The sequence below is a fragment of the Strix uralensis genome, chromosome 8 (assembly GCF_047716275.1).
Source record: "Strix uralensis isolate ZFMK-TIS-50842 chromosome 8, bStrUra1, whole genome shotgun sequence".
In the NCBI taxonomy this organism is placed as follows: domain Eukaryota; kingdom Metazoa; phylum Chordata; class Aves; order Strigiformes; family Strigidae; genus Strix; species Strix uralensis.
The window spans coordinates 9333693-9405238 of record NC_133979.1 but is presented as its reverse complement, the minus strand read 5'-3'; the positions used below and the strand labels follow the sequence as shown (position 1 = coordinate 9405238).

Sequence of the window (71546 nt, the reverse complement as noted above, 5' to 3'; positions counted from 1 at the left end):
TTTAGGAGCAGGATTTGTTGAGTCATTCACTTGAACAAGGGCCGGCACCCATGGCCATCTTAAGGACCAGATCAGGAAGTCTGAATATAAGCCTAGCAACTAGGCTAGGCTTGAAAAGACTTTCAGTGTCCAAGGTGTTCCATCTGAATTCCCGGGCTCTACCACATCACTATTTCTAACATCTGGGCCAGACCCCATCAGAGGAAAAGAGAAGAGTCACTGAAGCTCTCTGGGGAGCTGATGTGAGGAGGGAGAGTGCCTCAAAAATGATCCTGGATGAAAGCTGAAGATTATGGCTTGCACCTGAACTATGGACAGAGGTGTTCAGCCAGAGCTCAGACCCACAGTGGTCAGTAAAATCTGAATTCTATTGACACTGGGACCATTTATAACAAATTTCACAGTAGCCAGTGGAGGAACTGAAACAAGTTGCTTTTCACATCTATGGCGACCAAAGGGTCAGGTTCAGCAGCATATTTCTTTAGTGAAACTTCTCTTTGCTGTACTAAAGAGCTCCAGCAATGTCTTTGCAGTATAGTTACTTTCTATTATTACTTGTCTGTCTTTTCACAAAGCTAATCACTCAGGTAGAGGTTTAAGTCAATGTGGAAGGCAGGCCAGCACACCAAACCATAAAGAAAACAATGGTTGGTATAACAGCTGGGCATGTAACTGGAAGAGACAATGCCTCTACAACCAGCCAGGCCCAGCTCTATTTATGCAGGTGTAAAAGGGCTCTTGCCATTGGAAATAGTGTGCACTCATTGTATTACACATTCTTTCCTCTGTCGGCATCCTGTTTAAACAGGCTGAGTGCAAAGGGGTGTCTGCTATTCATTTGCGGATGCCTTGTGATGATATGAAACATAATTGTATAATTTATGCTGAATAAACCAAGAAATGGCTGCTGTTCAAGGGAACTATCAAGGCCCCAAAGTACTTGAAATATTGGAGCAGGCAGAAAAGATAACAAAGCCTGATCTTTTTGCTGCTGATTTTGTTAGGGCTGCTCTTTTACAGGGAGAGAGGAAACGGTTAGCAAAAGAATGTGATTCAGATGTGCTTGGATATTGCTAGAAGTGAGAGAAGCACAATGTCTCTGCAAACCTATTGAGTAACTCCACCAAAGCCAACGTCCTTGCCCTGGGAATGAATATTGGCCCCTGGACTCTTCTTTCTGTGCAGTGCAGCTCTTCAGATGTTTGTCAAAATGAATGTGCAATTGTCTGTTTGTTTAGAGCCAACAATGTCAGGCTGCACATTATGGCCCTGCTGTGTTTGGCTTGTTCATGACTTCTCTGCCTGAAATAGTTTTTTTTTTATTTAGCTGGAGGAGAGAGGAGGTTGTTGGGGACTTTGTTTTATCTTGTAATGCATGATTCAAGCCTTGAATGTTAAATCTGGGGCTTGGCTCTAAGGCAGGTTAAAAAAGAATAACTTGGAATAAACTGCTGATGTGAAGCCTTACTTTCTATGTAATGGCAGGATGTTTTCATGCTATGAAGCTATGAACAAGTCCTCTAGAATTACTACAATCTTACCTTCCAAAGAGATTTTCTGGCTTAAAACTAAGACCTCCTGATTTTGACTTCCTGAGCAGGAATGCTATCGCTACATCGAGGTAATAAACTCCCAGGCTTTTCATGTCAGTGTTCTGATTCAGTTTACAAGAAATTTTAAGCTGGGAGAAAATAGTCAGAAATGAACATGTGAGAAGCAAAGTGTTTCAAACTGGACTTGATATGCTGCAATTCTCTCATTCTGGCTCAGTTCTTGTGAGACAAAACTTACTTTTTCTTACTGCTCAGCAGCTTCTGCTAGAAAACCTGGCTCATTCAGTGTTTCTCCATTAATTGATTTCAACATAATCAGTGTTGAATTTTTGTAAGAACACAATGTTTGTTCAAGATGCAACTCTGAGCTGAGCAGAACATTAAGTGTTTAAGAACAGTGCACCCAGCATCCCCATTAGTGAAGGGCAAAGACAAATGTGTGAAAGTGCACCCAAACCCACCGTTTGCTCAGCTGGCTCACTAAGGGTCCAGTCTGGTCCCATCTTCTGCTTGAAGTTGGGTTTGTTCAATATCTTTGTGTGAAGGATATTCTGAGGATATTCACTGGGTCAAAGCAAAACCTTAGTTTGCTGTCTTGAAATTTGTGAGTTTTTTCAGGTGAAGATAAATGGCTCATTTTTAAAGAGCTCCTTTGGTACTTTCCAGGAAACCTAGACTTCAGGCCCTTATCCCAGTCAGTCTCCCTTTTCCTGAACATGCAGCTCTGTAGCAGTGCACTATAGGATTTCTTCTGATTTATGAACAAGAAAATAATGGGGGTTTTTAGTATTTACATCCTGTAAGAATTTAGGGTTGTTTTTTTTTAATCTCTTTGCTGCTAGTTGAGGATGAAATCCAAATGTCAAAATGGCATTTTCCACAGGGACAGAATTGGCCTTTTCCAATCAGCTGTATTAATGAACCTCATCAGAATGTGATGTCACTTGGCAAAATAAAACTCCATGTTCTTGCTCTGAGAAATGTATACATATTGAGGCATAATCAAAAGCTGACATTTTCAGAACACCATAAAAAGGGCATTTGGACTGTTTTGCAATCATGAGAAATACTGACACTAAAACTGCCCCAAGTTTTTATTATGGAAATATGGTTGCCCTAAATAATAAAGTCCTTTTGTCCGTTGTCTCAGAAGGACCTCCAGACAGTAATTTCTAAACCTTTTAACATCCCAGGGAGGTGGAAAAATGTCTTGCTAGGGTGAAATCTGTTGCATTAGCAGCATTCCCAGATGTGCCCACAGTCACACAGTGCGTTGAGGATGGAGTCAGAGACCAGAGTGAACACTATGGATCTGTCTGTCCTGACTGGTTGTATCCTGATCTAAACATCGTTTCTCTTTTTAAATTGGACAGTTTAGCTAAACCTAGACTGAGTGACTGATCTTTGTGTATTCCTTAGATGCCATAATGTAATTTAGGTTGGAAGGGAACTCTGGAGCTTGTGGTCCAAAACTCATTTCGAAGGTCGCTCAGGGTACTGTTGATTCAGGTGCTGAATAGGTCCAAGAATGGAGATTTCAAGGCCTCTTTGGCCCTTTTTCATTCTTTGACTACCCTCATCATTACTTTTTCCTAATTCTTCTAATACCAGAATTTCCCTTCTTGCAGCTTGTGCCAATTGCCTCTTGTCCTGTCATTGTGCCTGTCTCTTCCCTATAGATCAGTAGGTAGTTGAAGACAGGAATAAGAACCCCCAATAGCTTACTCTTCTTAAGACTGCAGCAATCAATCTTCAAATTTTTCTGGGAAAATATCACTAAACCATTGCCCTGCTTTTATTTCCTTTTCAGAAACCTAATGTCAGGTCTGCTGGGGAATGAATGCCAGCCTATGTGGACCATTGGTCTTACCCACTATTGCAGTCATGTAGGAAGGACATACCTTGACTCAAATCCTCAAATCCTTTCTGGGAAACACAGCTTGTGATTGCAAGTAAGCAAAAACATTGGACTTCTAGCAGTTGTTTTAGACATTTAAAATTTCCTGATGTTTGAAAGCCAGTGCAGTGCAGATGCTTTTAGGATCAGGTTCCTTGCATACTGAATTGCTCTGACATCTGCAGGGTGGTTTACCTCTCAGTGTCTGTTTCAAATTGAATAAAATTTACAGTAGCCATATCTGACCACAAAGTGTTCCTATCAACTGCTGTGCAGTCCTGCAGCAAACCCCACATTTCCATATTTTTATTTTCACACAAAAACATTCAGCACGTGACACAAGGTTATGGAACAGTATTATAAGATGCCAGAAAACAAATGCAACAGAAGGAGAGATAAAACTCGTGGACTGTTTTTTCTGTTGCTAACTTCTTCCACTCTGCTGGTCAGATAAGCATGGTAAAGAGGTCTTCATAATAGCAGTTCTGTAGATATTCTGGAGGGGGAGTTGACTTGGTGCAACACTCCACTTTGCTTAAAAAACTGAAACACAAGTCCTGCAAGGCATCTGCCAGTACAATGGATTAAACAGCAGCAGAGCACTCCTCCACTTCAACCAGCCCTCCCCTCCCCTCCCCTCCCCTCCCCTCCCCTCCCCTCCCCTCCCCTCCCCTCCCCTCCCCTCCTCTCCTCTCCTCTCCTCTCCTCTCCTCTCCTCTCCTCTCCTCTCCTCTCCTCTCCTCTCCTCTCCTCTCCTCTCCTCTCCTCTCCTCTCCTCTCCTCTCCTCTCCTCTCCTCTCCTCTCCTCTCCTCTCCTCTCCTCTCCTCTCCTCTCCTCTCCTCTCCTCTCCTCTCCTCTCCTCTCCTATTACAGGGATAGGAGTTGCTTGATCATGTTGCCAGTTGGACAGCAAAAGTTGGGGCTGCTTCTGGAAAACATTTTGGCAAATACATGAACCAATTTGCAGCACTGTTATGAAATATGTGCAATTTTTACCTTGTTATCCATGTATATATGTATGCATGCTTATGAAACATTTATTGTCAGGTAGCATTTCCTCTGAGCTGTGTCACTGAATCAGGTCTCAAGAGATCTGGCTGTATGCCACTAGTTTACTGGGTGGAGCTGTACAAGCCCCTGCCTTTCCCTGTCCTTCATTTTCCCACTCCAAAAAAAGACTCCAATTTTCTTTTCAATGCACAGATGGGAATTACTGCTTATCAGTCTGATGGTTATTATTAGTAGCTAGGAAAAAGAAATGATAGCAGCAAGTGAAGCAGGGAAAGGGCAAATGTCCCAAATAATTGCCACTGATGACTGTTCTAAGCCTGTTGCTCCACAGCATTTCTCTATAACACCAGTACCAATAAGCAGGTGCTTTCTACAGCATCAGCCCTGAAATCAGAGAAGGAAAGTTATTGTTGTTACCTCCATAACAAGGCATATCACACTCAGGGTGAAAACTCCTGCCAATAGCAGGAAAGGTTTGATCAAAGGTGTCAAACTTTGTGGCTTCACCTCCAAACCTCTTGGTAATCGGGCAGGAAACTAGAGAACATGTTACTGCAGTTAAATTTCTGCCTGATCACCAAACAACCCAGCAATTTTGTGAAAATTGCCCAGCCCTCCCACATGAAAAAAAATTCCTCTCTCAGCATTAACAGTTGTAAAGGGTCAGCAATTTTTAATATCCGGTAATTCCTTTTCTCTCTCTTTCTGCACTTTTCTCTCTCCACCATGCATCTCTTTTCACATTGCAGTGCCAGACCGGAGCAGGGATGGCTGCTGAGGACACCTGACACCGTATAATTCATCCAGAACAAAAGGGAGGGTCAGCAAGGGAAGGCCAGGTGTTGGAGAAAATCCCTTTTTAAGGAAATGCTCCAACACTTAAAAGTGTCTTCTCTTGGGGGAGGGGGAAGTGGGGAAGGGATAAGGAAAATCCTTCTCAGCTCTGAGCTCTTATGCATGAATTTTGTGGCAGAGACGAACAGAAAGCAGGTGAAGGAATAGATGTAGTGAGAACAGAAAGCATATGGGTAAGGAGAGCTCAGCACCTTTCTCACAAATCTTTTTCCCAGGGGAATGAGCTGCTGATGATTTTTGCTGTCAGCAGTGTTGGGATTTACAAGGTGCTGCTGGGCCTCCTCATCCTAAATCGAAGTGCAGGAGGCAACAGCATACCAGCATCCTTGTCATGGCTTAATGAAAGGATTGGTTAATTGCCTGATGCAGGTACTTGTGAAAAAAGTGTTTGCCTGCTTTATGGTTTGCATTCTTTAAAGAAGCAAAATGCTCACCTGACTTTCTTGGTTGGGGAGAAGGGACAAACTTGCATTAAATATTTTTTCTTTAGAAAAAGTGCTAGACAGAGTTAGGCTGGACTTGGCTTATTGGGGTTTCCCTCCATTTCTGAGCTTAATTCAGCACTGAGATTTCTGTTCCTTTCAGACCTGACTAGTTATCAAAATGCCTGCAGGGTTATTTTCACTGGTGAAGAAGTGGGTGCTGTGTATGTCTATTTATGAGGAATGTCCATATTGCTGTGTTTTCCCAAGCAGAGCTGAAAACAAGCAGATGGAAACAAGCAGCAGGAGATGGTTTCTTTGCACATGGCACTGAGTCTCTTTCTGCCTGCAAAGTCTCTGTTTTTCCTTCCTCAAAATGATGCTACTGACTCTTCGCTGGTGGTCTCTGGCACTTCTCCCATGTCTCCTCTGAGAGCTCCTGGGGCTGTTCTGCCTCTTTGCTTTCAGATCCACCTCCTGCCCTTGTACTAACCATGACCTTCCTTGGAAGTGCCTCCTGTCCCTCAGTGCCCCAGCCTATATGCAGTTGCATGCTTGGGAGGTGGTTTTCCCTTGTCTCAGTTATCACTAAGCACAGATAATTTAAGATTGATTAGTTTTATCCAGGATGGAAGGTGGCTTTCATGTCCCGCAGCCTCACTCAGGTGGTAGGCAGCAGGAAGCAGACTGATGGCGTTCATCTCTGTTGAGAGATTTTTGGAGCTGAGAATGAGAGATGGACTGCTGCTCCATGTGGCAAAGTACACAGAATTTCACCCACCTCCTACATTATCATAGCCAATGTAGTTCCCTGACTAATACTACCCTGTTTTGAATGGCAAGCGAGTGTCCTGCTCACTCACAAGCCCAACTCCACAGCAAGAACTTCTTCCCTTCCACTCACAAGAAGTCATGTGGACAGGGATGCAGACATAAGCTGAACAGGTTGGTGCTGTAAGCAGGGATCAGGAGCTGGAGATCGGCTGCCCAGTCCCAGGCTACACTCCTGGACATCTTGGTGTAGCAATAATCAAGGTCCCTCCTGAGATAAGACTCCTTTTACATTTTCTTGCTTCAGTCCATTAGACCATGTTTCTCAGGGGTGAAGGTCCCAGTCATGCATTTTATACCAACTCTCTATTGCACCTTATTGTCTTATGTGTCAGTATTTTCTGTTATGACACACAGGCAGATTTCTTGTCCTATAGCTGCTCCATGAGTCCAATACTGTGTGCTCAAGTCTACTGGAGAGGAACAAAGACAAATGAAAAAGGGCAGAAGAGACATCAGTGGTAGAAGACATCAGAGGGGGTGGGCTGCAAGGAAAGACAAAGTAGTTCAGAATGCTCTGAGATGCTGAGGTACCACGGAGAGGAGAGAGTGGGAGGTAACACCAGACTCAGGCAACAGAAAGGCTGTAAAGTGATTTGAGTGCATTGGAGAAGAAATGATGTGCCAGTTGTTTTCAGTTTCCCAGATGTGAGAGGCTTCATGAATTAATTGAGAATATACAAGCAAAAGATGTGAGTGTACTCTCATGCTCTTGACCAAGTCATGCCCCTTCTCTCTTCCTGCCGTTGTTCAGCTAATCCTGAGCTTGCTGGGCTGGGACTGCTTTTCAGTACATGCATACTCTCCACCTCACACACCAGGATCCTCCAAAGAGGGCTGGTGAGAGAAATAACAGCTTGTGTTAAAGGGAAAATGGTCTGGGGAATGGCTGGGGCACAGCCACAGGAGTAGCTGTGATGTCCAATGAGGGGTGCAGCAATATGCACCAACTCTTTCACTGCCTTCATTTCCTTGAAAAAGAAAGGAAAAGAAAGGCCCCCAAAACCCATGAGGCACAAATGTGTTATTTTTCCTTTTCTGAAAACAAACGGTCTTTTCAATTAGACTGATTTGTCCCTGAGACAATCAATCTGAGGTTTATAAAAGCAAACACTTGAGTAATTAGTTCTATCCAGGAAGAATATTAACTCTGTTTATCTTTGTGTAATTAATCACTGACCCTGCCAGCTCTACGAAGTCTCCTTTGCACAGATGGGGCAGTAAAGGAGGCGAGCAGAGGGCAGGAGCGAGACGAGTAACATGTGATATACCATGAGAGCATGTCAGGATGCTGTAACATACATCTTCCCCCCACGCACCTGAAGAAGTGCCCACGTAAATTCTGTGAAACCATATTCCAGCCACAGAGCTGTGGGGCTGTGAAGGGCTGCTACTTGAAGAAACAATAAATAACATTTTAATATATAATTATTTATATTAATCTTTTAGCTGTGGGGACATTCAGCTCTTCACTGTGGTTCTTTTCCCTAACTGATAAAGCAGTTGCAGTGTTTCCCATGCAGCACTGCTGTAACCAGGGCCCCAGCAGTGGCAGGTGAACTGGGACTCAAACACCCTCAGCCAGAAATCGCAGCCTCTGGTCTGGCTGGGTTGAACATTGCCGAGTGCCACCTCGGAGCCAGTTGCCTGTCAATGGCTGGGGTTACAAACTAGCTGTGGTTTACTCTGATCTCAAGTCTACAGGGAATGAAGCAACTTCAAGTCTCTTCCTCTATCCCTGACCTCCAGTTTAACTTTGAGGACATGTTTGGATTTATTCAAGTGTTTTTCAACAGCATGAAACAAGATCAAGGTCTGTTTACTTCTTCTCTTACACCCGGTATGATTGTACAGACCATCTCTCCAATGCTGCTTCAGTAAGATTATTTTATTGATTTCACAGCAGCAGCTGAAAACACTAGAATGAAATAAAAGGTGACAAATATGACATCTTGTCATGACTCAGGTTAGAGAAGACCAGACTCCTTGCTGTAAGAAACAGTCTCAATTTCTGACCATAGTCTCTTAGCACTTCTGTCTGTCCTGGGTATGAAATTAGAAGATGAGATGCAGCACTCTGGACTCTTGACAGAGTCAGGGGACAGATAGGGGACTTGCTTTGTCTGCCAAGACCTTGGTGATCCTGCTCATGGCCACTTCCGTGGCTGATCGCATGTCTCTAAAATGGGTGTGCAAGGCTGGCTGGCAGGAGTGGGTGCATCTTGTTCCTCCAGACCTCCCAAACAGTCTTACACAGGTTGACTCATGCTGTCTTCTTTCACTAGCTTGGATTTACCAAAGGGCATAAATCCAAGAGGGCTGATTTCAAAGGAAATTAAATCTGCTGGGCAAAACACGGTGTTAGACACTGTTTCCGTGAACGTGAAACATGTTTCAGTCCCTGTTTTCACCTCTGTGATGTCCTGGAGTTTGTCTTATTGGCCCTGGCAGAGTGGACTGTGTGTGTGCTCATGTGTGTCTCTCTGCATGTCCACATGTGTGGAAGCAGGGGACATTTTTGCACTGATCCCAGTGCTTCTCCTGGTAGGATTTTGCTGTGATATGCAAAACACAGTTTCACATTCAGATCATTCCTGCTGCTGGCAGCTTGTGAACAGCCAAGCTTTTCCATGAAGGAAGAAAAAAGGGTCCCCCCCTTTTCTCACCTCCTTTATGCTGAACTACCTTGCTATCTCAGCCACTCTTGGTTGCATCCAAAGAAGTTGAACTCCAGGTCAGGGGAAATCTGATCATCCTCTCCCACCTCCTACCCCGAGTTGCTGTTCATTAAGGTGAGGTATAGCTTTACCTTCACGGGACACTCCTTTTGCTCTTTATCAGCCCCACTGAACACTAAGCAGGTCACATATGGCCTCTGTCAGCTACACTGCAAATCTTTTGTACCTTTTAATGAAAACATTGCCAGTGTTTTCCTTCTGTCGCTGTTGGAACCCAGCCGCATCTCAGTGATAAATGGTGCCTATTGATGAAGGAATGCTTCAGCCAGACCCACAACTCTGCAAGGACACTGTGCTGATCTGAAACTGCAGCCAGAGGTTGTCTCCACCAGCCCTGGGGTGCAAAAGGGGTTTCAGCCCCTCCCTGCAGGTAGGACAATAAAAACCCTCTGCCACTTCTTTTTCCACTGGGCATTGGGAAAGCTGAATTTCTGTACTAACTCACATTGTTGTGATAGCGACTAAATTATGACATTGTCTATCATTGACTTCAAAACACAAGCTGAACAATTTTTTTTACAAAAATCTCTCAATTTTCAAGTGTCAGAGGGCTTGTTTCAGTTTGATAATGGGCTGTACTTCAAAGACTCAGTGCAAGAGTGAGGATTTATGGAAATCCAGTGAATGGCACTGCATCCATGTTACGTACAACCAAAGACCAAGAAAACAAGGTGAAAACAAGGGATGAGAAAGAGACTTAAGAACCTGGGGGCCAGTTTCTGTGCCTTCTTTCACACGAACTAACTGCTGCTCTGAGGAGACAAACCTGAGCTCCTTCTGTTGCTCCTTCTGAGCTCCCACCTGGGTCACACAGGTGGGGTATGAGTACCATTCCTTGGTTTGGTAGTTTCTGTACAGTGTAGATACTGACCTAATTTGAGGCTCACAGCTCTCCAGCGCTTTCCAAAGGTCCATCCCTGCGGCCCATGAGGAGACACCGGTTCTCCCACAGTTTACCAGGACCTTGCTAATGCCATTTACTTCTGTGTCCTTCTTGTGGTGACATCCGTGGTTGTGGAAGACTCAGACCTCTTTGATCCAATTTACAACCACCCTAACAAGAAGACATTTGCAATTATTTTTTTTTAAGCCAGATCACCAAACAGATTCAACTCCCCATGAAACTATGTGATTGCTGATGGCAAAACAAAAGGGGGAGCAGGTCCATATGGCCAGGAGCTGGAGAAAGAAGAATGCTTGTAGCTTTCTTCAATGATCTTAGGTCACTTTAAAGCAGCCATTAATCCTCTCCCATTAAAGAGACATGATTTCAGTGTTGGATAATCTCAGGTCAAGCCCAAGAGGCTGTCAAGATGGGTGGTCATCACAATAAAATATAGGATATCAGGATGCAACTCAATTTAGCAAGTAATCTGCCAAAGTCAGTGACCCTGTAATTAATGTCTTAAGAGAAGGAAAAGAAAATCTTTTCTTACAGGAAGGGAAAGACATTTTAATGTCTTCAGGGGGTTACACAACTGAGTAGTGTTCTGTAAGTAGCTGGGGAAAGGAATCGCTCTCAATTTCTGATTTCAATACTTCACTCACAGATGCATGAGATTTGAGAAGTCAGTGCGCTTCCTCCCTGCGATGTGCACTCCCAGTTTCCTTAAACCACTTGTCAGCCTAATGATTGTGGGTTCAAGCATATTTTTTTCCATTCAGTCTGAATGGGCTTCTCTGACCCTTACTGAGAATTTATCACAAGAGATCTATGAGATACATCATCAGCCCTTGTTATTTTTCTTTTCTGTTTCTTTCTTTTGTTTCAAAAATACGATGACTTTTCCAAAGACACTGTGGCTGTAAATCGAAATTCCACTCGGACACTGCCTTGGAAACACAGCACTTCAGCTCTTGTGTCTGCAGCCTTGAACGTGAAGGGTTTCTGGGAGACTCAGGAAAAATGGTGAAATCATGCACCTGTGTTTCACTTCAAAACAAGGCAGCTGGATAGGGGTCAAATTAACCTGATCAATAGTCACATTTCTGCCTTTGGTTTAAAACAGCTCTTGCACTGCTTGAGGCACACCCAGTGGACTTTCTGCCTGGAATACCCTCCATGTAGTTTGAAAGCATTCGCTGGTGGAGAAAAGCAGTTTCCTTAGCTTGAACATGTCCTGCACAACTGGCTTCAGGCTCTTCCATGACATAGGCACAGCTGCATTGCAGTGGTCTGTGGATGAGTCTGAGGCCCAGGGGGAGGAGAGAAGTGGCAGGAGTGGGATGAGAGGGCAGAGAAGCAGAGGGAGGTCCCTTGGGCTGTAGATTGCTGCTCCTGCTGCCAAAAGGATGGAAAGAGGAAACAAAGATGAGCAAGGTGCTTGTCTTCTTCATGAACCTCCACTCCGGGGCAGCAGGCCACTTCTATAGAAGCATCTGGTTATTCCCTGCTCAGCTGCAGTTAGAGTTTCCTCGTACCTGATGGCACTGATGGGGCAGAGCACGCACAAGGAGTTTGTGCAAGGAGTTTGTACAAACTATTAATTTCTCCCTTATGTCAATTAGATACAAACCACCAGTTTTGGAGACTTCTGCTTTATTTAAAATTCTTTACAAGACTGGTGAGGAACTTCCATGGTTCTTTGACCTCTCCTGCACACACACAGGGCTAGGTATGAATTGTTCACCAGTCCTTGAAACTTAGGTGCAGAAGTATAGTAGAGCTCTCCTTCAGTTAGCTGATTACCAGCCATATCACCTGTCCAGCACGTAATCTCTGCAAATTATGGGAAGATTTACCAGCACTTTGGCAGTCCTGGCAAGACACAACTGCAATAGCAGAAAACATCCGGAAGCAGAGCTGGCCTTTGAGGCCACAAAAACACTGTGCAAAGGGATGAGCTATTTCTCTTTGCTAGTGAATTTTGGAAGATGAATAAGAAGGGGATTTATCAAGTGGTTTAAGGAGATTGGGAGTCCACATCGTGGGGAGGGAGCACACATTTATGTGAGAAAACATGCCTGTTCCCACAGAACAGAGAAAGAGATGAGAAAAGCACTTCCCCCAACCTGCTGTCCCATTACCCATTTGCCTGTGTATGAACTGCTGTGTGACTGAAATTAATCTGACCTTCAGAAAGAAGAAGCAAAATGTTACTTTTTATTCTACACACAGCCTTTGGGTAAATGCCTTGGTGGTCTGATACACACTGGCACAAAGGAGCCATTAATGGCATGGGGAGTCCCCAAGGAAGCAGTGATGCCACCTAGGAAGGCACTGCGGTTGTAATTCTCCCAGAGGCTTTTTGCTTTCTTTCCCACCTGCTCCAGATCAAAGGCCTCAAGAAAAATGGATTTTGGGAGGTGGAGGGGTTAGCTGTTGTGAGCATATGCTTGTGTGTTTTACTGCCATATCCCAGCGGTTGTGCAGCTCCGGTGAAAACCGGAGCTCTATTATTCTCTTGTATCAGTAGAAAGGAGCAGGGCAGCAGGGTCAAGGGAACTGAAAGAGGCCTTGCAAGGCAAGCAAAAGAAAGCATTGAGGGAAAAGTAGCACTATCAACTCTTGTGATGTGATAGCAACTTTCACCATCCTTGACCTCTTTCTGAAAAACTATGCCTATCAGAGATAAATGACTGTGCTGGGAAAGCCTAGAAACTGGATTGGAGAGCAATTCAAAAGGTTTTTTAAAAGCACTGGGGGAAAAAGTAACTACATGTTTTATTTAAAAAGTGTAGGTAGATTATAATGTCCGTTATATTTCTGAAACAAGAAATAAGACCTATGGTAATTGATGATATTAAAATGAAATTATACGAAGTGATCATAAGCTGAAATGGAACAGTCTAAAGATTCACAAAAATAACCAAAGATATTTGAGTACATATGCTATTGAGAAATTATATATTATTTATATATAGTGATTATCTGTAGAATTATTTAGGTTTTGTTTTAAATATAACCCAATGTGTAATCTAAGCTGAAGTGTACTCTTTTGTAAAACGCGTTGTTTAAGGCCATGTCCCTGGCCATGAGACAGACAGATGAGTTCTGCTAGGGACTGAAGCACACAGGTGGTGGCCAGCATGAAGCTCTGCTGCCTGCAGTGTGGAGTGCATAGACCAACAGAGCTTCTGGGACACACCACCTTGTTTTCACTTTTAAATGCTAAAGAAAGGAGATAATGTCTCGAAGTCATGATCGAAGTGGAGAAGAAGAAGGAAGTGCATCCTGGCTTCAAACACGACCAGAGCAGCCTTGCCTGGGGCCAATACCCCTCGCAGTGTAAGGAAACATGCCTGTGGAAAGCAGCAAGGTGTTGTTTATTTTCTTTTCTGTTTTCCTACAAAAAAAGCCAAATACAGAACTAGCACAGTTTGGATGCTGATTTATATCCAATGAGATTCCCATCCCCTGTCACTTGAGCAAACACTGAAATCTTCATTACAGAAGGTCACCTGTGCAAGTATTTTTCAACTGTGAAATGCTTCATTCCCTGCACAGGCTTTTAGGATTACTGTTAGACTCGGTGCTTTCTCTGGGGGAGGAAGGGAGAGAGGAAGCTATCTGTTTATCCAGGTTTCTGTGAAGTTGCTATTAACCTGTGACACGATGCAAGGCTTGCTGGCTCTACCTGCTGGCTGGAGGGGAAACCACACTCCCCTCACTGGGATGTCCTTAAAGCATTAACAAACCATTTCATGAGACAGTGGATTAGAGATAATAGAAGAAATCAAAAAGCAGCTGCTACCTGATAATTTTCAAGCTGTCAGGTATGCCAGCAGAGTAAGACTGATGGTCCGGAGCAGTGGGAATTGATAACATTTCTCTGCTTCCTGTCAGGCTCTCAATAACTGAGCGATGAGAAACACCAGCCCGGAAACCAGTCCCACTGCAACAGTTTCATCTGTGTGAAGATTAAAGCTCAGACCATCATATATCCCGCTGCAGCTCAGAGAATTGGGGATCGACTCCATTTCACCTCAATCTCATTCTGGTATAGGGCACTGCAAAGCCACAGGCTGCAAGGAAGGTTTTCATTACTAATTTTAGTTCCGTGGTCTGAGCTCTGATGGAAAAAATGAACAGCTACAAAAGCAAAAAGGGGCTTGTCTGTGGTTTAGCTGATCCCTTTTTATTTGGCGTATCGGCAGGAATGAAGTGAATGGCCTCTTCTCTCAGCTTTTTCTCCAAATAACAATTGCCTCCAAACAGCAACTCTTATGCAACCAGTATTACAATCTTGACATTGTAATCCTTTCCTGAACACATTTTCAAAGTTGACAGTAAAGAATAGAGTGATTTTTCCTTCATAACTGCCATCCCAGCCTGGGTCTTCATGTCAGCTTGAGCTCTTCTGTTCATCTTGTCACAGGCAATCCAAGGTATGCCTCTCCAGGAGCCTTAGGGAGCTTGCATGCCAAACCCAGAGATGAAAATCAGTGGGTTTCCTGTGGAAAAAATGCTCAGAAATCTTATCAGCCCAATAATGTTCATTTCCAGACATGTCTAATCCTGAGGGACTTGCCACTGGATTTACATCTGGATTGTATAAGTTTGACTGAAACACCTGCATTAGGCTCCCTCTCCAGTCAGCGGAAAAGATCATCAGGGTTGATAGAGTCCTCCTGGAGGTACTCTGCTCTGCTGGAGGCTACGGCAGGAGCGTAGGGTGATGAGTCTCCTAGCTTGGACACCACAGCAAAGGGCAGAAAATGAAAGGATACACTGGAGCCATAGCTAATAACTTTGTTTGAGTTATCAGACTGGAACCTAGATCCACTGTTTCTGGAACAAACCCCGCATAGTCTGGTTTTATCCCTCAGAGGAGTAGCTGAGCATCAGCACATGAAAGGCCTGTGTCTCTGGAGAAAGAAGAGGTCATCTTTAAAGCAGAACCACTCAGCAAGGGAAGAATTTTCCCCAACTCTTGCCTCATATTTGCCAAAATTTGGTCCCACTGGGGTGAGGACTCAGCAATTAGATCACCCTAGGTGGCCTTTGAAAGCTTATGCTATTCAGGAGAGGTACCTATGGGATTTGCCTAACACCAATCACAAAGTTTTTATTTTTCTCTCTTACTTAATCCCTCAAACTTTTGTCTCATGCACACTGACAGCATCTTGGAGAGCTGATGTCCTCCCTGAGAGACGTGCTCTTCTCCCATAAGCAAGAAATTAGAAGTGGGAGTGCTCAGCTGGGCATTTATGGTTCCCTCTGGGTATGAACTGGATAGACATATTGCAGCTGTACTGTCCAACTATAAGGAGTTTGGATCCCAAATTGCTTGCCCTAAATTTACTACCACCACCGAGCACAAAAAGCAAGTACATCAAAACCTCATAGATCAAGAATGATCTGTCCGCTGTTCTGGTGGAGCTAAACCGTGACATGGTCCTTTTGTTGTTATGTAGGGTGAATTCTGAGCAGTTTTCTACTGGGAGATAAAATCTTTCTGTGGGTTTTCTAAAAGATGCTCTGAAGCTTGGCTTTTCGGCTTTGTGAAAGAGCAACAGAGGTGACTAGAAATAGTTGTTGTCTCTTTAGTACATGCCTGCCATACTGATTGCACACTATGTGGACAGAAAAGTAGCAAAATACCCATAGGATTTCTGAAAAGTCTGCATGAGAAAAAAAACAACCCAACTTCCAAAAGCTGCTTTGAACAAAGTGATGTCAAAATGCCCTAAATAAATACCATGTTCACAATAGTTCTATTAAGACAAGGATCCCATGGTGCCTAGTACTGTCACAACACAAGCTAAGAGTACCCTTACCCCAAAGAATTCATGTTCTTCAGATGAGAAAATAGGAAAATTAATTTTCTTCACTTTACAGGTGGAAAAGAGTAAATGATTTGCCCAGGGTCACACAGGAAGTCTATAAAAGAGGCAGAAACACGACCCGGATTTGCTGAGCCATATTCTAGAGCTGTAACCACAAGGCCATTCCTCCTCTCCCAAAGCAGAAACTGGTTCAGGCTGCTGCAATTCTCAGTGAGGGGATTTAACTATCATTTGAGTCTCCGTCATGTGTGGGTGGAGCTGAGACAAACCTCACCATTAACCCCTACGAATGATGGTATTTGTAGAATTGACCATGTGGATGTCCCTGATGCCCAGAAGAAATTCATTATGCAAACGACCGTCCAAATCAGCCCATCATTTCAAGTTGCTAATGGAAAATGACTCTCCCTAAACTGCATATCCTAAACATTTCCTCCAAGCAGCAGACTTTAAAATATATATATGCACATATATATTTTTTATTTAATCGGTATTGTATTTCTCTGACAGATTGGGTCAGAATGCAGAGGGAAGGGAGAAGCCACTGGAATGTGGTCTAAATTAATAGTGAATTGTGACACAATCCAGAGCACTCATAATAATCAAGTTAGTATGTTTTACGTTTTCTCTCAATGTGTTTTGCATTTTTGCTGCATTGGGAAGGAGGCTTTAGATATTGAAACAACATAATGTTAAACTTAAAAAATGACAATTCAAACACCAGCTGCTTTAAATAGTTTATACCTTGATAGTCTAATGCTGTGTGCAATGTACACATGGCTTTGTTAGGGACCCCTTGAATAAATATAGATTATTTATGGTTAATGAATGAGTACTACTATAGATTGAAAAAACTTCTGACCGCTGCCTTGCTAGCCACTCAGCAATGTTTTTTTCACACATGGGCAGTAACAAAACTGTAGTAAGGAAATGAATGAGTATTTGCTTCTATTGTTCCTGACTTTTACCTGGGACTTCTCCCAAGGCATGGAGGATATGTCTCCATGGTCACTGAAATTTTGTTTAGTGGTACCAGAGAGATACTGTTTCTGCCTTTCCCAGTGCCACATCCTGCTTCCTTCTGTTTTCTCTTCCCATCTATGTTAAACATTACCCTACATTCATCTTATGACCTTGAGGAAAGGCTGTCACAGGGGTTTAGGCAGCAGGGTTATTCAGTGGGTCTGGTTTAGGAGTCAGGTAATTTGGCCTTTCATTCTGTAGTGAAAGGGTGAAATTTGTTTCCTGTAATTTCAGTCTTTGAAACAACAGGTATCTCATTTGAGGTCATTGCATAATATCTCATCCATTTTCATCTTAGCTATCTTGGACATGATAGACGAATCAGAACAGAAGATGCCAATCTCTCTCAATTCCTGCAATGGGATTCTCCATAAATGGCATAGTCCAGATACCAAACTTTGAAATGACTACAGTTAGGTTAGAGGAATCCTGCCATGAACTGTCCCATAATGAGAGAGTCACATTTTAGGCATCATGGCTAGCATAGCTGTGAAACTCAGCTCAACAACAGGCAATTCAGGCTGAGTGAACAGCCCAACCGGAGGTCCTTGGGCAGGAAACGGAGAGCAGCAGCCATGGTCCTAAAGGTAACAACCCACAGTGTAGGGTTAGCACATGACTCTATGTCACTTCTCCACTTTGGTTTGAAAATTCCAGATATTTGTATTCTTTCATGTATTCAGTCTGTAAGTTCTCCATGGCAGCAGAATCCTCCTGCTCAGGGTTTGTATGGTTACTTGGACCACAGAGTCACTTAGAGTTTAATAAGGGCAGTTTCTCCTGTAATAAAGTTCATCTCTTCCTTAGTCCACTTTCATATATCCACAAGCAGGCAAGTGTGGCATAGGAGATGGCTTGCTTTCTAGTCTGATTATGCATCAAGAGGTACATAATGTCTAATCAAGTCAGTTTGACTATTGATTGACCTAAACAAGTTTTGGGAAGCTAATACTTTTACTCTCTTTTCCTTTTGTACAGATAAAACAGTATGGTACCTCCAACAACAGTGTCTTGAGAACAACAGGGCAAGTATGTAAATTTTTATTTTATTTAGGCAAAACAACATTTAAAAGACTTCTAAGGGAGTGCCATCTTCTGTGCCATTCTGTGATATGTATTTCCCTTTCTAGGACTGATCAATAACAAGTGATTCCTGTTGGTCTGATAATTAATTGTACATTTTAATGGTTATACCAAAAGGCACTTTTAGTATTCTTTGTATGTGTGTTGCTGGCTGGCTAATCAGGTTAGACCTGTCTAATCATTGGCAATAGGTATATTAATTATGTCTCCTATTAGATTGATTTCTAAGTCAGAATTCAAGATCACATTGATTGCCTAAATGACAGATGACTTAAGTCAATAAATGGTTCTTGGAGAAAGGAAGAAAATTGAAATAAATTGACACAGAAAAATGCCTCAATATGTGCATGACTTGGGTTAAAAAAATTAAAAATCAGCTCATGTGTGTCATCTTTACTTAATTTTTGAAAGACTGTTTACATCCTGTGGTGATGGCTTTGATGCCTAAATGAGATTCTGAGAATGAGACTGACACAGTTAAGCTGGTCCATTATGTGCAATAAACAGTCCTATTGTAAATTTGTTTTTTGTACTAGAACTATGTCGTTTGAGGCTCCCCATCCCCATGCTGAGTGCTAGCCATGTCTACAGCAAGACACAAACCTCAGTGCGAAAGAACTTCAAGCTAAACAGAGCAAGCTGGAAGGGCAAGAAGATTTTCCTAATGTCACACAGCAAGTGTCTGGAGGAGTAGAGAATAGAGCAGTTGACAGTGGGTAACCTATGTGATGATGGCCAACTAGTCAAACCAACATCCTAATTAACATGCAACTCAACGAGAGTTGAGAATAATATTTTAGACAACCTTATTTGTCAATGTGCCGTGTTAAATTAGCTCAAGTAATTCAACAGATTAACAGGAAGAAAAAAACCCATGAAAAATACAAGGTGATACAAGTTCTGACCATAATTCCCATCATCTTCTCTAGAGTGCCAAAAAAAGAAAAAGAAAAAAAAAAACAACAAGAAGGACTGATGCCACTACCTTCTTGTACAAGAAAGAAGTCACTATCTAAAGATCTTCTAGTCAAAGACGGGAGCATTTGTGAGCTTATTTTCCTAGGAACATTTTGAAATCAGTTTTCTGATAAAGAAAAAAGGACTTCTCATTTAGCATCTAACCCACTGACCTGGGTTTTCCTAAACTCACTGTTGCTCTGCTCTTCACAATCAGCTTTCTTAGCAATCAGCCAGCACCTCTGCTTGCTGTAAAGGATAATGTTGGTCTACCACAAATTAACCAAACAGGACACAATACAAGGATTGTTACAAACATGCAGTGTTTGTAACTCAAACTACTGCACGCCCTCCAGATGCAGCTTTGTTTATCTATGATGCACATCAAACAAACTCAACCTTTTTGAGTCCCAGTGAGCTGTTTTACAATCTGGATTTACTTAATCCTTTTTAGTTTGATTTTGTAAGAAGGTCAGCATATACAAAAATCTCAGCTATCCAAGAATGAAAAGTGGGTTATTGTGATGGAGAGAAAATTTCAAAAAGACACAAATCACAGAGTGCATCTTCATTAGCTTTGCAGCTCACAGAAATTTATTATTGAATACTCCCATAAATTCATTTCTTACTCATATCTAGTCACCAGATATTAATTTTTAGCAATATTTGTTACCTTCAGTCTGCTCATACCAAGTATTCACTGATCTTTGGACATTGCTTATTTATTTTGCACAGTATCGCGTTCTGTTTTCTTATTCAATTCCTAATGCTTTCTGACTTCATAATGGCATAATATGACTCATAAGAAGCAAATAATGAAGAGCAATTAACTGTTGAAGTCCTAGCAACAGTCATTACCTACAGTCTGGGCTTCATGGTCCATCAATAAGTCTCCAGACACTTTCAGCAAAAGAGTAATATGATGCCACTCCTCAGAACAAACACATTTGCCACTTGCATTCACAAAATATTGTCCCCAAATCAAAATATTATGGTACAATATTTTGGAACCTTTTTTTCAGCACTAACAGTGCTAGTGAAGTTGTTAGCTGATGAATGTCTTGGCAAAAGAGATAGCTGTAGCTTTGTAAGTAGAAAGTCTGTGCTACTGATGCTACTCTAGGATATGTACCATTTAAGACTGATCCAAATTGTTCTATGTGACAAATGGTTTCTCTTGTTTGATATGAACCACTGAAGGTAGAGAGAAGATACTACTGACTGATATGAACCAAAAAGATAAAATTTTTGTCTGAAGGAAGTGGAACACTAATCATGCAAGTTCTGCATCACGTCATATTATGGGAGTTGTGTGCCCTGTGGTTTCAAACCTTAAAAAGACCCAAGCTAGAAACATATCCAGTGGTAAATACCTGTGGGAGAGAAAAGCTTTTTAAACCAAAGGACAGTGTTGGCATAGGAAAGAGGACATGAAGAATAGGATAAAATCTGGCTGTCAATATAAACTGGCCATGAATAAATTGAGGCTGAAAAATGGGGAGAAGGGATGTGCAGTCTTGTAACACTCTACAAGAAGAGGGGGGAGGACAAAGAAGAAAACAGCAGAAAAAAAAGATCGGAGGCAAGTTTCAAGATGGAACTTGATGAAGTTGTGTTTTGGATGTAGGTCCAGGAAGTCCTTCCAGATCTATGTCATCTCTCAAAGGAGTACTCCACCAGCATGAAAAGGAGGTCAATAACCTTTAACTACAGAAATTTGTGGAACATAGAAAGCCAATCCCAGTTTACAGTGCTGTGCTTCTGGTATCTGTCATTGTTACATTAAAATCACAGTCTACTTTCTGTTAGAGCATAGGTATGGAAGCTATCTTGATGCAAAAACAGTCCCAGCAGCAGATCTGGACAGTGGCAAGTTACTCCCGTGTATGTAAAATGTGGCTGGAGAACTCTACGTACACTTTGTTACTTGTCATGGCAGTTTATTTCTTTTCTTTCTTCTTTAAATCAATCATTTGACTCCCCTCAGATAATGGCCTTTAGATGCAGAAGGCATTTATGCAGGCAGGCTATTACTGTATCCACCCAGACCTCCACACTGATTGTGCAGATTATATAAACCTTTTGGTTACATTAGCACCTGAATATGATTTATGAGGGCAGACGGAAGATGGTGATTGACCTGCTTTCATGAAAGCAGCCTGTTTGCTGTGAAACAGCTTCCGGCATAAATCATTTTAGACATGCTTTTACACCAGGACTGAATAAACACTCACTTACCCCTGGTACCTGCTAATATGTTAACAAGTAATGTCCTCAAACAGCCTCATTATTTGATAACATCCGAGATTGGGGACTTTGTGCTGTTGCTTTCTCCTCGTGCCAGGATCTCACGAGCCCAGACACATTAGCTCACTTGAATACAGAAAGAAAGTGGGAGTTTTATCAGCTTTCATTATCAACCCACCATAACAAAATAGAGCATAAGGGCATTTATGATCTCATGGCTGAGGCATTATAACTCAAATGTCTTAATCCCTGCAGTTCTCAACAGTGCTGTTGCCATGTCTTTGGGTCAGTAACATGGTGCAGGGTTAATTAAGAAAGACAAATACGGTGGAAACAAGGGAATCTGGAGGGGTGCCTTGCATCCCATTCCTGCCTGCACTTGTGACCAGTGTGCGCTTGGCCTGTGAAAGATGTGCTCTGTTGCTGCAATCTGCACAACATACCCCTCTTCAGCAACAGTTACCGAAGTGGATCATGGCTGTGGGCAATCCTGTGTACCTCAAGACAGAGGAAGGTAATCACCCAACATGAAGGAGAAGCAAACACACACACACACACACACACACACGACTGTTTTTATCTCAGGTGCAGACTTCAATTACTAGTGTTGCTGCTGAAGTAATGCTGATCACCAGCTCAGGATGAACTTACCCAAAACCACTGCATATCTGCAGGTAAACACCCCCATGTGCATGCAAATACAAAGTCAGACAATGAAGCTGGGCCTGCACAAACCACAGTTATCCTAAGTTATATCACTTTTCTCCTTTCATGGTTCAAGAGTGTCAACATTGACAGATGGACTCACTTATTCTATATAATATCATTATTTTGATATGACTCTGACATGTTAACAGGCCTCATGAGCCACTTTGGGACCAGACCTTTTGTTAACATGAGGCTCTTTCCATCAGACACATCAACATTTCTAGTTGTTTTTCTAGGCACTGAAGGATGTTGTAGAAAGTGCAGGAACTCAGCTTATACAGGGCAGAGGGAGAGAAAAAAAGATCCATGAAATAAGAGAGGGAAACAGCAGCCTGGGAGGTACATGATTATGTCCAATATATGGTGGCAACCACTTGTTAGCATCAGCCACCAGAAGCACCTTCAGTGATTTCAACAATAAAGGACTCCCCTGTGCCACAGCAGCTGTGACCTTATAAGGAGTTATTCACTACCCTTTCAGCAAAATCAATACATTTTTTGTAGTCTATTAAACCACACCTCTGTTATCTTGGTCAAGTGAGAATGCAGGCCTCCATATGGCACATTTGGGAGTCCTCAGTGGAGGGGAGAAGGTGATCAAGTGGGTACCTCCATATCATTCAGGAGTGCAGGTGAGGAACCAGTCTTCACCTGGAAGCTGTATATCCTACTAATATGGACCTGAAGCTAACCCCATGTAGACACATCCCACCTCCAGGATTTGGGGACATCCTGGTACCACAGAAACTGCCTTCTTAAAACACAAGGAAAAATCCATCTTGACATTAATATCTGGGCAGATATCAATGAAGGTTAACTCAAGCTGATAGACACACAAGAATGCAGAGTTGCTAAAAAAAGAAAATCAGGCCTGTAATGCCAGGAAATTGTCCCCATTTTCAACATAGTTATCTGAGCTCAGAAGTTTAAAAAATCCATTTAAGTTATCACTAACCAAAAGCTTTAAACTTTTGTTTCCTCAACTCTGGTGGAGCCGTGACATGCTTTACAATAACATGCGGTTATCCCTCGCAAAGCCTACAGTAGATTTAACAGACTTCAGACTCAGGAAAGCTTCCCACCATAGGAAAGTGTAGAAGTACGTATAAGTCCCATTATAGTGAAAGGAACATAAACACATCCTAGAAGTAAAACACAGGTTTGGATCTTTTACTGAATCAGGCCCTTCACAAATACATTAAGCTCCAGATGCTCCTTTACCTAGGATTACGTTTTTCCCCAATCTTTGCTAAGAAAGGTTAGCAAAACTGATAAAGGTGAACACTGAACAGACACTATTTTTATTTTATTAGATTTACTTTGCACCTCACATTTATCGTGGCTGTCCTAGCAGTGATGCTGTCCTAGCCATGATGTAATCTGCAATTAACTAGTCTCCTTTTGTCAGCCTGCATCATCAAAGCCTGTTTTTATGGAGTGTTAAGTCTAATATTTACAGTGTTAAATACTTGGACAATATTTAAATTGGTTTCATCACGTACTATATTTAGTTGGGGTGATATTGTCTGGTTAACAGCAATGAAAACAATTCCGTTCTTTTGGGTTTTATATTTTGAGTGGGTATTAGGTAACTGGAAAATATGGTCATTATATTTGTCTAACATTTCTGCAAGTTGTAACATGGCATTTCAATTTGGGCTTTAACTCATGAATTATCCGTACGCAAAACTTTTGAGAAGTTTCCAGGTTCAACATCCAAACAAGCGCAGAGTTCAGTGGCATGTCTGAAAGGAAGGCAGTTTAATATTTATACACATATATAGAAAAGTATGAAGACATTTTTCAGGACCTTTTCTTTCCAGCAAGGCTGCTGTTACACAAAGCCTGCTCCAAAGGTATTTTTAATGTCAAACAAAAATCACAATTAATGTGTGACCTAATTCCACTCTCATAGAGACAGACATCGCTACATTTCTGTGTACTGTTTCTTAGAGTTTTTATTTGTGTGTGTGATTCGTGTTTGTCTCCACTTGTAGCTTATAAGGACAATCTTGCCCATATTTTCCTGAGTAATTTTGTCCTTTGAACCAAAGGCCTGTAAGGCATTGCAGCTGTGCTGACTCCTCATCTCCAGCAGCAAAGACTTCCTTCTTCAAACAATGAAGATGTCTCCCTTTTTCAAAGTAGAGATCTCTTCTAGAGGTTTGTGCTAATGTTTATGCATTAGAGCAACTGCTATAAGAAGTTTTTCTTCCAACTGCAGGGAAAACCTTTTACCTTCTTCTACATCTTTAGATTTTCTTGCTTTTCCTAGTGTTGGTGTTAAGACATCTCATCTCAGCTATGTTATTTCTAGCTATTCCACTGAGTTAGCCATTCCTCTCTTTGATGATCATAGCTATGGTCTCTGGGCCAGAACAATACCTGCACCATATGTTGGCTCTTCTCCACCAGAAATTACTGCTCCAGAATTGTCTATAGTTCTATGCAAGAGTCAGAACCACAAAGGAGCATGGCACAGAGGATTTTCTCCTGACTCTTAGAAAGGACTCTGCTCACAAAACCATGACTCTGACTCAGCTTTGTTGAGCTAGATCTCTATGCAGAGGATCCAACTAAGAAGAAAGAGCTGTAATCCCTTCAGACAGCCCTTTGAACTGCCCAGGAGCTCTTTGACAAAGCCTGATATAACTTCTGAAGCACTGGAAACTTTTAATCATCTATTTTATTCATTTTTAGCAGATAGAAATAGATTCTGCAGAAATATACAGTCAGGCTATAGAAAACTAAGCACAAATGAAGTAATGTTTTAATTATTTTATGAAATGAAAATTCATGTGCTTCTTCTTTTGATAAGTCATAGGATTTTGAGATTTGAAATCTGCCTGGTTTTAGAGACTTTCAAAAAAACCCAGTAAAGTCCATTTCTCTCTGTGAATTGCAGTTTCTCCTTAGCACTGCAATGTGAGTTTGTTCATAGGACTTAAAATAAATTTGTAGTATGGAAGCAGTTCTACTTCCCCTTCTGCTAAACTTGTACCAAAGCCTTCACAGATGTTACAGAATTTTGGCTTGTGCATAGCTGGCTAGAAAGGGGTGAGGACAAGGAAGGAAGATCCCATCTATGGCTTGACTTGATGACCAAAGTCCTCAGTGTGTGTTTTTAAAAATATGTTAAATTTAAAAATTTAAAAATGACAGTGTGTCATCTGCAGAAGCTCCAGATTTCAGAGTGTCTAAGTCAAAGGAAAAGTTATTCATCCAATAAATAAATGGATAAAACCATCAATAACCAAATAAAATATGCTTGAATCCACCATCCTTGGTAGATCACTTGGGCAAGGCTGCAGCCTACCTTTGGCTCCCTCCCATTCTCTCACTAGCTAAGTATTCCTGAAGGAAGCATGTCAAACAAGTAATCTTTGCTTTGGCTTGAATGCCAATGTCAAATTGTCCAAGGCTAATAGAGCAACCTGGGGAACATCAGAGCCCCTGAACAGTCATTTCCAGAATGTGGAAAGCCTTGACAGTATTTATCTGGTTTCTTTTCTATATGCATATGAACCATCCACTCTTACAGAGATGGACACATCTGTAAGACAATTTCTTTTCTACAAGGAAATAATGTGCTGAACACTTCTTCCACAAACACTGATCTCATTTAAAACATGCTTGAGACTCTTAGAAAGGGTTTGAGTGGCCAAAGTTTAATTTTTTTTTTTTTTTTTTTTTCATTCTGTCCTTGCTTTTGCAGGTTGGACCTCAGTATTCAGTGCCTAGAAAATATGCTCTTCAACTGCAGTTTGGAAATCCCTGTTGAAAATGTCACAGAATGCTGAGGGGTGGGAAGGATAAAGACCTGGTGGTTCCCAGGTATCTTTGCATCTTATTTCCTATTTTCCACATGGTACCATGTCATTTTTGTATAAATTGTTTTATATAAATTACATAAAATATATCATCATGCAGCTTTCACTTAGTAAGACAGTCTCTTGCATATTTTTTTAGGGAAAACCTCTTTCTCCAACAATCATCAGGACAGTTTGTGAAACTTTCAAAATATGATTGTTTGTACAAAAACAGAGTTTATTTCAGGCTTTGCTAAAGCATTTGGCTGGTCTGGGAAAATGAAAGGGAAAGGTTTAGTCATATTTCTTAATGAAGCTGTGTTTTAATTTAAAGATGTCACAAATTTTATGGCAGCTTTTATTTACTTTCGCTTAGTCCCCAGAAAACAAGTATGACTTCCAGATTTGCTACAAAGCAAGTAAAAAAGCAGGAAATGTAAAAGAAACTTTGATTAAGCGCCTGATTCTGCTGATTAAAGTCAGTGGCTAAACACCTTCTGACTCCAGAGATCAGATTTGAACCTTTACTGCACTGGACCTGCTCCAAAACCCACTAAAGTCAATCAGAGTTTTTCTTTTGAGCCCAGTCACTGGGTGCCTGTCTGCCTTTTTCTCTCTTAAATTATAAATCACCAAGAGGAGTTTAATCTTGCAGTTTTCAGTGCCAGCATGACATTTATTTTAACTTTGGCTGTTGACGAAGCACCCTGCATCCTGCATTTCCCTGCTGGCAATCACATGTCTATTCTAACTCACATGTTACTTTCTGTCAGGGATTTTATTTTATTTGTTCTCTGCTTATTGCCATCCACTTCTCCAACCCTCCCTTTTCAACTGTCCATCACATTTGGCAGTAAGAAAAATGGATCTATTTTGCAATACCAATTTCAGTGCCACTTGCCAGTCCAAATAAGAGTTGTGTATCTAACACACCATACAGGGTCTCAGTTTCTGGATTTTGTCACAAGAGCTGTATTTTCTCAGCAGCTTATTAACAGCGTGTGTTTGGGGTGAAAATTAAGCAAATGGAAAAAGGATGTCACAGCAAGGAGCTGTGTTGCAACACTTAGGTTATTATATTGCATTAAGTTAAACAAAGACTGTTTAGCCATGTTATGACTATGATTCTCATTCATTCCAGTCCCTTAAGAAAATGTATCTGAAAAGAGGCAACTTTGCTCAGTCAATTTCCCTTTGGTCAAAATGCTCCCAGGTGCCACTCTTGTGAATTTGACAGGAAAAAAAAATTGTTAAGGGGGAGTAAATATTGGGGTGGGGGCCAGGGGGCAGATTGCCATAACTCTGCTGATGCCAAAATAAGAAGAATAATGGGGAACCGCTACAGATCGGAAACTTTCTTTTCATCATTTATCAAGCCCATATTATTTTCTCATCTTTCACTGTCTTTGTAGCATGTGTGTCAGGTGAACAAAAAAAGTTACAAGAAATCTTGAATTGCACTCCACTTTCCCAGAAAAATGTGCTGACCATCCATCGTGTGCCTGAGGTCAACCATGCAGCTCTTAAACTGCCTCTGGATCCATAATAGCCCCTGGACACGGCTGCCAGTCAGCTGAGAAGGCTTTGAATTTCTCATTCAAGGAAGGGTTGACATAGAGTTGCTCAGCACCAACTCTTTGACTGGCTCTTTCCCACATCTGGCCAATGACTTTGTTGCCTGAATGGAAGCTGAGCAATTCTGGAAATTGGACTCTAAGTAGAAAACATTCCCACTTCTGCTCCATCAGTTGTGTTGGTAGGGAAATAAAGCACTGTGACGCTTTTACCATATGTGGATTTCAGAATCATTCTAAATCTCCCAAGCCTGAGACATAGCTTGCTGAACAATTCCCATCAACTACTGTTCCTGATTAGGGTGGAAATGATACAGGTGACTTTGATAAGATGAACTTCTTGGGTGACCTAATTTAAACACAGCTTTCTACCTTGCAAATGCCTAGCCACTTGGTGGGCTTTAGCTGGAAAGCTGTCAGTTCTCAAATGAAAGGGACAATCGTGTCTGCCAGGTCATTCTCACAGACCTCTGCAGAGAAATCAGCCCTCTCATATGCTGCAACAGCAGGTGCTGTATGCTTTCTCCTTGTAGAATTTCCCACTTCAAGGTCTTGCTTCCAAGTCTTCGCATACAAATCACTGTCTGCAAGTCTTTTACTTACCTGTACTGGGCATAAAGCTGTTCAAACACTATTTCCACTTTCCTGACAGGAGATGCTGCCTTCAGTCACACCGTTCTCTACTGATCTGACAAACACATTTTGTTCCCTGCTGTCTTTCATTCACTACCCAAATTGTGCCCATCTTCTCCTGTTCCTGTTCACTCTCAAAAACCTCACTTTTTTCCGTAATGCAGACAGCAACATGTGACCTGTTAACAACCAGGCAGGTGAGGAGCTGCGTTTTGGCTCCTAAAATGCACCCTGCTTGTGGCCTACAGATAATTGCACATCTGATCACGACAGCCACATTATTTCAGACTCCATCCACCCATCCATCCTTTTCTCATGTGTGAGCTGGATCCAGGGATGATCTTGAGTGGCATCCAACAAAGAAAACTCACCCAGCTTCAGGATATGAAAAAATGGGCAACACTAAACAATACGTGTTGTTAAGCTGTGAAACTGCTTGCCACAGGAAACTGTGGATACAAAGAGATTTAGAATTAGCTGGATAAATTCCTGGAAGCAAAACTCACCAGGGGCTATTAAATACAAAGACACTATGTCTGGCTCCGGAAATCCCAGCACCACAAATCACTGGCCCTCAGCCATGATCTGCATGCCCTGTTCTGATATCCTTCCTTAAGTACCTACTACGCCTGGCTGCCACAGACAGGGTACTGGGCTGGATGGACCTCTGGTCCTAACCAGTTTGCTGATTCCTGTGTTTTGGTATTAATAGATGAGCTGGGACTGAATATCACATTTGGCACTAATGTCTCTGCATTCACCCAGCAGCATTTCTATCACCAGCACTCTCCAAGCTGCTTCTGCCACGACATCTGGACATCACGTAGCACCTGAAGCACATTAAGCTTTTTTCAGCAGGTAATAAACCCCTTGATAGTGTGCGGCTGGAGAGCCCCAGTCTCTAAGTACCCACCACGGACATTGCTTTCTCCAGCAATTGCCGAAGCCTGGTTTAGATTAAACTACTTCAGACCAGCCACTGCACAAGGGCAAAGCTAGAAAAGGAAGTCTTTCTTGTTTTGATGGGCTCTTTTTTCCTGCTGATTGGTTGTTTTGGGCTTGTTTGTTTTTTGGCAAGTTATTTAAAGGACAAATATAAGGCTAGACAGCTGAATGCATCAAGAAGGTCAGCCAATTTCTCAGGCTACTGTCTTTTTCCAGCTGTTCCAGATGACAAAAAGGATCAGGCAGCGCTGTGTCTCCCTGGTTGCTTTCCACAATGTAAAGTAGTCTTCTTTGATATAAAGCAAGGGGTTAGAGAGATTAGAGGATGCTGGGGTGGTGGCGATGCCACACAGGACACCAGCAAGACCCCTCTCCCTGTTGGACAACTGCTCTTTTCAGAGCCATTCCCAGTGTCATATATCCAGGACCACTGTCCGTCAGAGTCCTGAAACAGAGCTGTATTGTTCAGTTCTGGGTCTGGGAATGCTATGGACCTGGAGCCCTCCTTCAGCATCTGGCTTCCAAAACTCCACGTATTATAGGGAATTCTGGGCCACAGCAGTGGAAAACTCCTTGTGAGAAATGAGTTGTGTGAGACTGTCCCCTACAGCCCTCTCTCTGGAGGGTACCGTGCCCAGGTTGCCCAGCCCCACCAGCACACAACCCAGTATATGAGCACAAATGTGACAGACCACCATGAGCAGGGGAAGGTGAAGCACAGCATCCTTTTTGCACATCATATATGGGGGACAGGGTTAGCCTCAGAGGGAGGTGACACCTCCACTTTAGCTGGGTCTCCCAGAGATCCCCTGGGAATTATTCCCCTTTTGTCTTGTTTCTTGTCTGGAAGTGGGGCAGCTTAACTTGGAAAGAGTTGCATCAAGCAAGTTGATATATGAAGGAAAGAAGGGAGGAACGGAAGTGAGAAAGGAAGGAGTGAAGGCAGAAAGAAAGAAGGAAGGAAGGAAGGAGAAAGAGAGAAAAAATAAAGAAGGAAAAATAAAAAATTAAAAAAGAGAAAGAGAACGAGAAAGAGAGAAAGAGCAAGTATGCATTTCTGATGACAGCTGCACAAACGTGCCTTATTCTGGCAGATCTCTCAATTAAAATCAAGCCACCCTAATTTAAGGGGAAAATAAACAAAGGCCTGATGTTATGTGCTTTGCTTTCAAAAGGAATCAGCCTGAGGAGAGGCAGCAGGGCCCTTCGCTTGGGACGGCTGGTTGTAAGGGAGAGGCAGATCTTGCTTCACCAGCTGCCACCTCCCAACACTGAGATGAGGCTGAGCAGCCGAGCAGCCGCTTGCACCCCTGCAGCAGTGTAGGGGCCTGGGGCAGAAGAGCCCCCACCCTGCAGTGGCTCTGGGGGCGAGGGGAAATGGCTGGTCTCAGGTCTGTAGCGCTGAAAACTGGGGCAGAAAGTTCAGTGCAGTGAATCACTGCTCCTTTTTGCCTGAGTCCATATCAGCCAGAGGCCACGAGGGAGAGGTCGGACAGTCTCTGCCCTGACACTGTCCCTTACAGTGAAGAATTAGGAAGTTCAAGGCACAACCATATTTTCTCATGTTTTCCTTCTCCCACAATTTTAATTAAAAATGAGGGCACTTTCTTTGCACACAGCTGTTCTAAAACTACTGGTGAACAACATGAGGGGCTGCTTTTTGAGCAAGCAAAGCTAAGAGTGCCATTCACATGGAATCCGTACCGTTACTGTAGTGCTCTGGCTCTACTGGTGTGCTCCTGCACTCCCCAGGATGGGAAAAATGAGTGCTCCCATAAGTGCTTGATGGCTGCATCCCCACCTGGGAGTAGCGAAACTTTCTTAAAAGCCCCTGTTCATCATTCTGCTGTTGTCTTTTTTCCCCTTCTCACTGTACTCAGGATGGAATAAAGAATCACCATCCACCTTTGGATAAGAAAATAGCTAAAATCAAATGAGTTAGCTCACAGACTGAGTTCCCACTGTGTCTCCCGTGCTTGCCTGATGAAACTATTCATGGAACTACAGACACTCGCTGTGCCACTTAGGGACCAGATAACATGGCATAGGCAAACCTCTATGACATTCTGGGGCTCTTGCAGACCTCCACAAGCCAGGTACAGCCCTTAGCCTGCACAGTGGGAACTGCTACTGTGTTGTGATGGAAGAAACCGAAAACAGCAGCTCCGGGATGCAAAGGTCCAAGGGTCTGGGGAACTGTAAAAGGGTCACTTGCCCAGGCTGGACATCTAAAATGCCCATTTGCTTCACAGAAAGAATCTGCCTGAAGTTTCAGAGGAGAAAAAAGAAAGAATTTAAAGAGTGTAACAACAGGAAAAACATGCAAACTCTTCAGCGTAAGCTATCATGGATTTTGCTCTGGATTACAGAGGTTCAAAAGATCAAAGCAGTAGCAACCAGAAGGGGCAAGCCAGAGACAGCATGCAGATAAAAGAAGAGATGAAAGCCAAAGAAAGCTTGGATAGGAGGCTGATGCTGGTAAATGAGGAACTGGGGTTGGATTAAACCAGTAGTGCTTGATGTGTTTCATCCCTTTTTTGGCTCCATTGATTTCTGCAGAACTGAAGCTTTGGGGGTTGGTGGGAGTGAGGGGGGAGAAAAAATGAGATGTCCATTTTTTGTCCTTGCCAAGAAAAGCTTCTGTGTGTGAGTCATCTCTGTGCTGCCTGTGGAAGGCTGTGAGAAGATGGGACAGAAAGTATCCTCCTGGGGGTAAAACACTGCTCAGGGGGACTGTGGACCCAGATTTAGCTGTGTTACAGGCTCCCCAGAAGTCATCCTGGTGGGACACACCACCTACTCTTTGTCTTACATGTTTGTGCAGGGGCCCAGCTGATGCACAGTGCTTCCTTACACCCTGGGAGCGGGTGTGGATCTGGCCCTCAAGCAACAGGGGACTTTTTTAAGCAGATGGGATATATCTGGGAATTTTATATAATTTAATATAAAGTGTTCCTATTGCCTGGCCTGAGAGGGTAACCCAAGCAGTTGCATTAGCAGAGCCCATCATAGCCTCTTGACAGAGGATCAATTATTCAATCAATGCATCAGGGAATGAGAGGAACCTCTCACTTCTGCAGCTCCTCAAAGAAAGCTCTTCTGGGTGAGCAGGTGGGGCTGATCCCTTCCCACAGCTGCTCTGTCTGAGCTGGGATTTGCAGCTCTCCCTTCTGTGTGACAGCCCACCTGGGCCACCAGCTAGGAGGAGGAGGAAGAAGAAGAAGAAGAAGAAGAAGAAGAGAGAAAAGGAGGAGAACAAGAATGAGGGTGTCTCAGAAGAGGATGTGGAGCTGGAGCATGCTGCAGTGAGATGCTTCTGTGGTAGGACTGACTGGGATGAAGGAAGGGACCTTTCTGAGTGGTGGGGCCTGAAAACCAAAGGAGCAAGTGATAATAACAGGTTAACGCTAGCTTCTGGGCCTGGTGCTGTGGGGAACTGCTGCAGCCCAGCAGCACAATGTACTGTGGGTGAGGCTTTGGGGTGGAGGGGGAGCAGAGATTGCTCCTGTACTCTGAGTTACTCTGCCCAGAATGCATTTGGGGACTGGCTGGGATCTGCATGTGCAAGTCTGAGGTAGGATCAGGTTAGAAAATAAGATCTAAATACTCTGTGGTTTGAGAAGTCGAGCTTGGGGTGGAGGGAGGAGAGATGTGGCCTCCGAAATGTTTGATTTATTTTTTTTTTTTTTTTTAAATTCTTTTTCCGATGTGTGGAAGAATAAGCACCGTGTCCTTCCCAGCCTCTTCTCTCTGTCCTTGCTGGGGCTCCTAGTGCATATTCACCCCCTGCTCGGGGTGGAAAGCGGGAAGGTCACACCCCTGCTCGGTGGTGCGGCCGTGCCTGTGTGAGGTCACCCCGTCTTTGCAAGCTGCACTTGTAAGGGCAGAGAAACCCCAAATTTCCCTGCGTGGCGGCGCGGAGCGGCACCTCAGCGATCTCCAGCTGCCATCTGGTGGTGACCGCGCCGTGCCGGAGCCGGGCACCCACCGCCTCGCTGCCCCCCCCCACCCCCCCGGGGGACCAGGGACCTGGGTGGGAGCCGGCGGCTTCCCACGCCAGCCGGGGCAAAGCACCGCGGGAGGAATGGCAAAGAGCTCCCTGAACGAAAGGAACCGTGTTTCAAGGTGTGTGTGGGTGAATCGATCCCGGCCTAGCAGAGCACTGAAGGGCAAGCAGGGCTTAAGTGCTGCAGTAAACTCGATGATTTATTGGAGACTAATTTTTTTCTGGAGAGATATTAAACCTGCCTTAGGGAGGCGGGGAGGAGGTGGGAAACAATCTGTTAAAATATGTTTCTGCTGCTTTCTGGTCACTTAAGCACAGAAAAGCAAGTTAGCAAAACGTGGTTATTGAGAGCTTGAGTCTTTGACTAATGGGGTTTTGGGTTCAGGTTTTCCTGCTTGTTTTTAATTGAATTGTGCAACTTCAGAGCTGTTCTACTGCATATTTGCCAAAGAAGATATGTGTCAGACAGGTCCCAGGTCTATCACATGAATACTCGCTGTCCTTCACAGCGTGCACAGTAGGTTCATGGTGCTGTTTGCACCTCTGTCTGGGCTGGAAACAGCCTCTCCCTGCCTGCAGCCCCTGCCTGCAGCCCCTGCCTGCAGCCCCTGCCTGCAGCCCCTGCCTGCAGCCCCTGCCTGCAGCCCCTGCCTGCAGCTGCCTTTCTTATCTCAGACCTTGTCAGGTATGTCATGTAACACGGTGGCCAGGCATGGCCTGTTGTGTGACCTGCTAGCAGGCGTCCGTCCCCTCTGCATACAGCCCAACACATCACCCCTTCTGCTTTGGGTTATAGCACAAAGCTAATAGGTATGTAAATGTCCCAGACAGCGCCAGCCCCTGTGACGCCGTTCCTGCCTTCCCTGCATGCAGGACTCTTGTAGGTCGGAGGCAAAAAGCCATAGATACTGCCAGAAGTGATCTGAGGAATTTATTTCCCTGGATTTGGAAGGGGGATTTCCTGGAGTGATCACAGGGAGGAGGAGGCAAGGGTCCGTTGGTCCTTGTGAGCATCACATCCTAGGGGATGCATTGGTTAACACCAACTAAATGTGGTAGAGAACTAGTAGTTTTGAATATGTGAAATTCTTACAAGGTTCATGAAAATAAATGATGGAGCAGAGGAGAAATACCCTATCAGTCCCACCAGCAAAGGAAAAACTAAAGTGTGATCCGTAACCTTCACTAGCCAGGAGAGGATCCACAGCGGTGTTGTACTCTGACCATCGAAATGGATGTGTGAAACCTCGCGCCTTGCTCTGACACCAGAGCTTCCTATTCTGGGATGTACATCCAAAGGAAAGCAGGTTTCATCAGTTTCATTGCTCACAGAAGAGCTTGTTTCTTGGGGTCCTCTTGGAGACCCGCCCTTGGGGCTGTAGTTGGAAGGCTGCACATTGAAGAGCAGAGACTCTGCTGGGAGAGAGAGGGAGTGTAAGAGCGGGGCCTTAGCTGAGCACCAGCATTGGCAATTCTCCTGTGGAACTGGTGAGGTTTATTGTTTTCCCTAAAGTCCCAGTTTTTGGAGTCATGGGAATGCAGTAAGTATCCTAAATTTCATGCAAATATGAGACTCGCTACTAGAACCCCTTGTGGTGGAGAAAAGTATAAAAACACGCCCTCAGGGAACAGAAACCAGAAGGAACAAAAAAAACTTCACTGCTAAAAAGGAAAAAAAAATCCTCATGATATTTAAGCCAATATCATTCAGTTTTGGCCCCCAACTCAAGAATTTTTAAGGCTTGGAGTTGGCAGTAACAAAACTCCAGTGATGCTTTGGCCAAGAATAAGGGCATTATTGCTTATGTCCTGGCCAGTGTCCCAAACCGGATGATTCCCTTTCCATGTACTCAAAACCCTCCCCTGGAAATCCAGCTCCACATGGGGCTCTTTATCACATTTTGTCCTCAGCTTCTCCAGGGCATCATGAAACAGCAGCATCCTCCCACGCTAAGTCTCATCACACTGTGCAAGTTGATAGCAGTAGTTTATCAAGTCTGATGTATTCCTCAGGATACAAGCTGCTCGACTAAGGTATAGGAGTCATATAAGTTGTTATTATTATTATCACGGTGAAGATTAGCATTGGCAATGTTGCTGGAGAATGTGATAGTCTTTCTATCTCAGTCTAATATTTTTTTTGTAGTACAACTAGGTTTGAAACTGGACCGAAGAGACTTTTTATTTTTATTTTAGTTTTGTTTTAAGAAATCTCAGCCCTGGAGGGAGCTGTCATTTTAGGATGCTGATTAGCTTTTGCAAGTTGACAGGGAGCAAGGCGGCTTTCTCTGTAGTGATCCCAAGTTCTTTCGCCTAATCAAGCCAACACTGCAGGCTCTGTGTGGAGGAAGTGTAACCCTATCTCACTGCCTGACAACTCCTTCAGTTCCAGACTTTGTTTCCTCAGTCTCCACAAACTGTAAGAAACCATTAAGTTTGATCCCCCCCCGCCCCCCCCCCCCCCGCCCCTCCCCATTCTTTCAGCAACCATTTTGGCTCAGCCTTCCTTTCTGGTTCTTTTCCTTAGGGATAGTAACCATGAAGACTGTACTTGCTTCATATATATCCTTCATCCTTAGAGCTTTTTGACATCTATTTTATCGACTAGTCAAAGGAAATGCAGCATCCTTCAAAAAATCTCCTTTCTACAAAAAAAAGTTGTATCTTATCTGTCCAGTTTGCTTTGAAAAGTGTTCCAACTAGGAATGTATCGACAGGCTTTGTAGAAAGCTCTTGCTGAAGTTAAAAAGAGGGTCTTGCAGCTATAGGATTTGACTCAAAAACCATGGATTCCATTTCCATGAGAGTCCATAACACAGTGACTACAGGGAAGTGACAATAAAATATAATTGTCTTTCATTGAGCCTGGATGTGAAAATAAATTAGGCATGTTCACAGACCACTCACTGGAGCAAGAGGAGCTGCCTCCCCAGACTCTCATGACTGCATTAAAGGGAGGGTCAGCAGCCAAATCATGCTTGCAGAGACATTTTCTCTGGGGCTCTAATGCAGATGTGGAGAACAGACACTGAGTGAGGGAGCTGCACATGAGGGAGGGAAAGAAGGAGCACAGCAGATCATGGGGAAGACCTTGTAACTTCAGTAAAAGCACTGCAGATCTCTGGGACAAAGTGCCAGCTGGGAAGAAACCTTTCCTTGATTCCTTCTGTGGGACTTCTGTATTTCTAAAAATCAAGTTTGTACCAGACTTCACCTCCTGGTGAGAACAACAGCCAAACCCCCAAACATTGACTCATCTGTCACAAGGGAGAATGTCCTTATCCTGCCTCCTAACTTTAAAATGAAGGATCTAATTCTTCCTTGCCATTTTTTCCCTGACATGAAGGATTTTCTAAATAGTCACCAAACAGAGATGGATCAAGCTGCCGATACCTGTCTGAATCTGCAGTTCCAAAACATCCAGGCTGTTGACATCTGTGATTTTTGTCGTGGGGCATTTTCTCTTGAAATAGGCCACACAGTGAAAATTTAAATGCATTAGATTGCATTTTAGTTGTGTGTAGAGTGTGCTTTTTTTTTTTTTTAACAGAGCACGTATCAAAATTGTTCAGCAAAGACTGTTTTCTTTCCCACTGTATGATCTGTAAAAGGGTTGTGCAAGGTCATACTGGGAAATGGAGACAGGTATCCTATTCCCTGCCCCCCAGGAGCTTTCCAGGTGATAATGCACCATCTCCAGTTTTACCAGTCTTGGCCTAAGTTCCTAGTGATTCTCAGACAACGGATTGCAGGAGAACATCAAAGGAAACTGGTTGTTCCTGTAGTACTTACTAAACATGCCCTTTGCAGGGGCTGTGAAGCATTACTTTACGTGCTTTGCTGTGAAACATTACTGTCCCAGGCAGCATGACTTGCCTCCTGCCCTCCCCCTTGGCTGGCTGTCATCTTCAGAGGTATCCAGCGAGGATAAAATGAGGTGGACATGTTCTTACTGCAACTCTTCTGTCTCTTTTGCTTGTTGATTCATTATTACTGAATCTTCATCCTGCTGGTGGTAGCTAATGGTCACAGCTCACAACAGCCGCATTGTGGAGCATCACTATGAACACAGCTCGGATCATAGGGCTTATGTGGCTTTTACTTCCTTGGTGTTTCTCAGACTATCATTTCATTTGTACTCCAAACCTGAGACATCTTTCCAGACAGGCAATACACAGAGTTCTAATACAAACTACAAGTAGATCTCTTCATGTCTTAAATTCATTAAAAATGCTCTTAAAAAAAGATTTATTCCCAAGGCTTTTACCCAGACTTCTGCATGGAGTTGGCAAAGACATTATGTAATAGCTAAATCTTCATTAGTTATATCTGTTTGCTTTGTGCCTTCGTGACAATGATGAAAGCTGTAAATAAGTATATTGTCCCATCTTAACAAGGATAGCATATCCATCAATAAGGACACTTACTCTGCTGAGATCTTTGCAAGGCTGTACAGGGGAGTAAATTAAAGGAAGAACAACATCCTTCATCTAAAGTGTCCTTGTTCTGTCACTTAATGTTTCACCCTTGCTAATATCTTTCAAAGTCTGGCTGTTAGTCAGAAAAGTCACTCAGTAAATGTGACATATTTTATCCAGCCTAAGTCTACTCAGTCCTAGAATGATTTTTCTAGGCAGCTGTGGCTGGAAGTGCAGAGAAACTCCTCCTGTGACTTCTCACCTTAGTTTCCCAGCAGTCACAGAAGTTTCCCGGTGGGGTGCATGAGAATGGAAGGGGCAACCAGAGTAGTTGTGGCAGCTTAGATGAACAGGGAGGCACAATCCTGTGTTCGGGGTGACAGATGAGTCATCTGGATAAAGGCAGATGGGGTAAGACTCCACTCAGTAATGTTCACTTCAGCCTAGACTGCGTGGTTGGTAACGCTATGCTTAGCCCAAGGCATCTCCTCTCACTTAACTGTCCAAATTAAGTGCAGCAAAAATTGTAACTGATGTAATCTAGTTGGACTTCTGCAAAGCTTTTGACACTGTCCCACACGGCATCCTTGTCTCTAAATTGGAGAGATGTGGGTTTGACAGATGGACCACTCAGTGGATAAGGAATTGGCTGGATGGTCGCACTCAAAGAGTTGCAGTCAACAGTTCAATGTCCAAGTGGAAAGCAGTGACGAGTGGCGTTCCTCAGGGATCGGTGTTGGGGCCAGCGCTGTTTAACATCTTTGTTGGCTACATGGACAGTGGGACTGAGTGCACCCTCAGCAAGTTCACCGACAGTGATCAGGAGCTGGAGTACCTCTCCTGTGAGGACAAGCTGAGAGAGTTGGGGGTGTTCAGCCTGGAGAAGAGAAGGCTCCAGGGAGACCTTAGAGCGGCCTCCCAGGACTTAAAGGGGGCTACAGGAAAGATGGGGAGGGACTCTTTATCAGGGGTTGTAGGGATAGGATGAGGGATAACAGTTTTAAACTGAAAGAGGGTAGATTTATATTAGCTAGAAGGAAGAAATTCTTTACTCTGAGGGTGGTGAGACACTGGCACAAGCTGCCCAGAGAAGCTGTGGCTGCCCCTGTGGCAGTGTTCAAGGCCAAATTGGACGGGGCTTTGAGCAACCTGGTCTAATGGAAGGTGTCCCTGCCCATGGCAGAGGGGGTGGAACTGGGTGATCTTTAAGGTCCCTTCCAACAGAAATCATTCTGTGATTCTATGACCTCTGATACACTAACTTGAAACTGCCCTGTATGTCAAGGATATCCTTAATCTACACACAGATGGCAGGGTCATGGGTCCACAGTGCTCAGGCAGGAGCTACAGGTGATCTTCAGGATAGAGTGAGGGGGCAGTAAGCGATGGTCAGTGCTGCTGGCTGGGAGAGGTTCATGCTTGTGGCTCCCAGCTGAGGGGAACACCCAAACTAAGCACATCCCATGTGAGCCCACCTGTCTCTGTACCAGCATTGCATGGCTGAAATTGAGCAAACGCATCCTCCACGGGCTCTCCTCTGCCCCAGGAGCAGACAGGAGTGTTCTCCAGCGCATGGAGCTGTGAGCTTTCCCCCAGTATGATGGGTGCACAAAGGAGCCTCCCAAGGTACTGAGGTTCCCACTGAAACGAGCACCTTCCCTGGCTCTTCTGCACGGTGCTTATACCACTGCCTTCACACAGCTATCCCTGACTCACCCCAGTCAAAACTGGGGTTAAACAACAACAACAAAAAATAATGCAAGGAGACTTGAGGTGACGGACTTGTTCCAGGTTTTTGGGACAGTCCAGGAGTGAAAATCAGAGTGTGGCCTGCAGAGGGAAGAAAAGAGCTGTGGTAGCACTGCCGTGGCTTCCCGGGGGTCTGCTCTTCTTCCTGCTGCCTTTGCCGGCTCCCCACCGTGCTGCTCCTCCGGAGCAGGCTCTGAGCTGAATAGGTTGCCTTTAAACATTAAATACATTTAAAGCCCATTCATATCAAACCGAAATTAAACTGCTGGATTTCATTCAAGAGTCATTCCCCCGAGAAAGGGCTGAGAAGAAAATAATGGTTAGCTGAATGCCTCACCCATCCAGCATGCAGAAAAAATCCCCTCCAGGGGGTAAGGTGAGAAGTGAGGCTTGGCTATCGCCTTGCCTCATTGCATTGTTATCTGTATATAAGCCAATTTCTCAAACCATTTAGAAATTCACTAATTGTCATTGGAGCTATTTGCTGACGACTGTGAAGTAGCTTCATAATGAAGAGGAAGTCCATTTGTTCGTTAACATTTGCGAAAATAATTGCCTGTCACTTAACCGAACATCCTTTGCCCCAGAAACACTTGCTCTTCAGCACTTTTTTTTTTTTTTTTTTTGAGCTGCACACTTTGAAATGCCACTTATAATTTCCAGTCCCTGAAGGGCTCATTCTCAGCAGCAGTGACATGAGGGAGGGAGCACACTCCACAAGAGGACACTAAACATCCTGTCACTGTTGCTGCAAGGAGAGGAGAGCGTATTAACTGTGCTGCAGGAGGCCTCTGGCAGGCAGGTTGCAGCTCCGAGGTACTGCTTAAACTGTGTGGTTTTACAGGGCTGCTGCTCCTCCCCAGCCTGCTCCACACCTCTGCTGGGCATCGTGGTGGTGCTGGGAGAGGCTGTGGCTGCAGGGCTTGGTGCCAATGGGCCCATGAAGTAGCCCCAGCCCTGTCATCTGAGCTCCAGAGGCTGTCTTCTGCCTGCTGTTCGCTAGCCCTGCCCTCAGCCCTCATGGAGACAAAAGAAAGACTGCATGAAGCCAGGCATGCACCAGGGAGTGAGTCCTGGAGGCAGGAGGAAAGGTTTTTTGGAGGTAGAGGAGTGATGTCTTAGGAGGGGAATGGGAATGGAGATCTGTATTCCTCAGCTCAGCCCTCTGTGCCCATTACCTCCATGAGTGCAGCCAACACCTCCACCAGCAACTGTTCATGCCATGGGTGACACCCCCACAACAGCTTTGTCCCCCGTGCTCATCAGCTCATCCCTCCCTACACTTCCTCTGCCACCACCACTGCTCCTACCAACACAGATAACATAAGCCAACCTGTCCCTTAGCTTTGGGAAAGTAAAATTCAGCTTTGTCTACGTGACCTAGAGGCTTTGAGATTCTCTGCCGGCTGTGGTAGGTGGGTTTGCCAGAGCAGTTACCCAGAGCATTCGAGGTGCCTTGCCAGGACCCCCGGAGATAAGCGGGAGCAAAGGAGCGTGCCTTCCCCAGAATCAATAGAGATCTGTCCGCTGGCACCTGCTGGCCTTCTGCTGCTGTAATATCTTTCACTCCAGTGGCTGCTTGTTTGTTTGTTTGTCAGCTGTGTTGAATTTTTATTGTTTCCTGGGCATGTGAATTCCCCCATCCAATTCCCAGGGCAAGGCGTGCCACGTCTCCTGGGAGTGGATAGCTGTCAGTGTTGACTTAAGAGTGTGTGGAGTGGGAGATAAGCGCTGCCCTGCTGCTGGGGCCCGGCAGAGCCATGCACCTCGCACCCTGCGCTGAGCTTCTCGCCTGGGGCTCCTGCCACGGGGCTGGGAGCCAGGACAAGCGTCACGCAACACGGACATGCGTCATCCCCTCAGCTGTGGGGAGGGACGGTGGCCACGTCCCGGGGGGAGCACAGGAGGAGCACACCTCCACGGCCGGCCCTGAGGAGTGGTGAGCAGAGCAACTCCTGCCTGAACAGGACCAGAGGCAGGAGGGCCACGAGGCTGCCGAGCAGCAAAGGGCACCGCCGCAGACGCACTCAAGGTATTGTCCGCATTGGAGGTGCAGCCGCTGCAATCCTGCCCGATTGCACCAGCAGTGAGGTTGGCCACTACGGCTTGGGATGATCCAGTCGGTGTAGTAACACTTGACAGGGTCCTGCCAGCATAAGCCAATTCATTCTAGTGAGTCAAATGGACTCGTGATAGCTCACAGCTGCTAGGAATGGCTTATGAAGGTGTATTTAGTTTTCAGGGGTGCAAGTTTTCAAGTGTTTGCAACTGTTAATTGCTGCTGGTACAGCACCTCGAGAAGGTGAAGCCCTGGGTTGGGCAAGTACTTTGGGTCGGGTTCCCCATGGGGAGCAGGATTCCTGCTTTGGGAGATACTGGCACTATTTGCTTCTTTGGCAGGAATTCGATGCATTTCAAGATTAGGCGACTGTCTTTTTGCTTTCAGGTGCTGCAGTGTTAAGAGGGAAGAGTGTGTGGGTGAGTGTAAATCAGCTCTGCACAGGGAGAGCTGCCTGTTTACACTTGGGGATTTAGGCTTCCAGGTATTTAATTTCTGCTAACTGTACTTCATCTTGTTGAAACATTTCAGTCTTGAAAAGCCTCTTGTGAATAATGAGACTATGGGGACGTGCCGCTCCCAGAGAACCTCTGACGGTGGAGCAAGGGTGGACGGGGGTCTTGCTTTAGCAGTGCCATTAATGAGCAAATAGGTAGCCAGCATTTGCAAGAAAATGGTAGGAGAGGGTGATAAAATGAGAGAAAGGTTTTGTTGCCTCCCTTGAAACCAAGAACAAGCAAAACTCACCTAAGTTCAGAATATCCCACCTGATATGTTATGGAGTGTGGGACAACAGATGGCTGAGGGTGAGGGAGGTAGGAGATGGTTCTGCTCTGAGGGCCAGGGAACTGCCTGGAGAAGTCTTGTGCCCTGCAGCCAGCTCTGTAATGGCTCTGCAAACCCCAGTAGGAGCCTTGGGTGACCCTCCCAAGCTGTCTCAACAAAGGAGCAGATGGGCAGTGTGACCCACACCCTGTGCCCTGATTCAGAGGGCTGGTGGTGTCAAGGAGAGCTGGGCTGATGCTGGAGGGTCCCTGCCTTGTCTCCAGACCAGACTGGTGCCCTCAGCTGAGGTGTCCTGTCCCCCGTTGGCGGGTATGAGATAGCTGCAGGCAGAGGTAACAGAGGGACCTTTGCAGCTACATTGGAGCTTGGGTCTTGGTGGCTGGTGTCCCAGTCAGGACGACCCTGTGTGTGTCCCAAGTGTTCTCCTCTTTCTTTGTCATCCTCCCAGAGCCCTTCATGATTTCTTTTCTCACAGGTGCGGGTGGGGAAAGTGAGGCAGAGAACTGACACTGTCTCGGAGGGGCATTCACAGCACTGTGGGCAGTGAAGAGAAAAGTAGCTCTTCCTCAGCCTGTGGAGAGAGAGGAGAGATACCTCCAGAGGATGACCTGGGCCAGCCATGATCTGGAGATGTTTGTATTTATAAACTAAGGAAGAAATGGATGCCACAAGGGTGGCATCAGGAGCCAAAATCTGTGGGAGGTGAATGTCTTCTAGCATCATTAGGAACCCCACTGAGAAGCCAGGTCTGTGCCTGTCTGCCTGTTTCAGGCTCTTGGGTTATGACCATTAACTGAAGCACCCACAGGGACTGTCCTGGTGCTTCTGAGCAGGGCCCTGGTGCAGAGACAGATGGAGGCACAGGTCCTGCCTGGTTACAGCATTAAGAGGTGGAGAAGGATGAGACATCCCAAGCAGCTGAGGAATGGCTCTGCTGCACCAGGCAGCTGGTGGGATGGGGAGGAGGACCTGCGGTTTGCAGTTTGCTGCTGTGGTAGGGGACAGTCCCCTCCTACCTGCCCATGGCCTAAGACAGCTGCTGCTCCTGCTGCCACTGCAGCTTTCCTGACTTATGTAGGTGACTTGGCATTGGCTCTGCTCGTCACTCAAGCAGCTTAACTCCTTTGCTGCTGGCCACGTGCACACTGGAGAGCCTGCCAAGAAAACTCAGCTGTCTCCACCTTTCACTCCCTATTGTTATCTGCAAAGTGAATGTACAGCATAAGACGTGCTCCCTGCCTGCTGACCATCTGCCAGGGCTGTGGGTCTGTCTGCAGCACGGAGCGTCCCTGAGCTGCAGCACAGGATGGGGAAGGAGGCAGCACACAGCTGGACCAAGTGAAGAAAGGGGCACCAGTGCCCTCACCTGTGGCTGGTCCTGCCCCTGGGGGGTGGGTGCAGGTGCTGCACCCATCCTGCACAGATCAGAATCCTTACCACCCACACCAGGGGGAAACACCAACCCTTCTCTATTGCAGCTTCTCTTAGGAGGAACTTTCCCTTACAGGATGCTGTGGAGAAAGTGATGTGAAAGAGGGGTGGGGGATCAGACAATGTAGTGCTTATCCGTTTGCCATCCCAGTGGCTGTCACCAATGGGTAAATGGACGGGAGAGGGGACCGCTAGTAAAAGGATGCAGGAGCATCTGGGAGGGATGTTCACACTACAGAGCTAGGGGGAGGTCCTCACTGATGAGCCATGGAGCCAAACTTCCTGCTGGAAAAACGTTAGCCCCAGTCCTGCCTGGCTCCTGTTCCCCACTCACACCTTCTCCACCCTGTTAATTATTACAAGGGAAGCAATGAAGGTCAACGTGCACCAAAGTCCAGTGTGAGAAAGAATATCAACAGTTTGCTCGCAGTCATGAGCCAGCCAACCCCAGCCACCACGGAGCTGCCCATGCTGCCGGGAGACACGACAGTGGCCCTTGAGGTGGCAGACATCGTCGTTGTGGTTTTTTACTTCGCCTTCGTCCTTGCTGTTGGGATATGGGTGAGTCTCTGAGGTGACTGAAGTGGAGGTTTAGGTCTGCCTAAGGCAGAGAGCCTTTGATCCTCTCTGGGCCTATCCTGGGTACAAAGGTGTTTGCTTGCAAAGGGCATCCTCTGTGCACACCGTTATCCTGGGGCCTATTGAACAAGTTGGGGGTCGCGGTGACCTTCCTGTGAGCCCTCACCCCCACCCCTACATGGGAACAACAAAGGGGTTATGCCCTGGAGGTTGTTCTGGGGATGAGGTCTACCTTGCGTTCTGCAAAGTAGTCTCACACCAGGCTGTGAGCTAGCAGGGGGCAAAAGAAAGGCCAGGGTTGGGCTAGAGAAGACTGAAATGAGATTTCAAAAAGCTTTGGAAAGGTTGTTGCTAATTATTTGTTCCTGTTGCTTTGCCAAGACCTCTTTCATAGAGACCTATAGTGTTCTGGTTGTTCTAGTGTTTTTTAACTCCCAGTTGGTACATTCAAGGAGAAGTCATTAAATAGGTACAGGCAGCTTCTTTCCAAAGCTGGACTATCAGAAACCTGCACAAAGAGAGTCAGAAGCAATGGGTGAAGCCTGGCATACTTAACAGATACACAAAAAAAAAATTTGGAGTTGTCCTCTGATTCCCACCCTTGTGCCATGTTCTCCCTTACTTGTCTCTGAAGGCATTTGCTAGGGTTGCTGGACAGTGAGGAGGGAATTGCTTCCTTTTTAATGCATACCATAATCAGAAGGTGGGCAGCCTTTCTTGGAGCTGCAAACATGTATCTTCGCAAGGCTGAGAGCAGAGAAACCCCTAGATTTCTCAAAATTAGATGCCTTTCAGAGGGGCCCTGCTTCAGCCTGCATCAGAGCCATGCACTACCTGTCTGTGCTGCTCAGCCAGTTGACTGCAGTGACACCCAAGGGAGTAGGACTAGAGTGGTGCAAGAAGTTGCTGATGGGATGTTTCAAGGCTACCGGGATGGGCATTGGGTACAACTTGAGGGTGGGTGAATGGAGGAAAACACTTCTCTTTTTCCTGTGCTTCCAGTCATCAATACGAGCAAGCCGGGGGACCATTGGAGGCTATTTCCTAGCTGGACGATCCATGACTTGGTGGCCTGTGAGTGGAATGCATCCCTCTTTTTCATGGTTTGAAAGCAATTCCAGATGTAAGGAGGGCAGGTCTAGTGAGGGCACACAGTCCATACATGTTTTGACTGTAGTCTTAAGATGAAGAGGATCCACCAGGAATCATCCCATGCAGCTTTACTAATGGGCTACAGCATGGAGCTGCTGGGCCAGCAGCTGTTCAGCATCTTCAGGTTTTTTCAACTGTCAATTTCTCTGCTAAAGTCAGCAATAAAAGTGTTCACATTGATGGAAGTGAGGGAGCACTGACTGACTAGCTGGGTTTGAAACTCTTTGGCCCCAACTCACTGAAGATACTATTGTCCCCAAGCCAAGAGAGCATTAAGTAATCTAGGAATGTGCTATCCAGTAAAAAAGCATTTAGAGACTCAAGAAAAAATAATCCCAAAGCCCAGGACTTTTTGAGCCCTTGCTATTTAGAGTAAAGTTGAGATTATTGACTAACAATGTAAAGGATATAAACTTCAAACCACTGAAGTATAAATCTTCACTATGAAGAAAAAAAAAATCTATTGAAGGTGCCTTTTCTTGGGAGTGAAAGGCACATATAAAGATAATTTAAAGTTTGAAAGGAATAAAAACACCACAGGAGTAAAAATCCTTCTCAGCCAATGCCAGACTCTAGCACCATTTATCTCTCCAGTGAGTCATGGGTAACGGAATGCACTTCTCAACCAAAACATTGTATTTTTTTTTCCTTTGGATGTACATTGCCCATAAATTCACTAGGCTAGATTTTGAACCTCTTCCATCAGAGACACATATACCTCTCTAAAATCTGTTATTTCTTAAATGTTCTTTATACTTCTGTCTTGGCCAAGTGACATTTAATGGAAAACCTTAGCTTGATGGTTTTCTCTAATTAGGAGGGGAAAAATTAGAAGATAGTAAAATGGAATGTTTTTTCCCCAACATCATTCTTTTTTTCTTTTTTTAAAAAAACAAACCAACCCAAAAAGTTCTCACTGCTTTTGGCTCCAATCACAGGTGGCCACAGAGTCTGTTGGGTACAGGTTGGCTCTTGGCTCTCCTGACTTACGATTCTAGGTTCAAAGCAACCTCTAATGCTGTTCACTTTTCAGTTTTATTTGTCAGAGAGCTGATTCCACCTCTGCAGCACTCCTGCAGGCTCAGCTCCTCGTGGCCTTCACCTTGAGTACACGACTGGCTTACATATATTTTATTTTTTTTTACAGGGGTGACAGATTTCTGCTGTGTGTTAGACAGTCTCAACTAAACCCTGATATTACATTGCTGCTCCTGTGCAATGTATCTCCTGTATTTCTGTGTCTGATATAGATACAGAGAACTGTTTACATTTCTTGATGGCACCAGTCCCCACCTCAGTTGCAAATTCGTGTTGCAGCAGCCAGCTCTCTAATCAAGAGTTTTCTTAGACAGACAAGAAGGCAGAGCTGTTGGCAGGAATCAGTGTGGGTGTTGATGCCATATTAATGTTTTACCTTGCTCAAAGGTGAGAAGCAGATCAAATTCCATCATTCCTTGTTTCACATGTAGCAGTAGTAAGGAGAGAAAAGCTCCTCATAGGCTAAAAGCAAATTTTCTCTAGAGACAAAAGGGCTAGACTTGTCCTTTGGGTAACTTCGCATTTGACCCTGAGAGAGATTTGACGTTGTCATACAGAAAGGAGGTGAGGCTTTGTGCCAAATAAAAGTAGTAATTAAGTCTGATAGCCTTTGCCCTGTTTAAAGTGCCTTGGAACTTGCATTCTTCCAATTAGGGTGTCAATGAGGCATGGTAAGGACAGGCCACAGTCTACAGTTAAAGTTAACCCGAGGCATTAGCATTTTCCAGCCTACAGCAGAGCTGAATATCTATCTTTGAACCTATGTGTAGACATTACATACAAAAGGCCTGCATGTTTCTAACATGTTCCTGCTATGGTTCAGGAATCTCCTCCCTCAGGAGGAGCTCCAAGAGAGCACTCCTGTGACCATGGCTGTGTAACCTCCACATGCATGTTCAGTGCAAGACTTAAAAGAGGCTGGGCTGTCAGCAAGACACGGAGAGGCAGAGCAAGGGTCAGCAAGGCTGGAGAGGGCACATTGCTGGCTGAGTAACAAGGGAATGGAGAAATCCGTCATGTTTCATGGACACTGAGGCATCTGTGGCTGCCACCAGAATTCCCTCACTCTGCTGTACTCCCCATAACAGGCGTGTATCTCAGGAGAACCACTGACAAAATGAACCCTGATTCTGAGATTAAGCTACTGGAGCGGGGTTAGTGGAAAGGAGCAGACACACACACTTTAAGATATAAAAACATAGTTTTCTTTGAAAGGAGAAGGAAAACCCAACTCTTCATTAACACCTAGCTACCTACCTACAAGCAGACAAGGCCCTGGGGAGGAGAGTGCCTGGGGAAAATATTTGGGCTGATACAGAATTTCCTCAAGGTGACTTTCTGGGTTTTGTGCCTGTGCCATGTGTTTCAGATTGGAGCATCCCTGATGTCAAGCAACGTGGGCAGTGGTTTATTCATCGGCCTGGCGGGCACTGGAGCAGCTGGGGGTCTTGCTGTTGGGGGCTTTGAGTGGAACGTAAGAGTCAGTTATGTTGTCAACTAAGATGTCACTGTTTACAAAGGGACTGGGGACTTGTAGCCAAAATCAGATGCTAAGAGTATTGGCAACTACAAGTTCTCAAGCCTCAGGAGAGAAGCCTCCAGGCATTCAGACAGCCTTAAAAACATGAGATCTTTGTTTTAGTTTAAGTGGAATCCACTAAAATTATTAGCTGTTTGACCTTCTCAGGAGCACATGGCCATATTTTTAAGTGTTAGTCTGCACTTATGAAGATAATGAATGCTGAAAATGTACTTGGATAATCACAGGATTCTGAGTACAGGGAGTTTGAAAAAAAGCAGCATGTGCTCCTAAATTCAGTGTAAAGCAATGAGAATTGGCAACACTGCATTCACCTGTCAACTGCCAAAATGTGACGTCTCTGGGGTGAACATCTGGGTGTGAAGGCAGGTCTCATTCTGCCCTACTGAAGTGGCCTGGAAAATTGCCACTGACACCACACAGAGCATGAAAACCAGGCCCTTTGTGTGTGATGCTAATGAAATTTCTCAGCTGCAGTGATGAGGAGTGAGATTAGTGCCAGCCTCACAATAAACATCACTCACCTAACTCTAAATCTCTTGTCTATACCAGCAGAGACTGCTAATAGCGCCGGATACTTGCCAAGCACAGACAAGGCCAACCAAAGTCTCTTTCCTGGGATATCTATTCACGGCACTGTTTTTTCTTCTAAACCATTAAGATAATTTTTAAGTTCTTCGTGAAGAAACTGGAGCCTGTGTTTAGCCTGGTGCATGTAGGACATACCAATATCGCTGTAGTTCAAGTAAATTTATTCAAGTCATTTTAGAAGGCCATGAACAGAAGATTGTATGTCAGGGCACATCTAACTTCATGAGTTTAGACTCATTTCTTTCAGATTGGAAAAGGACCTTAGATATGCCATTATTCTCTCCCTTTGTCATGGGACATCACTCAGCTGCAGGGATTATATGAGCATCTTTTAGCTAAGTCAGTCTTAGGCACTTCAGGAACCATGGCTGTTCACCTTCATCACTCACAATCTCTGCTCACAGGGATCAGTTTCATCTCTGATAACTTAAATAACTGATCAAAATAAAATCTGGACTAATGTAAGGTACCTGGATGAGGCACGAGACAGCCAGGAGGTGAGATTTGATAGTCAAATGGCTTTTATTTATATTCAGGATCTCCTGTTTGGCCTTTTGCTGGGTTTCAGAGAAGAAATACATGATGGGAGATGCCTTTACACCTACCAAAAGACCCTTCACCTGTGGCAAAGCAACTGAACTACCCCTTTATCTACCAGCAGCAGAAGCACATCTGTGTCAGCCTGCAAGGAGAACATCCCAGCAGAGTCTTGCTGTTGCTTATTTTTATGCTCCGCAGGGACAGTCTGCTGCCTCAGCCTCATCACTTGCTAATCAAGCAACAAACAGATGCTCCCATCCTTCTCTGAATCACTTAACTCTTCACTACCATAGCATCAGTGGTTTCAAAGGCCACCTAATACAACACCATCTTTCAGAAATCTAGAGCAACAGAATACACCATCTTGCCCAAAATACCAGGAGATAGAACAGGATGTGCCACCCATGACAGAGACACAGGGCTTAGGAGGATAACTTCAAAAGCTTCTACTTGTATTATAATAATTCCTCCATTTGTCATGTCATCTTCTGAGAAGGGAGAAAAAGTCAGACTGTTTACCAAATATATTGCATGGCACTGTACCTTTCTGCTTTCTTAGGATGTTCACTGAAAGAACAGAGGAGAAGGATGTTCCCGTGTGTTGAATCATGTGCCTTTATTTTCTCTGTCTCCTTAACAGGCTACCTGGGCACTTCTGGCTCTTGGCTGGATCTTTGTGCCTGTTTACATTGCAGCAGGAGTGGTCACCATGCCTGAATACCTGCAGAAGAGATTTGGAGGGCAGAGGATACAAATCTACATGTCTGTACTGTCCCTCATTCTCTATATATTCACCAAGATATCCGTATGTATCCAACTGAACACAACCCTTGTGTCTAGGGCAGGGGTAGATCATCCTGGTACAATGCAGGGCTGCTCTGATAACTCAGACGTCCTTGAAAGGATGTGTTCAGCTACCATAAACAGTCTCAGTGTGTTAGTGTGCTGCTTTGCTCAAGTAAATACCTGCCTCTGTATTGATCATGGAGACCTATCCTGAGAGAGAGAGCCCTCGTTAAACAACAATGCACAGTGAGAACTTTACAGGGATATGGCAGTTAATTACTAAACAGCGTAAGTACCATAAGTTGTCTGCCTGCTTTTCCTCTTCTATCAGACCAAATCTTAGGCAATATAGACAGGGGAACTGCAGCATTACCCCACCTGAGGATCTGGCTGGCTGCATCTTCTAGATGTGAAATTCTTTTAAATTATCATAAATCTGTTGTTGTTTTGTAGCTGAGTTTTCAGCATTAAGTACGTTATGGTTGTTCCTGTCTCTTTCTGTCACTTGTGTTGTATAAAAAGGGTGTGGGGAAAGGGAGGTAGGTTCTGGCTTAAGACAAAACTCAGCATTTTTCCTGGATTGCTTGTAGCATCATACCATGCTGGTAGCCAAATACAATGTATGCTACTGGGTATTTATCTTCATTTAAATGCCATTAATAGAGGCGGAACTTACGCTCAGAGATTTGTTAAGAACTACCTGTGCCCTTGGAGGGTGAGGACTGTATTTCAGAGTCCATTATATGAAGGACTGAAAATGCAGTCCTTTGTCTCCTGCTGCTTGTCCCATGGCCAGTACAAGTCAGTTTTCACTAGATCCTACTGAAGTATTTAGATGTCGAACTGCCTTGGAAGACATTGACTGGAGGTGAGGCACCCATGTGGCTTTTGCAGGTGGCTTCAGGGTCCTTCTCCCAGGCTTATTACATCTCAGGTCCTGGGAGGTGCATTATGAGTAGTCCCAGACTGGGGGTATGGGACAAATTTCCTCTTCTAATGGCCAGCTCTTGGTCATGTCACCCACTGCTGTCACCAATGCCTCCAGGATCTTTGCTCTGTGGGATTGATGCATTGCCCAGGATGAGGTCTTGCAAAGAGGCATTTGAAGCCTCTTTACCCATGAGGGGTAAATAGAAGATCTTTCCTGCAACAGCACCACAGTGTGCACAGCTACACACTCAATGTACGTGGTGAAGAGAAACCAATCTTTAAAATGACCTTCAGCAGAGTGGTATTTGCCAATGCCTTTCAGAGCAGGACCCTGGCCTCAGTCACTGCTGTTTCATCTCAGTGGTTTCTCCTCTGTGCAGCTAATTCACGCGTGGCTGATGGATGAGGCTGGTGGAGTTTATGGGCATGACAGGTGCTTTCTATTAAGCAGGACTATTGTTTGCAGAGAGCTCATTTAGCGGCTGGCTGGACAGCAGGCAGTTGGTTACAAGAAGGATTTTTCTCCCAGTGCTTTTGCCCAAACATAGGTTAGCAACTAGGGCATTGCAGAGTCTTCCCTGCTTGCAAAGTAAAACAGAGATCTCAATAAACAGTGTTGTCAAAGGACTGATCCTGCATGGCTGCAGAGGTGTTTGTATTTCCTGCTGGGAAGTGAAAAACCTGTGAAGACACACTGTCTCAGGGTTGCAGAGGTCAGGCGTTGCACTGAGTGCTTGCTTTTAAGGTACTTATTTCCGGCACAGCAAATAGAAATCTTGCCCCACCCCTTCTGTCTCCCTTGGCAAATGTCTTTACCTGTATCTCAACCCATACCAGATTTGCAGGTGTCCTTCAGATTGGTTTGCCAACATACACATCTCCCATATCACCTTCTGCATCTGAATGATGTTATCTGTATAATTCCAGGTTTCACCCAGTTTCTGGTTTCACTCTCTCTGCCAATAGGTCCAAGCAAAACAAAGTTGATGGGGGTTTCTGTGTTTCTAGTGAGGTCCTCAGCAAGTATAACCTGTTTTTCTGGGGTCATTCTAGTAAGCTGAACTGCATGGCTAGAAAAGCAAGCTCTTGACCTTTTCAGATAAATAAATCATGGCACAAGACATCAGTGATTCTTTAGGGGTCTTTCAAGCTGGAGTGTCTCCTGGACACAAGGCTACCAAGATATAGTCATGGGTAGAAACTGTTCTCTGCTATTTGTTCCCCCTTTCCCTCCTGTGTCTGCCTGTGGATACATGTGCTCCTGCTCCCCTCGGATGTCTTCACAGTCAGCAAAAGGAGCGGCAGTTTCCATCAATACCTGTCTGTGCCAGTGAGGATTACATGCCATGAAGGCTGCCTGTAAGATTGATTGCTTTGTCGTCCCTTGGCATGGGACCTTGATTTTCAGCCTCCTGCTGCCCCATCTCCCAGATGCTGAGAGCTCTGAAATGGAAGAAAGGTTTTCCTTACACCAAGAACAAGAAGGTTCACAGCCAACAGCCCCATGCTCTCTCCTCCTCCACTTCACCTTCGTGGTGTCCTCCCTCGTCAATGCTTTCAGCCGCAGAGGGCTGCAGGCTGCTTTATTAGATTTCACTTGCACGAAGCACTACTAATGCCAGACTGCCCTTGGGTTTTTTTTTGTTCCAGACAGACATTTTTTCCGGAGCATTGTTCATCCAAATCTCTTTGGGCTGGAACCTCTACTTGTCCACTGTGGTCTTGCTAGCAGTGACTGCTGTCTACACCATAGCTGGTAAATAGCTGATTTTAAAAGAAACATTATAAACTGTAGCCTAAGATAAAAATTTCCCCTTTACTACACAGAGGAAGGTTTTCAGGTCCTGGTCTGAGGGAGAGATTCCCCCAGTTGCTGGTAGTACCTGCCCTGTTACTCCCAGCTGTTGGAGACCTCTGGTTATTCCCATCTCCCCTCCTGGCCCAAGGGAAACTGGTATGGGGGGAACATCACTGTTTTCTAGAGAATTTTCTAACACTACAAAAGGGTCCCAGCTCCCTGTGTGCAGATAGCTACCACTGCCTGTATTTGCTCTTTTTTTTCTCTTTTTGCAACATTAGCATCTTTAGATACTAAGATGCTGAACTGCCTCCAAGTCCTGTCATGAACAAGGACCAGACCTTCAGGCCATTCCTCACAGAAGGGCTTGTGAGAGCTATAGGTTCCTGGGGACCAGCTCAGTGCCAGCTTCTCCCAATGGGTCTGTCCTGAAATCACAGGGCTGGGGCCAAGGAAAACCTCTTTCCAGGTGAGGTACTCATTTCATTGTACATGGTGATGCACTGCCCGTTGTCTCTGGTTCTCCTGACAGGTGGTTTAACGGCTGTGATATACACAGATGCGCTGCAGACCCTCATCATGGTGCTGGGAGCTTTGGTCCTCATGTTCATAGGTAAGGGGAACCTGCAGTGGCATCATACATTAGTTTCATGGTCCCAAGGTCATTAGACCTTAGCAGGGTACCTCACCCTTTCGTGTATGGTGCAGAAACAAGTTTTAACCACTCACAGAAGTGGTGCCAGCACAACTCTCATTTACCAAGTTGTCAGACTTGCTTCATCCTTTGCACTAACTGTATGGAGGTGAGGTTCTGGATAAATTCACCTTGCAGGTTTGGGCTTACCTGGAGTTGCCAAAGAGCTTGCAAAACTGCATTCCCAGAGCCAGATTCAGCTCTCACAATACTCATGTAAATTCAGAGTAATCCTGTTGACATTCCCTGTTGACTTTGGGAGTCACAGTGGATTCATCTGGGTGTAACTGAGCATTATAAAAAGATAAAAAAGCAACAAGGAACTGACCATCATTAGTCTTTGCTTTAAGCCTTCTTGGCAAACAGAAATATAGATATATCTTGTTTCATGTCATACCATCCTGCTCCAGCCCTTGAAGGGTGTGTGAGCAAAGACTAGATGCTGAGGACATTGTGGGCATTAGGATCATGGAGAGTTTCCTGCATTGACCCTCTACTATGGTACACTGTTAAAACTGCAAGGACTCTGGGCAAGATCCAACTGACTCCTGTAAAATCCTTGACTGCCAAAAGCAAGGGTGGAGTGAAAAGAAAGGAGATGAGAGGACGGTAAGAGAAAAGAAAAGTAATCATGAGACTCAGATAAGGAAATAACTTTGCAGAGAGCACCAGACCTTAAATCACTGGCATTTTCTTTTTAGGATTTGAAAAAGTTGGCTGGTATGAAGGACTTCAGGAGAAATACAGCACAGCAATGCCAAAGATCATAGTCCCAAACACAACCTGTCACCTCCCACGTGCAGATGCCTTTCATTTGTTCAGGGATCCAGTCACAGGAGACATTCCTTGGCCTGGCCTTATATTTGGCCTCTCTGTGCTGGCTCTTTGGTGCTGGTGCACTGACCAGGTAAAAAAAGTCTTTCTCTCTCCAGGCAAACCACCACACTGTTATTTCCAGTCCACTCCTCAGTTTGTGGATCTGTGAGCTGAAACATGACTATGTCTCACTGTGCAGGAGTTACTACCTTTTTACTGGTCTAGACCAGAACAGCTTACTCCTTCCACCTTCTCAGCAAGTTGCTAATTTTGTGAATTTAGTGCAGAGGGGTGGGCTGGTGAGTACTGGGTGTCTTCCTGCAGTTAGTGTGAAAAGGATGTGAAAACGTGGATGTGGAGCTGGCTCCACAGTGACCTTGTGTAGACCTCCAGACAAGCCATTCATATTCTCAGAGGTCTCACGTTTCTTATTCCTTTCCAAGCTAGAAACAAGGAAGACACAGTGCTTTTGTACTTTAAGATGAGATAATTATGAAAACCCATCACTGAAGTTTTAGGAAAACACCTACAGTCTGCTTCACTCCTTGTCTCTTGCTGCCGTACAGCTGCTGTCTCCAGCTCTCAAGGTGACTTCATTTCAGACAAGGGCAAAATGATTCCTGTAAAGGAAATTTCCACACTGCCCTCTCCTATACCCTGCACACAGAGCTCTGAGCAGTGGCAGCAGGCTGCAGTCAACCAAGATGGGAAAGTTGCCATTGGCATGCAAAACACCCTGGTATCCTGCTGGATGAAAACCACCCATGAGAACGAGAGACAGAGGAGGGATCCTGCTCCCTCTGTAGTGCTTCTGTTTTATTCTCTGCTGCCTTTCTGCATTGATTGCAGGTGATAGTCCAGAGGTCTCTCTCTGCCAAGAACCTCTCCCATGCCAAAGGTGGATCGGTGCTGGGAGGATATCTGAAAATCTTCCCTATGTTTTTCATTGTCATGCCAGGAATGATCAGCAGAGCTCTTTACCCAGGTAAGCCTTGCTATGTTCCTTGCACAGGGCTTTATAACTGCCATGACCACTAATCCCACACGGGTCCACCAGCACTTTTACACCTCAGAAACTGCTGTCCTGCAGGCATACTCATATAGATTCCTGTTGTACAATGGTGTTCACATGTCCTTCCTCTAACTCCATTTCTCCCACAGTGGCAGAAGTCACTGGGGGTATTCATATGGGGCATATTTTGCCATTGGGGGCATATAGCTCCATGCTGTGGACACTGCATGCATCTATCTATCTGGAGGAAATCAGTGAGATGAAATACACGGAGCACTGAGGTTGTCCTTCAGGTCCTATGGATTACTTTCATTAGGTATTTGGTCAGAGTTTTAGCAATCTACCACACAGATTCATTCGATTCCTGGTCGATTGTGCAAAACAGCCCACTTTTTTGACAGAGCAAGCGTTCCTTTCTTCTTGTCTCCGAGGGAGCTCTCATTGCTGGTTTCTTCAGAGCATGCCACTTCCCAGTAAGAGTACCCCAGTTAAGGGGACCACTCCTGGAGAAAAGTGCCTCTCTCCCAGATTTCCTCAAATAGGAGTAAGTCAGCCTGCAACATCCTTGGTAACCCAGATGACAGATTCATGGAAACAGTCCAGTTCCCACAAATAAAAAATCATCAAGGATTACAATTATGCAACATCTAGGAGAGTTATATCTGTACTCTGAACAGAATTGCACATTGTAATCTTAAAGTTTCACCTTTATTTTATGATGTAAAAAGTTCTTCAGCTCCCCTCATTCTAGCTGTATTTCAACTGCACCTCTGAATCTATACAAAACCACACAAGGCATCCAGATTTGTTCCCTTGACTTAAACAACCTATGGCTCAACAGGGTTTACACTGACTTCTTGTTATTTTCCTGTCTTCTGCAGATGAAGTGGGCTGCGTGGACCCGGACATCTGTAAAAGGGTCTGTGGAGCTGCGGTGGGTTGTTCCAACATTGCCTACCCCAAACTCGTCATAGAACTCATGCCTGATGGTGAGAAACCTTTACACTTGTGGAGGTGGGCTTGAGCCATGCTCTGCATGGGGGGATCAGACTGTCCTTATCCATCCTAAGGATGAGGAAATCTTACTGCAGTTACCAGATATCAGAATGAAAAAACAGTGCTGAGAGGCCAAAGGTCTAGTCCTGATTTTCCTTACCTTTTTTGCTCCCCCAGGGCTCCGGGGTTTGATGATTGCCGTGATGATGGCAGCCTTGATGAGTTCCCTCACCTCCATTTTCAACAGCAGCAGCACTCTCTTCGTTATAGACATCTGGCAGCGGATCCACAGAAAGGCTTCGGAGCAGGAGCTGATGATTGTGGGCAGGTCCTTACATTTCTTTATGTCTCATTGCTCTCATCATCTGCTTTGTGTGCAGCATTTACATTCTTCAGTCTAGACTCACTGAGAAAAATCTGGTGCCTAAAATATAGAGCAGGATTGCAGCCTGGGAAAGAGCATTACATTTTCCAGCTTCATCTCAGATAGACCTGGTCAGAGAGAAACACTGAGCGTACCACTGAGCTTGGTAGATCATCGCCTCTCTCTTCTCTAAACTTAACATAAATAGGCCTTAAACGTAACTTTTAGAAAAGCCAAAGGTGCTCTAGAGTCACTGTCACCAGAGGTCTTTAAGAACATGTTATTTTTGCATCAGACAGGAGTGATACATTGTAATTACTCCTTTTTTCAAGGAAAAGTGCAGAGAGCCAGGCCTCCCAGCTCTCTATCTCTGTGATAAGTTATAGTGCCCTTTGCGAGCAAGCTTTGTTACTGCATGATATCAGGGGCATATAAAGTGGAATTTAAGCTGCATTCTGCATGTTTGTGGTGCTTTTCCTCTCCAGTCATGAGCGTTAAGTTCCGAACTTTGCTGTGGGGTGGTTGAAGGCTGCAGGCAATCTCATACTCCACCACTGTTGAGTAGTGAGAGGTGAAGTACCTCTTGTTCAGCAATCTGGAGAAACCTCTATAACATATAGTACAAAGATGAAGGAGGGTTATGGTATGCACCTGAGACCCCAGAAGCAATTTTAATAAGCAACAAATGAGTTGCAATTTGGCAAAGGCACTAGGCTGAGCATATTATCTGTTTGGAAAGGTGGCAGAAAGATTAATTCCACAAACTTCCAGCTCCCTCTGTCTTTTGCATCCAAGAGCTAGTCCTTTGGAGAACATGTTACTCTCCAGGACACACCAGGTTGAAGGGCTTGCACTGATCCAGCTGACAGTGGGAGCCACCATGCCCTTGTGGATCTCTCATGCATGTTGACTGGCAAGTTCTAGCTCAGCCCACTCTGAAATCTGTGAAGTTAACTTTGGGAATTGGTTGAATTGACTTTCTAGAAGAGAGCAATTTTCTCTTTTCCTGTGTACACAGGGAAAGGTTCCTCTTGAGAGTGGTCTGTGGATTTTTTCTTAGGAAATTCTGAAAGCAATTGTAAGTGTGCTTTGCTGCAAGACTTCAGGTGGACTCCACCACCTGCAGATCTAATGCAATTTTATCCTCATCTTCCAGAGTCTTTATCCTCATCCTTGTAGTCATCAGTATTCTCTGGATCCCAATCATTCAATCGGCCAACAGTGGCAAGCTCTTTGACTACATTCAGTCCATAACCAGCTATCTAGCCCCACCGATCACAGCTCTCTTCATCTTGGCAATCTTCTGCAAGAGGATTAATGAGCCTGTAAGTGGAGTGTCAACAACAAACTGATATGCATATTTAATTTGATAAAATAAAATAAATAACTCTCCTCTCAGTACCTAGCCTTTGAGACTCCTTAAACTCAAAGCCAGTCCAGCTAAAGTGTGACAATTAGACAGCCTTTCCCTGGCACGCATTAGTGGATCTTAGCCCAGTCTCTAGTGTATGTGTATTTACTTCCAAGAAGCCACTGCAAGTGGTACTTCTTGACAGTCTCATCTGAAAGGACAAAAGGCAAATTTGTTCCGCACTTTAGGGATGATGCATCAAAGTCTAGTTGGAGGCATGTTGTTAGGAGGAGACTCTTGCATTTTCTGTGCTCTATGTGTTTTGTGTTCAAGGGCAGAAAGACAAAATGAGGATTTTTAACTGAAAACGTCCTCTTTTGATGCATGTCAGTGTGGATTTCCATCAGGCATAAAAGGTCTTGGTCAAGGAAAGGAAAGGAAAGGAAAGGAGAGGAGAGGAGAGGAAAGGAAAGGAAAGGAAAAAAGAAAAAGAAGAAAACTCCAACCAAAGGTAATGTGCAGTGACCTTTCCTTTATGCTTGCCTTTTCTCAGGGTGCTTTCTGGGGCCTCATGGTTGGACTAGCTGTTGGACTTGTTCGGATGATCATCGAGTTTATTTATAGCACACCATCTTGTGGTGAGGAGGACAGAAGACCAGCTGTGCTAAAGGACTTGCACTACCTCTACTTTGCCCTCATCCTCTGTGTCCTCACTGCGATTGTCATCGTCCTTATTAGTCTCTGCACCCCACCGATCCCTGAAGAAAAGGTAAGTGACTTGTAGTGGCACCCTTTTCTCAGAGCCCCCGTTTGGTTTCCAAAAATCTCTGAAATCTGTCCTTTTCTTTTCCTCCCATGGTTAAGAAATGGTGTATAATGCATATGCTGCAAAGAAGCCCTTGCTTCTCGACTTTCTATTCCCCAGGTCGCATAGTGTTAATGCTTCCTGAGGCACTGAGTGCTTGAAATTGAGTGTGAGTTCCCATGCTGTGCCTAGAGCTGGGCAGACACCGCAGCCCATCACAACTAGAATAGAAAGAAAAGAAGAAGGGGAAGAAGATGAAATCGTATTACAGAGTACTGCTGAGGAGGAATTAAATATATCTAATTGTAGCATCTACTCTGTTTCAGCAGAGCCAGCATCAATCTTGCAGGCAAACAAGATTAATATCTTTTGCAACATGGGCATTTAGGAAAATAACATTTTGTCCCAATGTGATCTCAATTACATTTAATAACTTTGAGTCAGGCACAACTTTCTTTTACTTAACACATTAAAATGGTGCAGGGTTGGGAGGCTTTATATAATAAAACCTTAAAGCAACTCTTCCCAGCCCGAAGTTTTAAAGCGGCTGTCAATATAACAAAACTGCCGTCTACCTCCAAACAAAGGGTACTGGGTAGATTTAAAATACCTATTTATTTCCTGTCTAACTGCATGAGGAAATGAGGGTGATGCCATCATAGCATTTTCTATCTGTTGCTTCCTCATAACTTGTAAAGCATTAACCAGTTCCATCAATGTTTGATTGAATGTTAGTGGTGTCAAAGATACCCAGCTCCTAAAGATTACATGAAAGCAGGTGCTCAGATAGGGGGGGGGGGGGGGGGGGGGGCGGGGAGAGAGAGGGAGACTGTCTTTGTGTCTGCTTTGAGATAAAGTCTCAGCTTTTATTAGCTATCAGAGGATCCACATGGGAGAGAAATACTGGCAAGGAGGCACCATTAGTTCTGCTGCTTACGTTGTTCACTGCTGCTCAGGGGTGGCCAGATGGTTGCCAGCAATTAATTACTGTGGTTTAATGAGTTCCCACTCATCATCTGACCTGTGATAGCTAAACATGTGCAGTGCTCCCTGCCCACAGCAATAGCAAGATAAGATGCATTAACACAGCACTGGCAAATAGTGAACATCATACCAACAGTTCAGGAAATTAAGAAACTGTCCGCAGCACCTACAGGCTTTTTAGTCTGACCTCGGAGATACAAAAACATTTAAAGCACATTTTAAGAGAAGAGTTCAGGATGAAGACCTACTACAGTAGCGTCAGGGAAAGAGAATTTATTATCATAAGAGATTCCTTAGAGGAGATTTTCAGTAGAAATAGGTGAGTTTATAGGTGCTGGACTTAAAGGACCTTATTTGACATATTCTTCAAAGAGCAAATTCTCAGAAAATGTGGATTCAGACTGGAAGTAGTCCAGGGAGAAAAGCCAATTGGATGGTCAGGGAGGATAGGATTTTGTCTGAAACAGCTGTGTGCAGTTATCCCAGAGGAATAAAGGATGAGAGGTAGTGGCTGGACCCCAGGTACATCAGGAGAGACAGGGAGGTTAGAGAGCTTGCTAAAGGGAAGTGCTGGACATGAACAAACATAGGCTGGGCTTTTTGGGGGAAGTTTTCTAAAGAGGGATGGTCAGGATAACCTTTTGGTAGGCTATGGACCCCACATAGTGCTGAGCTCAGTGCTTGACTCTGTATAAGAGATTCTGTTGAAGAAAATTATTGAGAATTAATGATACTTCCTGTGAGAGTGAGTGGCTGGACACAGAGACCCAGATCAATCATCTTATGATGGTGATGACCATTCATGTCCCATGTGCCCCCCAGTCCTCAGTATCTTCCCACCACAAGGAAAATGAGATAGGCTGCTAGGCAATTTGAGCCACTAAGTGGTAGCTAATTCCTTCTTCCCATATCTCAGTAGGAACAGGAGAGTCTGCCCCTATTTGGTTTTAGTCTGATTTCCATTCAATTTCTACTAGTTATCCCCATTTTCAACAGGAAAGGTCTGACATTGTTCCTCAGAGAACAACTAAAGTGAAGGCATGGGGTTTAAGCTGAGGTAGGTGCCAATATTGTTGGGTTGCAGCCTGTCTGGCATGAATCTGAGTGGGCAGCTTTAAAACCAACATTTTTCATTTTCCCTCAGTCAGGCTTCTCCCAGCTTTTGCCCTGGACATGAGCGCAGATGTAGGTTTGGACCATCACTCCTGGTGGCATGGTTTCTCATGGTGTCCTGCAAGCAAGGCCTATCTCCTCATCTCAAGTTTGTCTGTGGCTGTGCTGAAGTGGCTCAAGGACAGAAGAGTTTTGGGAAGGAAGGGCAGGAGGTAGAAATCAGGATGGATATGTCAGGTTCTAACCCTCTGGATAGAAACTAGCACCTGAACTTTGTGTTTGGCCATTAGTGACCTCGGGTTGCTGGGTTTTGGCATGCAAGTGGGCAACGCTGTGGCAAGAGCCTGTATGTCCCCATGATAGTGGCTGAGAGGGGGAGGCTGGTAGTGGGTGTCTGATATCTGAATCTCTGATATCGGATATCTGAAGCTCTGGTGCTTCCCAGTCCCGTGTGTTGGTCAATTCACTTCATGAGCCTCAGATATTTCCCCCATAAAAATTGCATGGGGCTAGTTCTGCTAGCCCTTATCTGTGCAGCACTTTGAGATGTAATGATGAAGGACACCGTATAAGAGCTAGGAATTATGCCATTTATTTTGTCAAGCAAAAGGAAAAGAAAAACAAGCCGCCAAAGAAAAAGCCAAGGAATTATAGTGATAGATCATACTTCAGCAGATGTAAATCAGCATAGCTCCATTGCCTTCAAAGACCAGGAACAGCTGTTGAGCGCAGTTATGCCGCTTTACACCAGCTGAGGATCTACACTGGACAACTTTAAATATTGAATCTCAATGCTTTTGAGATAGTAAATAGGCAAAAGGAGAAAAGAGATTTGTATCTGATGTTGGAGTGGTACAGCTAATGTGCCTGACTTTAAATGAATTACAATCCAAGAACTGCAAGCTGTAGCATTTTCTCCTGCTGTTTTGGACACTCTCCCATCCCTGTGGTGATTGATGCTGTGCTGGAAAACAAGTATGCAAGGAATTTGTTTGGTATGCTCCAGAGTTCATATGTCTTCATTGTAGGTAGTCCATATTGTGTCACGCCGTCCTTGAAAACCTTGCAAAAGAGCTTACAATTAAATTTGAGACTGTGAAGCTGAAACACAACTGTCAGGTGCCAGATGGCATTTTGGAACAGAAGGATTTATTCTACTTTACAAACAACAAAAGAAAAACTTTGCTGAGTTCTTGCAAACTCCCTTGTCCAAGGAGAATGTGAGGGTGAAAAGGGAGAGGAACAGCCCACAAAGCATGAGAGCTACACAAGCAGGGCACCTCCCAGGGGGTCAGGGCTCACCCAGACAGGCTGATGGATTGGCAATTCCATTTAATGTACTCTGGGGTCAGGGATGTTTTCCCTGTGTCTTGAGGTCTGTCCTTTTTGTGCATAACCTAGGAGGAGCAGCAAGCCCTCTTTGGATGGCCTGAGCCCACACCGTGCACTTCGAGGTGCTGCAACTGAAGCTCCCACAGCATCATTTAGTGCCACTGAAAGCAAAGCATGCTCAGCTCCTGCGGGAACCAGGCACTCATAGAGGAGCAAACTATGGGGGGGACAGAGGGCTCCCCGAGCAGTCCCCAGGCATGGCTCTGCAATGGGGAGCAGCGCCACAGGGCTCCCTGGGACCTGTCAAGCAGCTACCCCCGCTCCCCTGCCCTTGTGCCTGGTAGCCTCAGGCAGCATTTCCAAGGTCCAGGTCAATTCTGCTAATGCAGCTCCCCCATCAGCAGTTCTGCTTATTTATGATTTGCTTGCTTTCTCCAGGCATGCAAAACACGTGGCCATCATCTGCCTCCCCCCTCCCCATCCCTTCATAAATTTGTGCCAGGAAAGCATAGCCAGTACTGTGGTGGCCTCCATGGCCACACAATGCTGCTGGTCTGTCCTGGCATGTGCCCTTCTGGCAATGGCAAAGAGGAGAAAGGGAGACTTCAAGGAATTCAGCCAGCCAAAACACACTGAAGGGGAGCTTGAAGCTGGAGCATTGGTATGATGCTTCACCAAGGAGCCCTCTAGGGTGGTGGTTTGCTTTATTTGGCTGTGGTCACCACCATGGTCACCACCAGCTCCTGGGTGGGTCAGTGGGATGGTATGTGATGAGGTTACCTGTGTGTCTGTGCTGCTTTCAACTAGGAATCACTCCCATCTGGCAGAGTCTGAGCCCCAGGGAAACTCTAGCCCTTGCAAATGTTGCTGCAATGTGAAGACAGTCATTCAGTGACACATAGGAAGAGGAGGGAAAAGAAAAAAGTTTCTGAAATTCTTTAGTACCATGAAACTTTGCTATGTTCCAGTGACATTTTCTAAGTGATTAAAAAAAAAAAAAAATCCTTGAGAAAGATGAGGATCATCAAATCAAAGCAATTTAGCACATCGTGACAAGAAAGATTAGCCCTGCCCAGTGCTCATCTTGGTTGAAAATGATTTAAATAAAGCTATAAATCTTCTGGAAATTATGCAACATTTTGTGTCAGCTGGAAAATCCTGCCTAGATTTGTGTGTGTAAAATTCAAAAATTAAACTCACGTTACTTTGTAAGTGACCCATTTGAGACATTCATTTCCATACGGGCAGAGCAGGGAGGCAGCTGCTCATCAACTGTGTGACTTTGCCTGACCTGTTGCCAGCACTGCAGCCTCGCTGCCCCCGTCCCATCCTCCGGCTCCTCTGCAGGGCAGCCGACAGGCTGGAGCGGGAGGACAGCCCACAGACCTGGGCAGCTGCATTTCTGTGGGATTGATGAGTGTGGTCCTTGCTGCCTGGCTTGGCCAGAGCATGCAGAGGTTAGGAAGTGCGGATGCCACCAAGCTCTTTGGCATGCCATGGTCAGCCAAAGAAGCAGCAGGCCTGGCTTAAATTCAAAGACCTGAGCCCCTGGGATGGTTCACCCCACCCTACAGCTGCAAAAGGACCACCGTGAGGCTTGCAAGGTCAATGCCTCCTGTGCACTCCCTGTGTCCCAGGAAGGAGACAACTTTCAGATTTGCCCTAGAATAAGAGTTTCAGATCTTCTGCTTTTGTAAAGCAGAGCAGATTACAGCCACAGCAGCCTGTCCAGGACTGATCATCTTTTATGGCTTTTGATGGTTCTTTCACTGAGGTAATGTCTTGTATTGGCCCAATAGAGAGAACTGGAATTAAAAAACAAAGGAAAAATAGCCAAACCAACAAACAAACAAAAAAACAAAAAAGAGAACAGGTGTTTGGATGAGCAAGTCTTACAGTGTGCGCCCAGAGTTCATTTTTTTCTACTTGTAACTACACCTGTTGGTCTAATGTAAGGTATACTCCTCCCTGCAAATTGTGACTTGATATTCACTGTCATGGCTCTGGCTGCCCACATAGTTGCACTTCTTGAACACGTACTTGCAGTAACAGAGCAGAGACACAATACTGCCTCTTTTCCCATTAAGAGCTCTGAGATAAGCTCATCTGGAAGTACAGGTTGCCAGTTTGATGTGAGTTTGTCTCAACTGTGGCATTTAATATTCATGTTGGGCTTTCTTTTTCTATAAAACAACGACTGAGACAAGACAGAAGATCCTCCAGTCCCTCCCCATGGCCCAGAGAAGGAGCAGCTCAAGTACCAGTGTTCCCTTGTGGCCATATAACTGCATCGTGCCCCTGTGGCCATATATCTGCATTCCAACACCCGACTGATCTTTCTCTGCTGAGCGTACAATTGCTGTCTGTGATTGACTGTATCCGCAGAGGGTTATCTTGGCTTCTTTTTTTTTTTTTTTTTTTTTTTAATTTACTTTATTACCCTTCCCTGTTGGAGGGCTGCCATTCTGGACACAGATCATCATTATTTCATGTCAATCAAGTGAGGTTGGCAAATAAGAAGTTGCTTATTCAATGTCTACTAAAAGGTTACAGCTGGTGGAGACAGGGATGGAACAGGTTAATTAAAAAAAATGGAAAGAAACTAGATTACTTCACACTTTTTCTCAGCTTTTCAGCTCCAACCGGATGGTACCAGCCTTCTTTTCCAGGGTGTGGGCACCTGTGCGGAGGGAAGGTGAGAGAAAGTGGGGGAACAACCATTGCCCCAGAACAGGTCTCTCAGCACCGTCTTGGATCTGTGCCCCCCAAAGAGGGAGATGACTGGCATGCCAGTTTGGGACTGACAGGCAATAACCTGTTTGTTCTCTGTTCCACTTTGCAGCTCGCTTGCCTGACATGGTGGACAAGACACAGAAAAGCACCTGCCATTGACCTGAAAAATTACAAGAGCGAAGCAGCACAGATCAATCCAGCCAACGGAGAGAGTGACTTGGTCGAAAGTGCAGATTCAGGCAATAAGGAGGAGGCAGGTAGGGTGGCTGTCTGTGAACAAGCACACTCATGTGCATGTGAGTGCACAGCCCAGAGCTCATGCAAGTTCCTCTAAAGCTCGTGAGAGGCCATTTTTTCTAATCAGTGGAGTTGGGACTTGTATTTAGGGGTATATATCAGTTATAAGGATGTGACAAATGAAACTGTTGCGGTTCTTGGTCCTCCCAGCATATCTTCTAGCATTTACCTTCATGTCACAATCCTCTGAATGGCTCAGAAGAACTGCCATTCCTGTAAAAAAAAAAGAAAACCCACCATTCAGTAAAATGTTTTTCCTCTTCCTCCTCAGAACAAGTTATTTACCCACGCAAACTACCCCAGTCCAGTTCTGCCCAAGTCACAGTGGTGTTTTAGCACTTCAGATTTAGACCCTTAATGGTGTGCTGGACTCCTTAGATGGGAGTCAATGGCTACTTACGAACATCCGTTGGGAGGGTGGAGGTCTGTGCTCCTGGGACACGGTTCCTCACCCCATTGACATGGGCTTTGTGCCATGACACTGCATCTGTCTGTCTCACCAAGGTGCTCCTGAGATGCTCCGTAGCACTACTGCAGGTGTAAGCAAAGCAGCAGCCTACCACTGGCACTATGAAAGTCACAACAGGCTCTGTAGTTTCAACTTTCAGCACATAAAAGTGGCATCCCTTTCTGTCCTCATCATTGCTAGGAGATGAACCCCTTGTGTATGTGCTAGAGATGCCTCCTCCTTACCCCTGTGTGAGCTCTGCTGGCTAAACTCACCCAGTGATGCTGTAACATACTGTATCAAAATAACATCATGGTCTGAAGGGACCATGAGATTCACGGATGTCCTAGGGTAAATCTACAAGCCTCAGTTTTCTCATTTACATTTTGCCAATAGTATCTTTCATCTTCCCTTAGGATATAGCCATGGTTAAAACTCAGACCCAAATAGCAGTGTGTCCTACCAAGGGTATCTAATAAGAAGGAACAAAAAGAGTCAAATGAACTTCAGGAGTTGTCAGGAGACAGAACAGTAGCAGGAGATGATACATAGGCAAGTTCTTTTCCGAGTGGACAGAGGTTTATTCTGCAAATCCATTGAAAAAATGCAGCTTTCTGGTTTTGAGCTTAACCTTCCAAGGTTACAGAGCAGAAGTCTCAGAAGAAAGGCACATACACAAGAATTCTTCACTCCTTCTATTTGCTGGTCAGTCCAAAGGACACTGGTACCAATTACAGCCAAGCTAAACAGAAGTGAACAACGAACAAAATCTCTTAATATTTTCTTTCCCTAGTAGAGTAAGTTTGGGTTTAAGTTGAATGCAGCCATTCAGCATTATTTATTATTTCTTATCACTTCCTAGTTCACTTAACTAGCTCAGATTTTTATAAACGAATGTCTTGGTATTTTGGTAATTAGTAATGATGGGAAAGGAAATGCGAAACACAGCAGTTGACAGTTTAATGATGCTTTTTTTCCAGGTAACACCTTTTTCAAGGCCTTATGACATTCTGCATTTCAAAAAAGGTTATATTTGGAAAGAACAGCCAGTGAAATACATGCAGCACAGGGCTGACAATTAAAACACATACTTCACCTGGCATGTCACGTGTAATAAATAAGCCAGGATATCTCTAAATGGACCATCATGCTGTCAGGAATTTATGAAAGTGGATGGAAGCTGGGTTGGGGAGGAGGGGGAAGAGATCTGTTAATTAACTAATGAACGATTGGTGTTGCAATCAACCAACTGTAATCAGGCTGTGCTGTACATGGTTGAGGCAGAGCTTTTTCCCTTCCCTTCCCTTCCCTTCCCTTCCCTTCCCTTCCCTTCCCTTCCCTTCCCTTCCCTTCCCTTCCCTTCCCTTCCCTTCCCTTCCCTTCCCTTCCCTTCCCTTCCCTTCCCTTCCCTTCCCTTCCCTTCCCTTCCCTTCCCTTCCCTTCCCTTCCCTCTTCCCTCTTCCCTCTTCCCTCTTCCCTCTTCCCTCTTCCCTCTTCCCTCTTCCCTCTTCCCTCTTCCCTCTTCCCTCTTCCCTCTTCCCTCTTCCCTCTTCCCTCTTCCCTCTTCCCTCTTCCCTCTTCCCTTCCCATCATCTCCCATCATCATCTTGCATCTCCCAGCCTAGGTGCATCTCAAGCCCCACTCCAGATTGGTCAATGCACCTCCAGACTAGTGGAAGGAGGGAAAGAAGAGTCCCAGATAGATGATAACACCCATTTTTTGGTCTGTCTCTCACAGCAGCCAAGCCTCCCTGCTGGAAAATGTTGTACTTGTGGTTCTGTGGTCTGTCCACTGCCCCCATGCCCACTCTGTCCCAGGAGGAGAGAGCAGCCCTGGAGCAGAGACTCACCAGCATCGAGGAGAAGCCCCTGTGGAAGACTGTTTGCAATGTTAATGCTATTGTCCTTCTGACCATTAATGTCTTTCTGTGGGCATATTTTGGCTGAGGTGGGGTCATGCAGCACGTGGCTTTGGTTTCTCTCAGGGGCCCTCATCTTCATGTCTAATCCAGAAGCATCGGGTGAGAGAGGCCCTGGTGATGGTCCCCAGAGGCGCTGGCACGCCTCAGCACTGCCCTTCCCCAGAGGCACTGCTGGCTGGAAATGACTGCGGGGCTCGGTTTCTCCATAAGACAAGGGGTGACCAAGACTCAACACTGTCATATCCAGGATGCAGGGGATGTGTGGGACAGTGTGTGGGCCAAATCGGGAGACCTGGGGTCAATTTTAAAGGTGCAGAGCTCAACCCAGCAAAGAGCAAAGGCTTTGGAAAGCCCAGCTGTGGCGTGGCTGGGTCTTCTCTCCCCCATGCACCAGCTCAGGGCTGACTTTGCACCATTGCTCTTAGGGGAGGGAATTCTGAAGGACTTCTGGTTTATACCGGTGTGGGGGAGGAGACTTAAGCACTACCTGCAGTTTTTTTATATGGCCAAATTTCAGATGGGGTTAGTGTGGGACCGCTGGACTAGCTCTGCAGTGACAACCTTGGCTCCCACAGCCACCCCAGGACCAGTGTTGGACCCCTTCCACCCACCTCAACCACTGGCACTGGCAGTGAGCACCCCCCCACCCTGTCCACTCTGCTGCCTGACGGTGGGTCTTTCTTACAACAGCCTGAACCTGTTTACTCATTGGGCCAATCCTGCCCCTTAACAGCATTACCAGCAATAAAGGTGCCTTAGTAACAAAGCCAATTCTGACTTTGGGTTATTGTGGTTATAGATCCTGCACTGACGCACAAAGGTCTCCATGGGACCATGATGACCTGGCTGTGGTAGGGAAAAGAAATATCCCTCTTTGGGCCAGGTCCAAGGCTGGACCTTGCTTTCTTGAGCAAGTATGGGTTTCTCTGACCCATCTTGGTATCATCATGTAATGTGGCATGGCCATAACCTTTTAAACCACCTCCAGAGGAAGAGACAGCAGTACCCACTGTTAATATCTTTGTGTGATTCTTAGGATGCTCAGATGGAGAAGGCTAAAAATGCCCATGGGGATGTGACCCTCCACTCCAAAATCCAAGGGCTACGTCCAAGCCACCAGGTGTGGGCTGTGCAGGGGGAGGTGAGGACATGCAGTGAATCACACCACCATAAAGATGAAGAAAATGAGTCGTGATCCAGCAAGGAGAGGAGAAACAAGGCTCTGTGCCCACCTGGCACAGGGAACCCAGGTCACGGTTCCCTGCTCATCCTCAGTTTGGATGGAGGAGACTAGATTGGCCATGCAGGATGGGGGTCTGTGTTGTGATCATGCAGGTCAATACAAGCAATTGCTTTTTCTAAGAGGAAAAAGTAGATTTCCTTTGAATAAGGGAGCTCTCAGCCTCATCAGTTGCCTGTCCATCCCCGTGGGAAGAAGGCGTATGACACAGAGCTTGTCCTGTCTTTCCACTATTCAGTTTTGAGCAGGTGGTGCCCAGATCAGAGGATGCCTCAAAATATTTAGAGGAAATCAAGTTACCAGCTGTGATTAATAGCTGGTAAATGTCTAATAATAATGGACAGATTTCTAATGCATTTAGAAATACCAAGGCTCTCACCTCCTCACCTAGAGCAGTGAGGTGCTGAGTGCTCCCGAGCCACAGAGCCCCCCAGCAGCACTTAGCTCAATGGCATTACTGGCTTCTTTGGACCACACATCGGCTAAAGCCATGGGGAAAGCAATGTGGGGCAGGATGAGGAATACTGGGACAGTTTTTTAAATGTTTGAGATTATTCTTTTCCCCTAAGAAAACTGCAGTTTTGCAGAGAAGTGAAATTTACTAGGCCTTTTTTTTTTTTTTTTTCCCTTTTTTTAATGACACAAATAGTTTTGATCTTTGGATATACAATGCTGAACGCTTTCCCTCCCCATCTCACCCCATGGACCCTAGAAGATGATGTTTTCTTTAAAATGATGATGTCTATGTCAGTTAAACGAAGTAATGTGCTTTGGGACATGTGACTGCATCTCTGAGCTTGGCCCACAGAAGGAATGGAGACATCCGCACTGCCAGATGCAGCCAGCTGTGCACCCCACAGGAGAAACACATTTCTATGGCAAATTTATTTGACTAACTACCCTACTTCAAACCACTAAAGAAAAATAAAAGAAAAAAGAATCATTGGGGGAGTCTGAAATGTTTTTTTGAAATAAACCAAAGTAATCTCAAAACTTCTTGACCTTTCCTTGTATTTTCTAAGGAAATACCATATTTGGCACAAAAAAATTAAAACCAAACCAAAAAGAGATTATATTTTTCCTCCTGGTTGAAGATTGAGGATGGGGGGAGTTTCCTTTTCATGTTATTCCTTGTTTCAGTCCCTCTGCTCCTTCCTTCTCATCTCCCACACCCGTTCCCTCTGTCTACACCCATGTGCAGCTCTTCCTCTCTATCTCTCTCTCTCAACCCCTCCTTCCCAGCCTTGATAATTTCCATTTTATGTTACATCTCCCCATGGGTTGCACTTGAATACATGAAGTCCCTCCAGCCCCACCTCCCACTCGCCTCCCTGCAGCAAGTGGGACCCTGCTCACCCCAGCAGCTCCCCATCAGCCTCACCCCTGCGTGCCAAGGAGCCATGGGGACAGGGCAGGGACAAGGATGGGGATGGGGATGGGGAGGGGATGGGATGGGATGGTTCTCAGCTCCCTCCCGCTGCAGGGGTGATGCTGTGGCAGAGCACTGCTGTGAGAGTGCAGCTCCTTGCACCATCTCAGATGTGCTCTGGGGGGTTTTAAGAGGGAAACCCCAAGAGGCTCTGCAGGTGAAGTGGTTATAAGCCCAAAATAAAATGCTCTTTTCCTAACAGGGATGATCAAGGTCAACAAACCAAGGCCCATGACAGTCACATGCAGCACCTGTGAAGAGCTGTATCACCTCACACATTGTGCATCCAGGGAAGCAGGGGGTACTTTCTAAAGCTGTGTCAGCTGAAGACATACAAGTGTTTAAATGCCTACGGCAGGCTCTGGAGGAACCTTTCTAGAGATACACGCGGTGTGATGAGCACACACCCTGAGTGAAAGCGTATTTCAAACCCCAGCTGCTGCAGCCTGAGCTGCTCTGTGCCGGGAGCAGCTTCTCCACCAGCACTGCTCAGCTCACACCATGAGGGCAGAGCTCCTGAGGGAACAAGGATTATTGGCAAATCCAGCCAGCCATAGCCCCAAAAGCAAGGAATTAGCAAATTCATGCAGTCCGGAAGAGTTTTTAGCAAGGACATGGGGAAATGCATGTGGGAAGTCAGAGCCCAGCAGAACTGGGGCTTCAGTGATGACAGGTTCAGCCAATGGCGGATGCAGCGTGGCCTTGGCCTTGGGCTCCTCGTGAGCCTTTCCTGGGGAGCAGCTTGTCATCGCCTCAGGAGCACTGTGCAGCCTCGCTCCTCACAGCACGTGATGAATTGCAATATCCTAACAAGAACACATCGCTTTCAGAGCTGTAACCAATATACAAGTCCATTGGCAGCAGATGTTATTAATGATGCCAATACATATTTTCTTATTAATCTTCCATACTAGGCTTGTGTCTATCTGCAAATGATTATCATTCATTTTCCTGACAAATCTATCAAGATCATTTATTACTGTTCGGGAAAGGATCTTCTTTTAAACAAAGATTAATAACATTGCATTTTATCTGGCTGGTTGAGCCAAAGGAAATGAAATTAACAATGAACCCTACAAACATGTCATCGCTTTAATTTACTGGAAAATATTTTAAAATGTTATTTAAAAGAATATACGCTATGGTGGGCACAGTTTATTGCAACGGAAAGAAATGAAACCACATGCATTTTAGCAGGCTGGAGAGTAAGTTAGCGAACAGGGCACCATGTTTTCTCTGGTTCCTTGTGCTCGTTTCCTGGGACAGTGCCCACAGCCTTCTTGGCATGTGCAGACCCGCACCCGCCCAGGTGAATCATAGCTGGAACTCACTGTTTCTGGGTGAAAGCAGATCCCACCTGGGATCACAAGCTCTCATCCCTGCAGGGAGCACTGCCCTCCCTGCATTCCTGTAGAAGGAAACTTCACCAGGGTAAAGATCATGGAGATCTGCGGGAGGGGAGGGCACATGTGGGCTGACAGACTCCCAGCACCCTTCTGCACTTTTGGGCCCAGTGAAGAAAAGAAGCAAACTCAGTAAATTGACATGGTTTAGCTTCCTTTCTTCTTCGCTCTCTTCTTACTTTCTCTTC

At 45.0% G+C, this 71546-nt stretch overlaps 1 protein-coding gene across 2 annotated transcripts; it reads left to right on the top strand.

Annotated features, from left to right (window-relative positions):
* The first annotated feature begins 43882 nt into the window (after positions 1 to 43882).
* On the top strand, positions 43883 to 68056 carry SLC5A9 (solute carrier family 5 member 9). Of its 2 annotated transcripts, XM_074877174.1 has the most exons (14): positions 43883 to 44026; positions 45047 to 45118; positions 47604 to 47708; positions 49546 to 49710; positions 52272 to 52377; positions 52952 to 53032; positions 53815 to 54020; positions 54779 to 54914; positions 55823 to 55930; positions 56115 to 56265; positions 57458 to 57626; positions 58206 to 58421; positions 64729 to 64876; positions 67103 to 68056. In XM_074877174.1, exons 1-14 carry the CDS (start codon positions 43898 to 43900, stop codon positions 67309 to 67311), a joined length of 2001 nt encoding a protein of 666 aa, XP_074733275.1. In that variant the 5' UTR covers positions 43883 to 43897; the 3' UTR covers positions 67312 to 68056. The 2 variants fall into 2 exon arrangements, with proteins under 2 accessions (XP_074733275.1, XP_074733274.1); XM_074877173.1 differs by lacking the exon at positions 43883 to 44026 and having other exon boundaries at positions 45075 to 45118; positions 67106 to 68056.
* The last annotated feature ends 3490 nt before the right edge of the window (positions 68057 to 71546 follow it).

Excerpts from the sequence above, each read along its gene's own strand:
- SLC5A9 (XM_074877174.1), top strand. The coding sequence starts at position 43,898 with ATGAGCCAGCCAACCCCAGCCACCACGGAGCTGCCCATGCTGCCGGGA. Across the intron at positions 45,119-47,603 it reads GATCCATGACTTGGTGGCCT|ATTGGAGCATCCCTGATGTC; the intron begins GTGAGTGGAATG and ends CATGTGTTTCAG. Across the intron at positions 55,931-56,114 it reads CATAGAACTCATGCCTGATG|GGCTCCGGGGTTTGATGATT; the intron begins GTGAGAAACCTT and ends TTGCTCCCCCAG.